Source organism: Lipophrys pholis, assembly GCF_963383615.2.
Source record: "Lipophrys pholis genome assembly, chromosome: 5".
Classification (NCBI taxonomy): Eukaryota; Metazoa; Chordata; class Actinopteri; order Blenniiformes; family Blenniidae; genus Lipophrys; species Lipophrys pholis.
Window position 1 is genome coordinate 33,498,273 of NC_137628.1, and position 72,089 is coordinate 33,570,361.

At 44.7% G+C, this 72,089-nt stretch overlaps 1 protein-coding gene across 3 annotated transcripts; it reads left to right on the top strand.

The window, feature by feature from the left end:
* Window positions 1-21,623: 21,623 nt before the first annotated feature.
* On the top strand, window positions 21,624-58,241 carry LOC308109581 (E3 ubiquitin-protein ligase TRIM7-like). 3 transcript variants are annotated; one of them, XM_080463248.1, is made up of 11 exons: window positions 21,624-21,818; window positions 30,585-31,149; window positions 41,956-42,118; window positions 43,550-43,645; window positions 44,148-44,237; window positions 44,315-44,458; window positions 49,435-49,582; window positions 51,588-51,632; window positions 51,725-51,751; window positions 51,833-52,008; window positions 57,608-58,241. In XM_080463248.1, the coding sequence occupies exons 2-11, from the start codon at window positions 30,596-30,598 to the stop codon at window positions 57,974-57,976; spliced, it is 1,812 nt and encodes a 603-aa protein (XP_080319374.1). In that variant the 5' UTR covers window positions 21,624-21,818; window positions 30,585-30,595; the 3' UTR covers window positions 57,977-58,241. The 3 variants fall into 3 exon arrangements, 2 of the variants coding, with proteins under 2 accessions (XP_080319374.1, XP_080319375.1); XR_013935335.1 differs by having other exon boundaries at window positions 21,642-21,818; window positions 51,833-52,140; window positions 57,584-58,241; XM_080463249.1 differs by lacking the exon at window positions 57,608-58,241 and adding an exon at window positions 54,457-56,153 and having other exon boundaries at window positions 21,642-21,818.
* Window positions 58,242-72,089: the final 13,848 nt, after the last annotated feature.

The window sequence follows — 72,089 nt, forward strand, 5'->3', positions numbered from 1 at the left end:
ACTTTATCTTTATCTGGCATTCAGTAGTTCTGCTTAGTCTTGCATCCAGAAACATATTCCCAGGGCCATTTGTAATAACTGAATCTTTTTTATTTCCTGGACACAGATTTTCCTGGGCAACACAGGGGTGCAGGTCAGCAAAAGCAGTTTCCAAAGACTAAACCGAACAAGAATGTCCCTGTTCACACAGGATTTAGCCATGCTCATCTTTGGTCGGGATGTGTTGGCATCCTCATCTCTGACATGGTGGACCATCGAAGGAGCAGCTCCATCCAGAAAAGCTGAGTGCCCTTATTGGTAAGTATTGGTTCAATCTATTTCCCTTGATAACGTTTTGTTCTTATGCCGCCACCCATTACTCGGCCATAGCCAGAAGCAACATGTTTGAAGTTGTCCTTGTGTATCCACGCCCCTTCTCGCTAACGTGATAACTCTGGAAAAGCATGATTTGTAATACCATTTTATTTTTTCTCTTCCATTTTTATACAGATACAGTCATTGCTGAATTTCAAGGGACAACTGGGTCTGATGTGAGAGCAGTGATTCGGAGAAAATGTAACAATGAGAATTTTGTGTTCAAAAAGAAACAGTAAGCAGTTACAACAGTGTTGTAACTGCTTACTGTTTGAATTTTGAGTGTTTGAATTTTTTTTTTTTTTTTTTGTGGATATAGTTTCTTTAAACTTGTTTGAACTCCAAATGTTCACATAGAAAAGAGTTTCATCTTCATTATTTGGTTTACGCCAGATATCTTGGTTCAGAGTGTTCCTAAAAGGAGTTGCCTGTTGAATAAAAATGTCACAATGGAGACAGACTGTTTAACTTTAAAAAAACTTTATGTTAACATATTTTAAATGCCATGGCAACACATTTTTATTATATTAGAAATACATTTCAAGTATATTTTAAATTTGCTCACGGTAATCTTAAAAGTGGTGTAAAGTATACTTTCAGTTCAATTAAAGAACATTTTAAATAAGTACAGCATTAGTACAGAAAGTTATACTTAAGTATATTTAAGTTGATCTTAATGGTGTCTCAAAATAGTACACTTAAGTACACTAAGATCTATTTTAGTACGTCTTAAGTAGCACTAATGATATATCATTAGTATACTAATTTTTTATACATTTTTAAAATGCTCGAAAACAACACACTTGAGTACACTAATAATATATACTTGTGAAGTATACTAAGTGTATTTAAATTTAGTGTGCTAAAGTATACTTTTTTTTCGCCTGGGAGATCACGCTGACTAGAACATTTGTTCTGGCGTTTTCAGAGACTGTGGATCCAGACTGAGACGAGGCTGGCTGTGGTTCTCTACTGTGGTTAAACATGTTTTATTATTATTAAATGTTTTAGTGTTCATGTAAACTTATGTTTGCTGCTGAGGGGAAAGATCATGTTTAAAGCTATTTAACTTGACTTTGATGTTTAAAATGAGAGGTGAAGGTTCTACTGGCCATACTGTTTTGTCCTAATTGTGCAAATGTCTTCAACTGGTTCTACTGGAGGTTTTACTGGAGGTTCTACTGGAGGTTCTACTGGTTCTACTGGAGGATGCTGTGGATTCAAACTAACACGATGTACAATCGTAATCAAGGGACAACTGAGGAAACTGAAGCCTGATCCAGTGGCGAACTGACATTCCCGATGTGGATGGGAGTGAGTGTTATTTTTGAATGCTTGAATTATTGCATGCATATATATTCACCCATGTATAAATAACTTGTCTAAGTGGTAGTGTGTAATTCATTTTGTTTTTAAGTCTGCATCAGAGAGTTTGTGACAGCATCCAGGACTGACGTGACGGCCAAACAGGCCAAGAAGAAATGGGACAATTTGAAGGCCAAATACAAGGTCGTCATACATGAAACGTAACACAGACAACAGAGCAGATGCAGTGGCCCTGAACAGAAGTGAGCATTAGCAGTGTGAGTATGTTTACACACTGAAGTGCATTTTGTAACTTGTCTTTGTTTATGTGTAAACGCACCTGTAGCTTCTTCAGGTATTAATTAATGTATGTACTATTATTTTTTAATACTATTTTGAGGAGCTTAGGGACCCCCCAATGGGAAAAGGGGTCGAGGCTGGTAGTGTGACTGCTGCCACCTGGCAGTGGTATGGTGATATGGATGCTGCACTCCTGAGGCAACACTCCATCAGTCCACCCCTGGTTGTTACTGCTAACCTTACTGCCACTACAGGTGGCGTAGTCAGCACTGCAGCCTCTACCTCTTCTGTCCCAGACGAAGCCCCAGCCAGCCAGAGATTACAGAGGCAAGGGAGGGACAGCAATGCTGTCCTCTAATTCCTGAAGGAGCAGGCGGAGAGAGAGGACTGGGAGAGGCAGGCCATGGCCAGGGTTCAGGAGAGAGGGAGGAGGATAGGGACAGACAGGCCATGGCCAGGGTTCAGGAGAGAGAGAGGAGGACAGGGACAGACAGGCCATGGCCAGGGTTCAGGAGAGAGAAGAGGACAGGGAGAGACAGGCCATGGCCAGGGTTCAGGAGAGAGAAGAGGACAGGGAGAGGCAGGCCATGGCCAGGGCTCAGGAGAGAGAGAGGAGGACAGGGAGAGACAGGCCAGGGCCAGGGTTCAGGAGAGAGAAGAGGACAGGGAGAGACAGGCCAGGGCCAGGGTTCAGGAGAGAGAAGAGGACAGGGAGAGACAGGCCATGGCCAGGGTTCAGGAGAGAGAAGAGGACAGGGAGAGACAGGCCAGGGCCAGGGTTCAGGAGAGAGAGAGGAGGACAGGGAGAGACAGGCCAGGGCCAGGGTTCAGGAGAGAGAGAGGAGGACAGGGACAGACAGGCCATGGCCAGGGTTCAGGAGATGTCTCCGCCCCCTGCAGTTGTGAGAGTGGGCCGGCCCAACCATTCTTAAACAACTTTGTAGAACACAACTGATTTCGAACTGAATATTTGAACTTTTCTTTTTTCTTTCATATAGACCTTTTTCATGACAACAGGAAGTAGCGTCTCCTGGAGCAGGTCACTTCCTGTTTGTGCCGATCTCATTAAAAATGGACCTTATCTTTTCACCGACGCTCCTGAACTTGCCAGCTTTTTCATTGGCTGATGCGTAGGCCATCGTAGCGGGGAATACACAAACAAATAAACTTGAAGAAGGGTATAAGTTCTTCCATGAAGAATACCTCCACCGCTATCAAGGTAAGAAAAGACGTAGTTCAGCGAGCTAACCATGGCGCTAGCTACAACATATGATGAAGATAAACATGGTGATTAAGAAGCCTCATCTAGTCTGCTATAGTATTAGAGGTATTTGTTAGAGGCATGATCTAGACTTTTAATATGGGAAAGTATGGTGTATTAATACTGTTTATATGTGCATTAAGTTTGACCTTGTAGACTTGCCGTAGTTAGCTCTTGTGTGCCTACTGCGCATGTCTTTGGCGGAGGCAGCTCGTTAACCCCCTTGTATCACGTTGTCTATGTTGCTCCCAGATATCTGAATAATAAGTAGTGAAACGCGTGCCTCGCCTCGTGTTTGAAGAACACCACATAATTGGCGACGAGGATATTCGGTTTAATGGCGTACTTTTCCCAAAGACCGGACGAGTTCAAGCCGGAGCTTGAAACGTGGTCTGCCTACATTGAGCGCATGGAGTTGCTGTTTGACGCCCATGATGTCGACGATGGTAAAAAAGTTCCCATTTTGTTGAGCTCAGTTGGTGCTGCAACGTATAGCCTCCTACGCAACCTGGTTCAGCCTGACAAGCCTAAGGATAAAACTCTTAATCAGATTGTGACCATCCTGAGAGACTACTACGAACCGAAACCTTTGGTTATTGCCGAGCGTTTCAGATACCGTAAATGTGTCCAGAGAAGCGGCCAGACAGCGACGGAATATGCTGCTGAGCTGCGCCAACTCGCCATGAAGTGTGATTTCGGGGACAGGCTGGATGAAGCTCTGCGTGACGGATTTGTCAGCGGTGTCAGTTCTGAGGCCTGCCAACGCAAATTGCTCTCAGAGGATAGACTGACTTTTGCAAGAGCTGTGGAGCTGGCTGTTAACATGGAGACAGCCCACCGGGAGCAACAGCAGTTACGGAAAGGTGATGAAGTCACCGGTGTTCACAAGGTTAAGGGGGACCAGCGCACACCTTCAAAACAAGTAGGGTGCTATAGATGTAATGGGAAGGATCATATCGCCAGTGATTGCTACTTCAAGAATGCAAAGTGTCATAAGTGTAGCAAAATCGGACATATTCAGAAGGCATGCAGGACTGGGGGGCGGACACGTGAGAGGCAGGTGAACAAGGGGAAGCGAAACTGAGCGAAAGGAAGGAAAAATGACTGGCTACGTACAAGCTGATGAAAAGGAAGATGAAATTCTGATGTTTTCTGTGTTCAGTGCAAGTGGTGCAGGCCAACGGCCATACAGAGCAACCTTTGAAGTAAATGGAAAAAAATTGCCGATGGAAATTGACACAGGAGCAGGAGTCAGCATTATCTCAGAAGATGTGTATGAACAGTCATTCTCACATGTGTCACTAGAGGGCAGCAGTGTTACACTGAAGGGCTACTCAGGAGAGACCATTCAAGTGACTTATGGAAGTCAAACTGCTGATCTTCCGCTGATAGTAGTGGCCGGAGGAGGTCCTTCACTGTGTGGGCGTGAATGGTTGGATCAAGTCAGACTCAACTGGAATATGATTAAGAAAGTCACAGAAAGCACAACAAAGTCCAAGTCAATCCAAGATGTATTGGATAAATATGCAGATGTTTTCAGAGATGAGTTGGGAACATTAAAGGACATTAAAGCAGCCATTTCTGTGAGGCCTGACGCAGTCCCAAAGTTCCACAAAGCCCGTGTTCTGCCCTTTGCAATGAAAGAAAAGGTAGAAAAAGAACTGGAGCGCCTGGAAAAGGATGGAGTCATCAGCCCTGTGAAGCACAGCGAGTGGGCTGCTCCAGTAGTCCCTGTAACCAAGCGGGAAGGTGGACTCCGCTTGTGCGGCGACTATAAAGTAACTGTCAATCTGGCTACAAACACTGAAACATACCCACTACCACGCATAGAAGAGGTCCTAGCAGCACTATGTGGGGGGAAGATATTCTCCAAAATAGACCTGGCAGCCGCTTACCAACAAGTACTTCTGGATGAGGAGTCAAAAAAGTATACAACGGTGAACACGCATAAAGGACTGTTTGTGTACAATCGGCTTTGCTTTGGCATTAATTCTGCTGTCAGTATTTTCCAAAGGATCATGGAGAACGTGATGAAGGATCTCAACGTTGTGGTCTACTTGGATGACCTGCTGGTGATGGGCAGGGACGAGGCTGAGCATCTGATGAACCTCGACAAAGTTCTGCGACGACTGCAAGAAAATGGCCTGAGAGTAAAAATGTCAAAGTGTGACTTTGGGAAAACACAAGTCGAGTACCTAGGTCACTTGTTGGATGGGAAGGGAGTTTACCCTTCGAAAGACAAGGTCAGAGCCGCGCAAGATGCTCCAACACCCACAAATGTCAAAGAGCTCAGAGCTTTCCTGGGGCTAGTGAACTACTATGGTCGCTTTTTGCCGCAACAAAGTACTGTTTTGGCCCCACTCTACAGACTGCTGACAAACCAAACATCATGGAGGTGGAGTAAAGTGGAACAGAGCGCTTTTGATAGATGCAAAGAAATGTTGACCAGTGACAGAGTGTTAGTTCATTATGATCCGAGCCTGCCGCTTTCTCTTGCATGTGATGCTTCAGTGTACGGAATTGGAGCCGTTATTCAGCACACGACGCATGACGGACAAGAGCATCCAATAGCCTATGCTTCTCATACACTCTCAACGGCGGAGAAGAACTACTCACAGATAGAAAAGGAGGCGTTGAGCCTGGTGTACGGAGTGAAGAAATTCCATCAATATCTGTGGGGACGGAAGTTCAACTTGATCACCGACCACAAACCTCTGCTCACGCTGTTTGGAGAGTATAAAGGACTTCCGACAATGGCAGCGGCGCGTATACAGAGGTGGGCTATTATACTGTCTGCTTATGATTATCACATAATCTACCACCAGTCAGAAGAACACGGCAATGCAGATGGTCTGTCTCGTGTCCCACTGCCGGAGACTACGGATGCAGGAACAGCGTCAATGACAGCATGCCTACATGCAATAATCTGTCGACACCTGGAGGATGTTCCACTGAGTGCAAATCAGATTTCCAAGGCAACACGTAAGGATGCGGAACTACAGTATCAAGGCTGCACAGATACATCATGGAAGGGTGGCCAAAAGAGGTAACCGAAGAACTGAAGGTGTACTACAACAAGAGGGAGGAGCTATCCGTTGAGCAAGGATGTGTTCTATGGGGTAAAAGAGTAGTGGTACCAACAAAGTTACGAACAGCAGTGCTTAATGAGATCCACAGTGGACACCCTGGCATTGTAAAGATGAAGACCATTGCGAGGCAATATGTCTGGTGGCCACATGTAGACATGGACGTTGAAAAAACCTGTAAGCAGTGTGACAGGTGCCAGTTGGAGCAGCGTATGCGTCCCTTTACACCCATGGGAGTTTCCTGGAGAGGTTTGGAAAAGGCTCCACATTGACTTTGCTGGTCCGTTCATGGGTCACATGTTTATGATAGTTGTCGAAGCATATTCTAAGTGGTTGGAGGTTTTCAAGATGACACAAATAACATCCTTCGCAACCATTTCAAGGCTTCGGAGGCTTTTTGCGTCATTTGGTTTACCTGAGCAAATTGTCACAGACAATGCCACAACCTTTATGTCAGAAGAGTTTCAGCTGTTCACTAAAAGGAACGGCATCCTTCACACAACTGGTGCACCGAGGCATCCAGCTACCAATGGCCTCGCTGAGAGGTTTGTTGCCACATTCAAAGCCGGCATGAAGAAGCTGGACGGAGAAGATTTGAGTGTTGAGGACAAAGTCTCACATTTCCTACTGCGATATCGCACAACTCCCAACAGTGCGACTGGAGAGTCACCCGCAGATTTGCACCTGAAGAGACATGTGCATTCACGGTTGGACTTTCTAAAGCCGAATATCGAAATGAGAGTGAGGAGGCGGCAGTATCAGCAGAAGGAGGAACACGACAGTCGAGCTGCAGAGAGACAGTTTGATGTGGATGATCCTGTGTATCTACGCAATACTGTAGGGGATAAACCCAAATGGATCCCTGGAGTAGTTGCTCAACAGACGGGTCCAGTGTCATACCGGGTGCAAGGAGAGACAACTGACCAAATGTACAGGCGTCACGGAGACCAGATGCGTCCTCGGTACTCTCAGGGAGATCCAGACCCAGGTTCTCAAGGAGCGACTCAGTTGGCTGAGCAGGAGAATGACCTTGCTGGGCCAGTCTCCACAGCACCGGCCTCACCACCTCTTGTTTTGGAACAACCCGAGCCGCTTGATCCTGAGACAGTGACTTTGAGGCGTTCGGAGCGCACGACTAAGCGGCCCTCACGTTACAGGGTTTAAGTACATTAGGATTCTGGGACTTGTTCAGTTGTTACTGAGGGTTGAGTTTTTTGTAAAGTTTAGCATGCCTTATTAATGTGGTATTTTATGTTGGTGTAATGCACTATGCGGTGGTTACCTTTCATTTATAGGGGGAGGTAATGTGGTGTATCAATACTGTTTATATGTGCATTAAGTTTGACCTTGTAGACTTGCCGTAGTTAGCTCTTGTGTGCCTACTGCGCATGTCTTTGGCGGAGGCAGCTCGTTAACCCCCTTGTATCACGTTGTCTATGTTGCTCCCAGATATCTGAATAATAAGTAGTGAAACGCGTGCCTCGCCTCGTTATTGAAGAACACCACAGAAAGTGATGATGATGATGATGAAGATGTTCACCTTGACCCTGCTTTGCTTCTGCAGGCTTCTAGTATCAGATACTGTGGAGGGACAGGTAGTGGTCAGAGCTCCATGCTTCAGGTCCATGAGGAACCATGAGGAACCTCACAGACTGCAGGTTGAAACAGTCAGAGAGTCGCTGGGCTCATGTTCAGTAGTTTGACTTCCTGTTCTTCAGCTGTCATAGATGAGAGCTGAAGAACTTTCATGTACGATGGACACTCCTGTATGACGGAGCGGTACTATTCCTCTTCTGCTGCTCTGGATTCTGGTACTTGATTAAAGCTCATTATGTTTTAACAAGTATTAATTTCTATATATGTGCTACAAACACCTGTAGTTGTGCAGCTGGTAAAGCCTTTAACCACCATGTAGTTACTCCTGGATCAGACTGCTCACTCCTCCCAGCTCCAGCTGCCAACGCTTCCTCCTGCACTGACCTGCACAGGTGATCTACAGAGGGAACAGACCAAGAACACAGGTGATCTACACAGAGGGAACAGACCAAGAACACAGGTGATCTACACAGAGGGAACAGACCAAGAACACAGGTGATCTACAGAGGGAATAGACCAAGAACACAGGTGATCTACAGAGGGAACAGACCAAGAGCACAGGTGATCTACAGAGGGAACAGACCAAGAACACAGGTGATCTACACAGAGGGAACAGACCAAGAACACAGGTGATCTACACAGAGGGAACAGACCAAGAACACAGGTGATCTACAGAGGGAATAGACCAAGAACACAGGTGATCTACACAAAGGGAACAGACCAAGAACACAGGTGATCTACAGAGGGAACAGACCAAGAACACAGGTGATCTACAGAGGGAACAGACCAAGAACACAGGTGATCTACACAGAGGGAACAGACCAAGAACACAGGTGATCTACACAGAGGGAACAGACCAAGAACACAGGTGATCTACAGAGGGAATAGACCAAGAACACAGGTGATCTACAGAGGGAACAGACCAAGAACACAGGTGATCTACACAGAGGGAACAGACCAAGAACACAGGTGATCTACAGAGGGAACACACCAAGAACACAGGTGATCTACACAGAGGGAACAGACCAAGAACACAGGTGATCTACAGAGGGAACACACCAAGAACACAGGTGATCTACACAGAGGGAACAGACCAAGAACACAGGTGATCTACAGAGGGAACAGACCAAGAACACAGGTGATCTACACAGAGGGAACAGACCAAGAACACAGGTGATCTACACAGAGGGAACAGACCAAGAACACAGGTAAAGAAGAAGTGGAACCATTGTTTTCCTTTGTAAGATCATTTAGTATGTGACAATCTCCTTGTAGTTTTAGCAATTTATGTAAAAATCTTAACAAATCTATCCCTCCATGTCCGACCAAATTTCTCACCTGTCCCTTTATTTATTTGTTTATTTCTTGTAAGGCGCTCCACCCTGAACCTGCCAGTGAGGAGGTGGTGGTGGAAACAGATGTGTGCAGTCCAGCTGTGCAGAGCTTACACAGATATCATTTATTGGTTATTAATGTTTTTATGCTTGTAATGTTTCCTTTGTCATAACTTACTGTGATGATGTCACTCATGTGTTTGTAGAACCACTTCCTGATCCCGACATCCTGATCCTGACATCCTGACATCCTGACATCCTGACATCCTTGGCATCAGGAGAAAAACTACGTCCACTGGAGTCCCAACCACTCAGAGCTCTCCTTTTAGATTTCCTCTCAACTTTGGAGTTATCCATCCATCCATCCATCCATCCATCCATCCATCCATCCATCCATCCATCCATCCATCCATCCATCCATCCATCCATCCATCCCCTCCCTCTTATGCGTTTCCGGGTGGTGGAGGTGTCAGTCTGAACACCCTCACCCAGATCACATTGACCCATTAAGAACCTTCCTGCAGGTGGAGAGCCCACAGAAAGGTGGTGCCCGGCATGGGACATGAACCCTCTACCCTGAGATTGAGAGTCTCATGCTCTACCTGCTGAGCTGGACGGGGGACATGAACCCTCTACCTTGAGACTGAGAGTCTCCTGCTCTACCAACTGAGCTGGACGGGGGACATGAACCCTCTACCTTGAGATTGAGAGTCTCCTGCTCTACCTACTGAGCTGGCCGGGGGACATGGACCCTCTACCCTGAGATTGAGAGTCTCATGCTCTACCAGCTGAGCTGGCCGGGGGACATGAACCCTCTACCTTGAGATTGAGAGTCTCATGCTCTACCTACTGAGCTGGACGGGGGACATGAACCCTCTACCTTGAGATTGAGAGTCTCCTGCTCTACCAACTGAGCTGGCCGGAGGACATGAACCCTCTACCCTGAGATTGAGAGTCTCATGCTCTACCAGCTGAGCTGGCCGGGGTCACTTTGGAGTTAATCCAAAACAAGTGATGTGTCCCAGGTTGTTGACCTCAAGATTCAGGATGGCCACACAAGTCTGAGGCGTTCACACACATACTCCTGGCAGGGACATAGTGAGCTGGTAATCACCGGGTTGGAATGGTGCCACTTTGTCACTGACACATTTAGAACAGTAACAGTAGAGTGAGAGGCCTGATGAATCGTTCGTTGACCAGATGGAATCTTAACTGGACATATTTTACTTCAACATCATCAATGTGTTTATTTCAATGCAGTAATGATCATATTAAAATGTATAAATGACCTTTTGTCACTTTGTGTTTTGAACATTAAATCTCAAGTTGAGTGAATCACTGTAAATAGTGTAAATGGTGTAAATAGTGTAAATAGTGTGTAACACGTCAATAAGCTGCTCCTTCCTGCCCACAGCCACCCTGAAGGAGAACATTAAAGCTCATCAATCAGAGGCATTCTGGGGCTTCATCTCCTCTTGTCTGAGCTCTGGTCCAGATATGAGGCGGGATGCAGGTGGAGCAATGGACTCCCAGAAGATCCAGAACCCTCTCAGAGGGGAATCTGCTGTAGAACCGGATCTGCTCATCAGAAACACCATAGCGACTAAAAAGCCTGGGAGACAAATCCACTTTCTCCAGCCGGGCTTCCAACTCCTTGATATATTCAAGAAAACCAAAAAATAGAATTAGATCATACAATAAAATACATTGGTATATAAATAAGGTCTAACTGTAAAATAATTAACTCACACAGACAATGTTATAAACGGTCATGTATTAGTATTAATTTTTATCTAATATTTTCATTATTTTATTTTTTCAAATATTAAATTAACTTAAAAGAGTCTTGTTGATTTTCATTTTCACTGGTGAGCACCATTGTTTTAATTATTGAGCTCCTGGGACATTATTTCCTTGTGGATCAACACATTGTGTGAGTCGAGGTGCAAGAATGTCTGTATCCGTTATTGATTTGCTCTCTAGATCAGGGGTGGGCTCTCCTGGTCCTCGAGGGCCGCAGTCCTGCATGTTTTCCACGTCTCCCTGCTCAAACACACCTGAGTTGTCATGATGAAGCGCTGCAGAAAGCTTCATAACGAGCCAATAACTGCTGTCAGCTGTCTCGATGTGAGGACACATAGAAACCGTGCAGGACTGCGGCCCTCGAGGACCAGGAATGCCCACCCCTGCTCTAGATGGTATAGCTCTACACACTGGTGCTGCAACACGTCCTGCAATTGCAGATATAGTTATATTTGATTTTATATGACAAATTTATACAATTTACCATCTTCGATATTTACCTGTGGGTGGATGAGCCACATGATGGTGGTCTGCAGTAGCAGCTTCAGCCTGGAGAGCTGTGAGAGGACAGGCTGCCGTTTCTGAGCCCTCTGGAAGGAAGACTCCCTCTTAGGTGGCGCAATAGAGTCATTCCATGGAAAGCGAGATGGAACTGTTCCACTTTTAAGGCGACTGAAAGTGGATCTGCTGACAGAACCCTCCTGGTGAAGTGCCGGCTGCATACCAAAGTGCTCCCTGTCTTTATGCAGAGTTTCAGACCCTCATTCCTTCTAACAGCTTGGATCTGCTGCCTCCTTTAGCCCGGGTCTGTGGGAAAGGCGTGGTAAGAGAGGTATGGTTGTTTTCTTGCCCCACAAGAGCAACCAGGAACACAACAAAAACATCCGCGTGGAGACTGAGACATTATCGTCACTGTCCAACGCTGAAGCGAGAGCCACCGGAAGTAGATGAGCACCACATCCGGTTTAAAACGCGGAAGTGTGAAAAAGGTCTATTGTCTTGTTTAAACTTCTTTGGTTTGCAAGCAACTTTCTTTGCAATTGAAAAGCTATACTTTTCTTTCTCCCCAGTCCACTTTACAACAACAGTCTCCTGTTTCCTTCACAAAATCTCACAAATTCATATCCAAGTTATTTGTTATGGACTCATGGGCCAAGATCACCAAACCCGTCTTTCTTGTATGTAACATGGTGCTGCGATAGAGGGCTGGGACCCCCGACAAAGTGAAGGAATTCTCACATAATGCTGAAGACACACCAATTACCAGAGACACACAATGAACCCCTAACTCAGGAAAGACTTCCTTTTACTCCTGCAGGACGTTACACACTGTTGGGATTTATGGTTGGTTATTAACATTAAATTACTTTAAGTAATAGATTACTGGAAGTCATTTATGAAAAATTTTAATTATTAATGAAAGTAAACTGTCATTTATTCATTAACAACTAAAGTGATTGATTAATTACTTAAAGTTAATATATTAACAATATTATTTATGAATGAAAACTTATTAATTTGAATAAATTCATTATTTATTCATTAATAATAAAAGGGGCACCACCAGATAAACTGGAAATAGCTAATACCAAAATATCAGTCTTGCGTGGAAAAAGGTTTATTTAAGTTAGTTAATATTTCTGTGTAAAAATATAACAATCTTAAATAAAACTGAAGGTGTGAGATCCAACAGACTGTTACAAACCAGTGAATTGTCAACAAAAAATACACAATAATCACCCAGAATCGTTCAAATAAGCTAACAGGCGTTTATTAACAAAAATGTATTAATTCATAAATAATTCTGGAATCATCTCATAAATCAACACATTTAAGTGGCAAACATCATCTAACACAGAGATCTAATATATTAAACAAGGAAAAAATAAAAATAACACTATGTATAAAGAGTGTGTGTGTGTGTGTGTGTGTGTGTGTGTGTGTGTGTGTGTGTGTGTGTGTGTGTGTGTGTGTGTGTGTGTGTGTGTGTGTGGTCTGGAGCGATGAGGATGAATGGGTGTAGCGACCGCGAACGTCCACCAGATGTTGGGTTTAGTGTGGTGACCGGGACAACCACTAGGGGCGTGCGGCAGCGTGCAGAGGGAGAGCGCAATGATTTGACGCGTCCACTAGGTGGAGTCAAGAGCGATTGCGATGACCCACGCGACCACTAGAGGCGTTTGACTTGCTCTTTCTGGGGGCGCGGTGGTTGCCTAGCGACCAGATAAACAAGACGCCCATCGCGCGAGATAGTCTCACCTACTCCCGTAACCACCTGGCGGCTTTGTCAGTCCGGTTCTGAGCGCCGGAGTTCTAACTGGATGTCGGAACATACAGCCAGAACTCTGGTGATCGTGCGGAGGTGGTTGAGCGGCACCAGATAGCAGTTTAGTTGCTCAATGTGGCTATGTGGGTATCTCCATCAGATAACACGAGCGGCGGCGGACACACGGGGCACGCTCGCGAATTCGGATTAGTGAAGGAGGGAGAGAGAGAAGAACAGAGAGTTCTGGCGAGGTTCGGTTCCAAAACACGGTTCCTCCTCACAGAGATTGGAGTAGCTTCTGGAAGCTCACTTGATTCTCTGGTTTCTGAGGTGGGGAACCCGAGATCGCAGTACGATGTGTACTCAGACACATGCAGCTTTATCAGGAACACAGGAAAAACACATTGCATGTATTAGCTTCAGGTTAATCTAAACAACGCTGCCCAGACAGAAGCTCTCACTCGCTTTGTTCGTTGTTCAGCACCGTTCGTGAGGCTGTGCGGTTCTGTGGGGCCGCGGTAACTTGTCCGTTATTACTGGTCTGTGTTCAGCATCCCGAACCAGACTGCAGAGGTGCAGAGAGGAGCAGAGAGGTGCAGAGAGGAGCAGAGAGGTGCAGAGGGGAGCAGAGAGGAGCAGAGAGGTGCAGAGAGGTGCAGAGGGGAGCAGAGAGGTGCAGAGAGGAGCAGAGAGGTGCAGAGAGGAGCAGAGAGGTGCAGAGAGGTGCAGAGGGGAGCAGAGAGGTGCAGAGAGGAGCAGAGAGGTGCAGAGAGGAGCAGAGAGGTGCAGAGAGGAGCAGAGAGGTGCAGAGAGGTACAGAGGGGAGCAGAGAGGAGCAGAGAGGTGCAGAGAGGTGCAGAGGGGAGCAGAGAGGTGCAGAGAGGAGCAGAGAGGAGCAGAGAGGTGCAGAGAGGAGCAGAGAGGTGCAGAGAGGAGCCGGGCTCGCTGCGGTGCAGATCCCATTGAAAAAAAAGAAAAACAAGAATATGGTTTTTTCCACTTGTCAACTTGAGTAATAGTAAAAAGTACTGATCCAAATATATACTCAAGTAAAAGTAAAAAGTACAGGCTCTGAAATGTACTCAAAAGTACTTTTAAAACTAAAAACAATTTCTATTGCACGATTCACTGGCTGCCAAGCTATTAAACACAGGATAATTTAAATGGAATCTACTTTAGCAATGTTATTATTTGAACAAATACTACATGCCTAGCAGGGACGTGCAGTCAGGGGAGGCAGTGCCTCACCTGCCATCATGGAAAGAAAAAAAATGTAAAAAGAAAAAAAATTAATTAAATTGTTATATGTATCCAGCGATTATACTATAAAGTTATTTTCCATTTAACTTCACCAGTTTTAGATTATTTTTATTGAAAAAATCGCTGAATTTTCACATTTACCGTTCAAATACTGAGAAGAGACTTGCGGTGAGGCAGCAGCCAGCTGAGCCTCACCATGGATTGCTATCTCTCTGTATGTCGCTGTTAAAATGTTCAAACACTTTTGCTATATGAATTATATTATAAATTTGCATAGTTTAGTGAACTGAGGTATATAATGTACAGTGTATTTTGTCAACAACTGTATGTGTGTAACGTGTTTCTTGTGCTGAGTAATCATAAAACGGCTGCGAAGACGCACTGGGTGAGGCACGCAGTTCTCCTGCCTCATGGTAGAGGGCGCTAGTGATCCCAGGGATCCTTCTTGCGACTCCTCGGCTGCAGAATAAGTGACAACAAGCTACAGTTAGCAAGTCAAGTGCAGCGGCAGCAATCGTTTATTTTTTCCTCTCGCCTGGACTTACTTTTAACACGGAGGATTACATATCTAAAATAAAACAGTTTTCTAAACTTCTATAAACAAGTTATCAATGCTTTTGTTCAGAAGGAGCGGCGCATGGACTTCATTTATATGTAAAGGTAAGACCATAATAACGTTGTTTTTTTTTAAATGTGCTTTTTTGTGTGCTCCAGTTTGTATGTGTAAAGAACGCTGGTATGAGCTTTTAAACATAACCTGTTAACTGCTGCCAATCAAATGGTGAATAAGATCCTCTTTAGGGTTCATATGTTTGTAAATCTGACTGTGATGAAGTCGGTGCCTCACCAGCCATGAACCTCACCGCACGTCACTGCTGCCTAGTATCCTAATGTACTTCACTATATAGTCTGTAAACAACCCAGACTTCATTTTTCTATGCGCTAAAGTCAACTTCCTGTTTTGTGCGTTGATGCTTTTATTTTGAAAGCCCAACTTCCTGTTCTATAGACATAAACACTAGACGCAGCGCAGCCTGTCTCCGCCCGCCGCTCCGTTACGTCAGAGCGGCCGCCATCTTGTGAGGGGCAAAGTCTGACCCGTCAGCCTGAACAAGTCTGTGTGACAGCGACGTGTTTTCTGAAGAAAACCAGGCAAATATACATTTACAGGACTGTGAAGAATCATTGCTTTCATTTTTAATTTATTAAATTACTGCTGGAACAGGCGGGGAACAGAACACTGACTGGTTCTGAGACATTCATTTCTTTTGAAATGTAATATTCTACACACTGTAACTAAAATAGCCTCCGTCAGATGAACCCAATAGACCTTGATATTGTTGTTGTTGTTTGAGGGCGAGCTTCAGCCAGGGAATAGAGAGAACCACGGCTCCAGCTCATCTATGTCCCAAGTTAATGTTATATGAGTTAAACACAACAACATCAACAATAAATAGGTTTGTCCTCCCTGTGGAAGGTAATCCCACGCTGTCCATTGTCCTGATTGTCTGGATGGATGGATGGATGGATGGATGGATGGATGGATGGATGGATGGATGGATGGATGGATGGATGGATGGATGGATAGATAGACAGACAGACAGACAGACAGACAGACAGACAGACAGACAGACAGATAAACATTTTCATAAGAATTCTACCTTTGTCGCTATGTCCAATATTATAATATTGTGTATGTATTTGGTAATATAATGAAAACAGTCCCTGATCTCTACAGTATATCTGAACATTCCTTCTCATTCATGTCGCCACAATATTTATCTTCCGTCTTGGAAACACTCAGTTTATTGTTTCACCTGCTGGAGACATGAGGGACAGACTGAATGTCTCTGTCACCCATCGCAGGTCTTTACAGCATTAAGTGGGCAAAGAAATTACATTTCATAAAATCAGAAACTCAAAACTCAAAACTCTCCTGAAGTTAAACCAGACAGATCACTGCTGCTTCAGGACATTCAGAGACATAAAACCAGTCATAGCGTCCTGTTCACCTCACACAGCCTTGTTAGCTTTTCACAGAGCTACGAGGCTAACTGTGAAAGCTAATGTTAGCTACATACTGTGACGGGAAAAACTTGCAGCCAGTTAAAATGCGAAACGCCATCATAGCCAATCATAATGTGAAACGTCAGCACCATGCGCAGGTTTAAGCCCCGCCCCGGACAGCTCTGGTAGCTACAACGGCAACGAATTTAAAGTGTATTGCCCCCGGGCAGCCCCCTTGATAGAGGCACAAGGTTTGTTTGCTTTGTAAAGAAATTATATTTGACTGTTTTTTGCTTCTGAAAGTTGTAAATGTATGATTTTATTGCAAAGGTGAGATGAATTGTTCAAACTGTTATGTTTAAGCTCGGTTAACGGATGTAAGAGTATGGCTGTAAGTTCATATGCTCTTTTTTTATGTGTATCCCAGCTCTTACAGTGAGGTTGATGGTTTACTGCCATTAAACCTGAAAATCCATCAGTAAAGTGTCATCCCATTCCGGGGGGGTGCCACATCTTCCTTTAGGCGTTTGTATTGGACACTTAAAGTTAACACACCACACTTCTGAACATTGAATTTCGGACCAGGAGTAGCTTCTAAACTATGGTGTCACAAATCATGCTCATAGGCCAAACTTTTTAATAGCACATCAGGCAACACTTGTTGTGTTATTGTGAGCGACACACCCAGGTACTACAGAGGAAATTAACTTCGCTTCTCTAGTCATCATGTACCTGCCAATTAAATTGATAAAAAAATGAAAAGAGAAAACACATTTGCACACTGTGCATTCAATGGAGCCTCATTAACTCATTAAATTAGCTTAGTAAGACACAATTCCTGTGCTCCTCTGAACAGTAACTCACCATGTTTACACCTACACAACACATACTACACCCCTCCATCTCTCTACACTGCACCACTCCATTCCTCTGTGTTTGTCTAATGTAAAGGCATGATAAACAAAACAATTGAACAAAAACCTTTTGTTGAGCTTCAAGAGAAGCAGGTTTTCCAGGTTCTCAGAAAGAAGCTGAGCCCTCTTGGGTTTAAAAATCCTTCCTGCTGAAGCAGGTCCTGCTGTGTTGAGCTTCAGAGATAGACATGTTTTCAGGATGTCCATGGCAGCAGTTGGACTGCCAGGTAGGACTTGAGTTGCTTGGTGTTACCGTCCCGTTGATCTGTCTGCTTGATTGTTGAAAAGAAGTCCTCCTCCTCCTCCCCCTCCTCCCCCTCCTCCTCCTCCTCCGCAGACGACAGAGAGTCTGACTGGGCTGTGCTCCTCTGCTCCTTCAGGTGGGGTGTGATGTAGTCCAGGCCTATGGGGATACAAAACCAAATGAAGAAACAGAATTAGCATACAAGAGAAGGGGATGGACAGAGAAAGGAGGGACTGAGAGTAAGGGAGGGCGAGGAAACGAGGGAGTATGGATGGAGGTGTGGAGGAGGAGGGAGGGAAGGGTTGTGGGGTTCTAAGTGGTATTTAACAGGTGCAACAGTCGGTTACGGACTGAACCTGAGAAACACACACAGACGCAGAAACCATCAGTGTCCAAGCAGTCAAACATTCCATGATGGAATAATAATGTCCACTAGGGACGTCCCGATCACACTATTTTGCCCCGATACCGATCCGATTTTTCAGAATTGAGTATCGGCCGATACCGATACTTTCCCGATCCGATACTCACATTGCTATTGCAAAGATACTCAATAGTGTATTTTTGGAGCAACTAAGATGTCTGAAAATTAATCTTAAAACTAATCTTCAAACCCACTTCTATTCCTTGGCTTTTAACCATGTTTGAGACTCTGTCCCTGGTTTTATTGTTGCCAATCTATTGTTTGTTTATTGTACTGTTTTTACTATTTACTGTACTTTTTTATTTAGTCTTTTATTGGAAAGCACTTTGGCCTCAGCCACAACTGTTTTAAAGTGCTGGATAAATAAAGCTGACTTGACTTGACCTGAAGCTAAAAGCACTATTGGCAGAAGCTTTGTTTACCTAGAAATTATTGTAAAACTCACTTATTGAATCAAGATTCTTCTCTTTCTCTTTAGTTGTTGTAAACTGAGGAACATCCACACGATGAAGAAAAACGATCTTTGTCCTCCCTGTCCTCCCAACAAACCGTCCCACCTCACTATGAACACGGCTCAACACGAGGCTTCAGAACATGTAGTACACATGCCAGGCCTTTAGGGGCGCTGTGACTCACCAAACACAATAAAAACACAGAAGAAGACAGACCACATAGAAATTTAGAAGTAGACCTCTGCACATAAACACATAAACCACTTTATATCACTCTAGTTTTATAGGTCTATGGCCCCGCTCCACCTGCTTCTAGCTTCTGCAGCCCCACCAGAGCTTCTAGTCCCTGATTGTTCTGGTTATTAGGTGACGTTCTTGACCGCATTCTTATTTTTAGATCGGCGGGGTGATCGGCTGGATTTGCCGATCCCCGATCACTCACAAATCACTAAGATCGGCCCCGATCCGATATCTACCGATCGGATCGGGACATCCCTAATGCCCACAACACATAAAACCGTCCTTTAGTGTTGGTAGAAGAACAGCAGGGAGGAACGTATCACCTGAAAGATGCTGACTGAAGAAGTTCTTGTTGATTATCTCCAACATGTTTCCTTACACCTGCCGGCCCTATAGTGAGGTGGGAATGCAAAGTAAACTGCATGGGAACCTTCAGTACTGCATGGGAACCTTCAGTACTGCAGACCGCTGCAATGACCTCGTTCCTTCATGAGCCTACAATCCTCTCAACAGCAGAGGAGAGAGAATTCCACCTTGTAACATTATATTTGTATACTGCTTTACAGCTGAAACAGATTCAAAGGCTTGAACACATCTTAAAATGCAAAGTACTGCTGTTAACAGTACTGTTTACCTTTACTGCATTTTAACAGTAGAACCACTGACCGACAATCATTTCCCCAGACAATGTTTGTATCCCTAAGAACAAGAACATGAACAGCAATAATGTCTGTAAAATGTTTGGTACTCAAATGACAAACACACTTGGATGTGGTGCTCATGTTAATATTTTCAGCACTCATGAGTTCTGAGCACCAGCTTTTCATAGACTAATGGAGAGGAAATGGTAGCGTCACCAGAGTCTGACAGGGCTTTTCCACCACAAAGAACCAGGTTCTAGTTCGGGGCCGGTGCCAGAACCAGTTCTTAAATAAGCACCACCAAAGAACCGGTTCTTGTTCCACCGTTAACGGAGCCAGTAGAGCTACGTCACTGTGTCACTCCAAAACGTGATACGTCACTGATTTCACCAATGTAGCACTGACAGCCTCGTCCAGGAACCAGGAGACGGACTGTACCAGTGGTTTAGTCCGGGTCGCTCCATCTAGTCTGACCAGAACCTCTGATGCACCAAAGAGCCAGAAGACATTACGTCTCTTCTTGTCTCTATTGGTGTTTTTTAATGTCCATCTTGCTTTAGTCCGGAGCCCCAGAGTGGACATAGAGGGACAAATAATAATAATAATAATAATAATAATAATAATAATAATAATAATAATAATAATGACATGTGAATGAGTTTGGGTCTTATTTTCCACCATTCCAACATTCCATAGTGACTTTCTGCTCCTTTCACTTTATTTCTGGACGTGTCTGAATCAAAAGCTTCAACATGGAGGAATGGAGGTGTAGAATGATAGAACGCTGCTCTACAGCCGTTTCCATGGTAACCTAGGTAAACACTCTGATTAAAGTTCTCTTTCACATGAAGCCATTAAAAGACTCATTTTATGTCTATAAACTCCAGCTTTCATTTACAGTAGTTTGTAGTTTGTTTAGTAGTTGCTGATGAACCAAAGTATTCATTATAAAGAAGTTCTGTGGTTATAAAATACTATTGGAGCGTCTCAGAGCGGAGCGGAGCGCCCCCTGCTGCCTCACACTGCCTTGCTCAGCGGCTGCAGCTCCTCAGCCGGCGGTCAGAAGGTGAAACAAGACCTGGACGTGACGTTAGTTAGAATAATGTCACCATGAAAAGTGTGGAAAATAAACCACAATGGAAAACTGCTTCTAAATTATATCTGACGTAGCTGACTGACAGGTGGAGCTCTGCAGCATCTCCAGAGCAGCGGCTCCGCGAACGCTGATGAAATGATCTCGTTCCCACGTGTTATTTTTTATTTTATTCTCTATAACCACTCTGGGGCTCCGTGTTCACTGTAGATTTCAGAATCTCTTCTGCCTTATAGGCAGTGATAACTCCTGCTATAACTTTGCCCCCAGCTGATGACGCGTCAGGCCCCACTCTGGCTCCGCTCTGGCCCCGCTCTGGCTCCGCTCTGGCCCCGCTCTGGCTCTGCTCAGGACCCGCTCAGGCCCCACTCTGGCTCCGCTCTGGCTCCCCTCTGGCTCCTCTCTGGCTCTGCTCAGGACCCGCTCAGGCCCCACTCTGGCTCCGCTCTGGCCCCGCTCTGGCTCCGCTCCGGCCCCGCTCTGGCTCTGCTCAGGACCCGCTCAGGCCCCACTCTGGCTCCGCTCTGGCTCCCCTCTGGCTCCTCTCTGGCTCTGCTCTGGCCCAGCAACAAAATGGGGCCAGTGTAGCAGTAGTTTAGCCCTTGTTGGCCGGGGCTTTGGTGGTGGAAAGACAAAGAACTGGTGCTAAAGCGGAGGCGGGAACAGTTCCGAGTTTTTCCTCCTTCCCAGACGGTCCGGTGTCTGATGCTGTGAGACGACCTCGGATAAGTTCTGGTCAGAGATAGTTCCTCGGGGGCAGAAGGTGTGAGAAGATAAGGGTGAGGTGGGAAGAGCGTCTGTGACGTCAATATCCTAGGAGAGAATGTAAACAACCTCAGGTTGTCATGGGAATCCAATGAAGGTTAGACATGTTTTGGGTAGCGGCGTCTTGTTTTGAGAACAGCCCAAGGTGAAAGTCTCTGGTCTCCAGCGAGTATATTCCAAATCTGTGGCCAAATTATAATAAATCCAAATTTAGCGTTCTTACCGGGGAAGGTGTGTTGTCGTGCAACACAGAAAGGGTAACTCCTGTTGGACTGGTTAGGCTGGATGTGTTTGTTGGGTGCGAGGGAGAGCAGAGGAGAGGGGAAGAATGTAAGAAGTGATAGGCAGGCAGATAAAATATCTGGAGTAGAAAGAAGAGTGAGGGAAGCAGAGCGAGCGTCGCCTCTGAGAAGGTCCGTGGATCTAAAAGCTTCACTGCATCGTTTCCTGCTGCTTCCTGTCCTCAGTCACAGGTGAGTCTGCTTTTTTAGAATCACAATGAAAAGAAAGAAAACTATGAATGACTTTGTGTAAAACACATTCTCATGAAAGAATTTACTGAGTGGAATCATGAATGAACAGGTGGAACCCTAACAGGTCATTTCAATTGAAGCCTCTTCCATATAATTAACATTATTTTTATATGTTTGTTTGTGTTTAGATGCATTTTGTCAACCTCTCTCTCTCTCTCTCTCTCTCTCTCTCTCTCTCTCTCTCTCTCTCTCTCTAATCCAACATCACAACGTATTTTATAATGTCGGTCTGTTATTTGCTGAAAGCCTATCAATGAGAACAATTAGTGTTTATGTGTTAACAGAGTAAATAGTTTTAATCTTTCTGATTTTGTGTAAAATCCTCCCGTTCACTCTGCAGACTGAAAAACCTCCTCTGAGGAACGTTCAGCACATATTTCAGCCCGAGCAGCGTCACACGCTGACAGTGTGAATGTGCTGCTGCCCCGTGAGGCTCCACCCAGGCACCAGGAAAACATTCCGCTGTGCTTCACTCGGGGGAGGTTTGGGAACGCTTCTGAAGCTCCCGGGTTGAAAAAGGAGGATTTAGATTGATCGGACTCTTCTTTGTCTGCCATTATAGTACGTTTTGGTTTTCTGATGATGAAAAATAACCGTCAGCAACCAACAGAATGTGAGGAAACATCCATTACTTCGGTGCTTCATGCGGCCAATGAAAACCGACATGCCATGCAGCCTCTTCTTGTAATACCGGTTTGTTCCACAAGGTGGTGCACTGAAACATTCTCCTTTAATTTAAGTTTTGATGACAGAAGTTATAGAACCAGGGTTGGGAAGGTTACTTGAAAACTGTAATCCATTACAATTACAAGTTACCTGTGGAAAAAAAGGAATCAGTAACTTACTCTAAGTACTAAAATAAAAAAGTAATGTACCAGAGTACTTTTAGTTACTTTTGGATCACTTCTTCAGCAACCATAAAAAATAAAGACAAGACAGAATGGACTGTGTGATCTGCTCAGTGTAAAGATACATCTTCTACCAGCGTACACAAACTGTACTTAACAGAAGAGGTTTTGAACCATCAACTCTCAGTAACACATCAGGTGTCGAACACTGATTTGTTTTTAAAAGAATCAAAACCACAATACAAATATAACTTTCAGTTATTCAAGTGTGAGTCCTCAAAACTATTTCTATTCAGGATCATGTGCTCATGTTTTTCAAAACAAACAGAAGAGATGTGAAGGTAAAGAGGAAGTGAAGGTAAAGAGGAAGTGAAGGTAAAGAGGAAATGAAGGTAAAGAGGAAGTGAAGGTAAAGAGGAAGTGAAGGTAAAGAGGAAGTGAAGGTAAAGAGGAAGTGAAGGTAAAGAGGAAAAGAAGGTAAAGAGGAAGTGAAGGTAAAGAGGAAGTGAAGGTAAAGAGGAAGTGAAGGTAAAGAGGAAATGAAGGTAAAGAGGAAATGAAGGTAAAGAGGAAATGAAGGTAAAGAGGAAAAGAAGGTAATGAGGAAATGAAGGTAAAGAGGAAGTGAAGGTAAAGAGGAAATGAAGGTAAAGAGGAAATGAAGGTAAAGAGGAAGTGAAGGTAAAGAGGAAGTGAAGGTAAAGAGGAAGTGAAGGTAAAGAGGAAGTGAAGGTAAAGAGGAAATGAAGGTAAAGAGGAAGTGAAGGTAAAGAGGAAATGAAGGTAAAGAGGAAGTGAAGGTAAAGAGGAAGTGAAGGTAAAGAGGAAATGAAGGTAAAGAGGAAGTGAAGGTAAAGAGGAAATGAAGGTAAAGAGGAAGTGAAGGTAAAGAGGAAGTGAAGGTAAAGAGGAAAAGAAGGTAAAGAGGAAACGTCCATAAAGCACCAGCAGGAGGTCACAATGATCTTCCCTCCAGCGGCAGGCTGCCACACCACAACACGTTAACACAGATATCGAATCCTGTCATCATGCAGTGTTTCAAATTCATCATATGATTTAGAATCAGGTGGTATTCTGCCCTGTAATCTCTCTCTCTCTCTCTCTCTCTCTCTCTCTCTCTCTCTCTCTCTCTCTCTCTCTCTCTCTCTCTCTCTCTCTCTCTCTCTCTCTCTCTCCTGCTACTGAATCAATGAACAGACTTTAAAAAAAAAGTTCTGGTGCGTTTCGCCCCAATAAATCTCTAAAACATGAGTTCCTCTAAAGGTCTAGAGAACGGCTGACTACCATCCACACTAGTAATGGTACTGGCAGGTTACTGACAGGTTAGTGAGTCCAGGTGTGTGTCAGTAAAAGTGAGCGGGTCGTTGATGTTTCTTCAGGTGAGACGTTGACAGCCTCACCACTGGGAGGCAGAATTCTCTCAGTCCAGAGAGGTGAAGCGCCGCCTCTCACTTCAAACACAATGATGTCAGAGTTTCTCTCCCCGGGAGCAGCCATGACCAGAGCAGCTGAGGCCGTATCCATGGCAACGCCTCGCTTCAGGCGTGGGCTTGTTGTTGCAGTCTGCCTGAAAGCGTTGGGAAGTGTCGCGATGCCAGTGTACGGCTCAGTGTCAGCTGCATTTCTAGTTTATTCAATCTGATTTTCTATTGTAATCCCACTCAGTAATCCCAGTTAATCCCGCTCAGTAATCCCAGTTTGTATCTAATATACCTGTAACGGTGACGAGATTACACATTTTTTTAAGTACTGTAATGGATTACAGTTACAATTGTTTTGTATCCTAATTACGTAACGCCATTACATGTAATCCGTTCCTCCCCATCCGATCTTCGTTCTCCGATGTGATATTGGGAGACGGATCATCTCATGTTTCTCTTTTGGAAACTGAAAATCGAAAAACGGAAATCAGGTCATTTCCTGTTTCCTGTTCCGTGTTTGTTTAACAAAAGTCTGGAACTAGAACTCGAACGTCTTTATTTCAAGTTTGATTTGTGGGAAAACGTGGAAGTGGAGTCTCTTCTTCGTTTGATGGGAGAGTAAACGACGGTGTGTTGTTGTGCGTTGCTGCCCCCTTCAGGCTGCCTGTGAGCTTTCAACTTCCCACCAGTTGATTCCGATGTTTATCCGGCTGCTGCAGTTTAAATAAAAATAAAAAATAAAAACTATGCAAGGTGCAAATATATTGAGTGGAGAGGGGCGAGGATTTATTAAGCATACCTCCAACTCCTCTTCACACACGTCAGCTTTTCTACTGCAATGAAGGTTTTTTACTTTTATTTGTGTTTGAAATGAAACAAAAAATGACAAAATAAAATCTTACTGTTGTTTTGATATTTGAAATAACATGGAATACATTTATTATTATTTCATATCCCCGGTGTTGTTAAATATGTTTTTGATTCATGTAATCCATGAACAAACCTTGTCTTGATTTGAGCTGCAAAACAGAAAAAGATTTAAATAAAAAAATAACTTTATTGAAAGAGCAAATTCTCTCCTGAAGAATGAATATTTATCTTTGTGGTTCCCTGCTGAGCCGGATGAGGAGCTCCAGAACCTCCAGAACCTCCAGAACCTCCAGAGAGGACATAGAGTCGCCACTCGCTGGCAGGAAGGACTCAACCTGGCAACAAGGTCTGAGACACAGAACCTGGCAACCCCATCCTGCAGCCTGAGGAACTCTTCCTCCTGCTAATGTGTCAGGCAGAACTTTACTTTATACTTCACTCTGATATTTATCTACAAAGTTTTCAGGAGTATTTCCTGGTAAAAACCTCAGGAGACAGAATACTCAGGAAGTTTAAGACATTTTATGACATTATTCCTGTAAGAAGAGACAAAGTCACAGTAGAACCTTGGAAAGAAACAACAAAGTCATGATTACATGACAATTACATTTTATTGGAGCTCAATTTAATATAATTCCAATTTTAGTGGCTGTAAGAAATACATTCCGACCTCCCCAAAGCCTTTCAGTGCCATGGTTCTGATGATAAAGATAAAAACTCATTTGCATATCACAAATAACCTCTGAGTGCATGTAAACAACAACAAAACATTTTAATGAATGATAAAGTAAAACATGAAAACTTTCATTTAAAGAGGTAAAAATTTAATCATCAGAATTGTAATTTCTCTGGCATGTCCTCCTTTAGAAGACAATCCTGTCCTTTCACTGGCATGTCCTCCTTTAGAAGACAATCCTGTCCTTTCACTGGCATGTCCTCCTTTAGAAGACACAATCCTGTCCTCATCTCAACCATCAATTAAAGCAACACATAAATCAGTAAGATGATGACAGTGACACATAACTGCATACAGAGCTGCATCAGGTACTTAATAGTAATACTATCAAGAAGAACAACACTAATAATACATTTTCTATTATATTATGAACCATTTTCCGTTTTTCAATTTTCAGTTTCCAAAAGAAAAACGGGAGATGATCCGTCTCCCCTTTCTTGTCTCCCAATATCACATCGGAAAACGAAAATCGGATGGTTTCCAGTTTCCCATTTTCCGACATCAAAAGTAAAATGGAAGGGCTGGAAGGTACACGGACCCCGGAGGTCAAAGGTCACAGTCCTCAGAGTGAACAGCAGGGACTGATTTCAGTCCTCATGGTCCACGAAGACCAAGACGGTTCATTGTGCTTCACACAGTGAAAATGGTTTAGTGATAAACAGTCTGCGTATTTTCAGAAACCGTTGGTTTGAATCAGATGTGATGCATCATCACTATAAACATGAAAGAAGACGCCAAACATCAGCAGAGCTCGGCGTTACCTGATGCCTGCAGTAATAGATTACTGTACGGCAGCGGCGGCTGGTGGTAAAGTTCCTAGGTTGGCTCTTCATCATTATTCCAGTTCAGCCAATGTTAACTTCATTTAAATACAGAGCGACTAGAAACCACATCACAACTATCCTGTCTTTTTCAGATTGAGAGACGCCCCCTAGTGGTGAGATATTATAGTTCTCTTCATCAGCCAGTGAGCAGAGACACTTATTAAGACTCTTTTATTAACATACTAGTAAACAAATACAAGCAGAAGATAAATTAATCTCTTTTAGAAAATGAATGTTTTGTTGCTGGTTTACTGGAAATGTTAGTCTGGGTTTAGTGAAACTAAAGTTTTATCAGGTTTATTTTCAAACAACACATCAATTCATCTTTCAAAGCATTTTGGAATTCTTTGACAGGAACCTCAAAAAAAGAAGTGAAAAATAAACTGTATTGAGTTATTAATAAAATGTATTAATGCAAATGGGAGCAGCGCCTGCAATTTCATTATATCAACTATATGATGACAATGAAAGCATTCTATTCTATTCTATTCTATTCTATTCTATTCTATTCTGATCATATCTAAACATTTATAAACAATAACAAACCTGGACACAATTGATAATTCCAAACACATTTCTGTTTGTGTGAATTTAAAATTACTATGATGGAGAGAGTTGAACCTGCAGCTTTTCAGTCAAACTTCTTCTTTCAAATGGTGAATTAGAAGAGAAGTGACAGAGTTAATAATCAGTGAATTAGAAGAGAAGTGACAGAGTTAATAATCAGTGAATTAGAAGAGAAGTGACAGAGTTAATAATCAGTGAATTAGAAGAGAAGTGACAGAGTTAATAATCAGTGAATTAGAAGAGAAGTGACAGAGTTAATAATCAGTGAATTAGAAGAGAAGTGACAGAGTTAATAATCAGAGGCTCACTGCTTGTTCTCTTCATCACATCATCTGGTAGAAACAAGCGGGAAGAAACCAGAAGTGACTTTCAGCCAATCACTGAGCAGTATTAAAAGTCTCAGACATGAAATGAATTCAATAAATTTCCAGTTTTTTCACCACAGCAGACGTCACTAACCTTCACCGCCGTCGGGAAAGTGTGATCTGATTGTCACAACAACGTGCTCGCTTTCCTTAACTCCTTTAGGAAGCCTCCTAACACCTTTCCTTAACTCCTTTAGGAAGCCTCCTAACACCTTTCCTAACTCCTTTAGGAAGTCTCCTAACACCTTTCCTTACCTCCTTTAGGAAGCCTCCTAACTCCTTTAGGAAGCCTCCTACCACCTTTCCTAACTCCTTTAGGAAGCCTCCTAACACCTTTCACTACCTCCTTTAGGAAGCCTCCTACCACCTTTCCTAACTCCTTTAGGAAGCCTCCTAACACCTTTCACTAACTCCTTTAGGAAGCCTCCTAACACCTTTCCTGAACTCCTTTAGGAAGCCTCCTAACACCTTTCCTTACCTCCTTTAGGAAGCCTCCTAACACCTTTCCTGAACTCCTTTAGGAAGCCTCCTAACACCTTTCCTTACCTCCTTTAGGAAGCCTCCTAACACCTTTCCTAACTCCTTTAGGAAGTCTCCTAACACCTTTCCTTACCTCCTTTAGGAAGCCTCCTAACACCTTTACTAACTCCTTTAGGAAGCCTCCTAACACCTTTCCTGAACTCCTTTAGGAAGCCTCCTAACACCTTTACTAACTCCTTTAGGAAGCCTCCTAACACCTTTCCTTACCTCCTTTAGGAAGCCTCCTAACACCTTTACTAACTCCTTTAGGAAGCCTCCTAACACCTTTCACTAACTCCTTTAGGAAGTCTCCTAACACCTTTCCTTACCTCCTTTAGGAAGCCTCCTAACACCTTTCACTAACTCCTTTAGGAAGTCTCCTAACACCTTTCCTTACCTCCTTTAGGAAGCCTCCTAACACCTTTCACTAACTCCTTTAGGAAGCCTCCTAACACCTTACACTAACTCCTTTAGGAAGCCTCCTAACACCTTTCACTAACTCCTTTAGGAAGCCTCCTAACACCTTACACTAACTCCTTTAGGAAGCCTCCTAACACCTTTCACTAACTCCTTTAGGAAGCCTCCTAACACCTTTCCTTAACCCCTTTAGGAAGCCTCCTAACACCTTTCCTTAACTCCTTTAGGAAGTCTCCTAACACCTTTCACTAACTACTTTAGGAAGCCTCCTAACACCTTTCCTTACCTCCTTTAGGAAGCCTCCTAACACCTTTCACTAACTCCTTTAGGAAGCCTCCTAACACCTTTCCTTATCTCCTTTAGGAAGCCTCCTAACACCTTTCCTTAACTCCTTTAGGAAGTCTCCTAACACCTTTCACTAACTACTTTAGGAAGCCTCCTAACACCTTTCCTTACCTCCTTTAGGAAGCCTCCTAACACCTTTCACTAACTCCTTTAGGAAGCCTCCTAACACCTTTCCTTACCTCCTTTAGGAAGCCTCCTAACACCTTTCCTAGCTTCTTTAGGAAGTTTTGTATTTTAAAAAACATATTAGATCTTATGTGTTCTCTGCAGGCCTCCTGTAGCTCAGTCCAACACTTTACTACGTCACAGTCACACTGAATTAAACTGCTGAGGGAACAAACAGGATCATCTAGATTTATATCTTCAATGAAAACATGAATGATGTGTAGAATCAAACATGTGTCAACATGTTGGAGATGAAAAGGAGATGATAGGTTTATAGAGTTAAAACCACCTGTGTGGATTCTGCAGATAGAATTCTTCTTCATCTTGGAAAGAAAAGTCCTCTAAATTCCTCCTCTCTGCTTCAGCATTTGAACGCATCAGGATGAGTCAGAGAATTATGATAACAGATTCAGCTTCGCACTGGTTGTTTTTTTGTTTTTGCTGCTCAACTTTCATGTTGGTCCCTAAAGAGCAGACGTGATGCAGGACGGAGACCGGGACTCTAGAGCTCTGTGGGAACCAGCATGGAGGTTCAGCTGCAGCTCTGTAGGAACCAACATGGAGGTTCAGCTGCAGCTCTGTGGGAACCAACATGGAGGTTCAGCTGCAGCTCTGTAGGAACCAACATGGAGGTTCAGCTACAGCTCTGTAGGAACCAACATGGAGATTCAGCTACAGCTCTGTAGGAACCAACATGGAGGTTCAGCTACAGCTCTGTAGGAACCAACATGGAGGTTCAGCTACAGCTCTGTAGGAACCAACATGGAGATTCAGCTGCAGCTCTGTAGGAACCAACATGGAGGTTCAGCTGCAGCTCTGTAGGAACCAACATGGAGGTTCAGCTGCAGCTCTGTGGGAACCAACATGGAGGTTCAGCTGCAGCTCTGTAGGAACCAACATGGAGGTTCAGCTGCAGCTCTGTGGCTGCAGCACATAAAAGTAAAAGAACTAAACAACTGGTGCAAAGCAGAGGATGTAAACAACAACAGAGGATTCTTAAGGTCCTGGTCTGTCGCCCCGCTGAGATCACTGTTGTAACGTCACATATCTGAGGAGCTCTAAACTCCGCCCACATTTTAACCCTCCCCCCTGCGGGGGAAACACCACCCAAATTTTGGTCGGGGTCTGCTTTGCTGTACCGCTCCGAACCGCTCCGTTCCTTCCCTGCACTTCTTGTGAGGTGGAAACAGGGCTATAGTGTCCTTGAGCAAGACACTGAACCCCAAACCGCTCCCAATAGATGGACTGAGGGCCCTGCATGGCGGCCGCCTTCGTTGGTGTGTGAATGGGTGGATGTGAGGAACAGTTGAAGACCGTGACTATAAGTGAAATCCATTTCATTAATATGAGTAGTCTTCTGGTCTCTTGGTCTCTGCTCCTGGTCTCTGCTCTTAGTCTCTAACTCCTGGTATCTTGGTCTCTGCTCCTGGTCTGTGCTCCTGGTCTCTGCTCTTACTCTCTAACTCCTGGTCTCTGCTCCTGGTCTCCTGGTCTGTGACTCAAGACAGAGCAGGCTGTGGAGGTTCTGGACTCACGGTGCTTCAGCTTGTTGTTTGAGGATGAGCACACAGTCAAGGAATAGGGCAGCAGTGTTTTTAACCTAATAGGACAATCCTTTCCCTGGTACAGTTTGTCACTGAATGGCGTCGATGCTGCCTGCTGCCTGTCTGTCTGAACAACAATTCACCTGTTCCATCTGCCTGGATGTCTTCACCGACCCGGTGTCCACGCCATGTGGCCACAGCTTCTGCAAGGTCTGCATCTCCTCCTACTGGGATAGAGCGGGAAAGTCCTCCAAGCACTACCAGTGCCCACTCTGCAAGGAGACCTTCCGGAAGCGCCCGGAGCTGCACATCAACCGCACCCTGAAGGAGATCACCGAACAGTTCAAGCAGGTGGCCGACACCGGCGTGCCAATCAATGGAAGCGATGGAGCCACCGAGCTGCCCAACCAGCACCACCCCCACCATCCGCCGCTGGTGCCCCCCCCTCTGCTCCCCAGGCCGGGGGAGTTTTCCGAGAGCCTCATTGCTGAGATCAGGTTGCGTTTTCAACAACTGGGAGCATCTGGGTCGGTTCCAGTCTCGCAGCCTGGAGTTCCTCAGGGTCCCGTTCGAACCAGCGCTATCCAGACCTTCCCGGCTCAGAACCCAGAGAACCACGACCCACCGCCACCCTACCCGGCTCCGAGCAGGTACGTCCATCAGACGACCCGGCAGCTGTTTGTTTCAGCCACAGAATCAACACCACTCAGGATCTAATATCAAAGTTAAAAGTAAATACAACAATCAAGTTGTTTCTGCTGCTGGTTACTGGAACTCCTTGTTCCACATGATCAGTGATGCTTCACACCTGCTGGAGACATAATAACACAATAATACCTAATGAATGTCTACAGCTTGATTCCTGCCAAAATGACACTGCTTTCCATAGTTTTGAATGCAGAGATAATTCCAGTATAGAGCAGGTCTGAAACAAAAGGTTGAACTTGTCGATCTGAGCAGCTGAATAAAAGTAATGGATGAAGAAATGGATCAATCAAACTTGTTTAACACACACACACACACACACACACACACACACACACACACACACACACACACACACACACACACACACACACACACACACACACACACACACACACACAGTGCGGTCAAGTACCATAAAAGAAAAGGAACCAACAATATCAGTATTGAATCATTGCAGCAAAAACACAACTGCAGAGATGTTACACTATTTGTGCAATTTTCTTTAGTAAAAAGATATATTGTTATATTAAAGTAGTAACTAGTAATCAGTAATCAAATTACTTTTTCGAGGTAACTGTGGCAAAACCGGGTACCAGTATGGTATCGGTATGGTACCGGTATGGTATTGGTATGGTATCGATATGAAAATGGTATCATATCGGTATGGTACCAGTATGGTATTGGTATGGTATCGATATGAAAATGGTATGATATCGGTATGGTACCGGTATGGTATCAGTATGGTACCAGTATGGTATCGGTATGGTACCAGTATGATATCAGTATGGTACCGGTATGGTATCAGTATGGTACCAGTATGATATCAGTATGGTATCAGTATGGTACCAGTATGGTATCAGTATGGTATCGATATGAAAATGGTATGATATCGGTATGGTACCGGTATGGTATCAGTATGGTACCAGTATGGTATCGGTATGGTACCAGTATGGTATCGGTATGGTATCAGTATGATATTGGTATGGTACCGGTATGGTATCAGTATGGTACCGGTATGGTATCGGTATGGTACCAGTATGGCACCAGTATGGTATCGGTATGGTATCAGTATGATATTGGTATGGTACCGGTATGGTATCAGTATGGTACCAGTATGGTATCAGTATGGTATCGATATGAAAATGGTATATCGGTATGGTACCGGTATGGTATCAGTATGGTACCAGTATGGTATCGGTATGGTACCAGTATGGTACCAGTATGGTATCGGTATGGTATCCGTATGCTATTGGTATGGTACCGGTATGGTATCAGTATGGTACCGGTATGGTATCGGTATGGTACCAGTATGGTATCAGTATGGTATCGATATGAAAATGGTATATCGGTATAGTACCGGTATGGTATCAGTATGGTACCAGTATGGTATCGGTATGGTATCAGTATGATATTGGTATGGTACCGGTATGGTACCAGTATGGTATCAGTATGGTATCGGTATGGTACCAGTATGGTATCAGTATGGTATCGATATGAAAATGGTATGATATCGGTATGGTAACGGTATGGTATCGGTATGGTATCAGTATGGTATCGGTATGGTAATAGTATGGTATCGGTATGGTATCAATATGGTACCAGTATGGTACCGGTATGGTATCAGTATGGTATCAGTATGGTATCGATATGAAAATGGTATATCGGTATGGTACCGGTATGGTATCAGTATGGTACCAGTATGGTATCGGTATGGTACCAGTATGGTACCAGTATGGTATCGGTATGGTATCAGTATGATATTGGTATGGTACCGGTATGGTATCAGTATGGTATCAGTATGGTATCGGTATGGTACCAGTATGGTATCAGTATGGTATCGATATGAAAATGGTATGATATCGGTATGGTAACGGTATGGTATCAATATGGTACCAGTATGGTACCGGTATGGTATCAGTATGGTATCGGCATCATATTAGCGATACCCACTATCGTTTTACATGCTATTGTATCAGAAAGGAGATCAGCAGTATCTCACATCAGTACTATAAAGTTGCTGGAAATGGTTCAATTTCACACAGCAAACACAAGATATCCTGACGGACTATTTGAGGTTTAACATCGGATGTTCCAACTTACCGATGTGCAAATATGGACAGAGTGAAACATGGGATGTCGTGCTGCCTAGGAGCCCCAGAGACATGATCATCTGCAACAGCAATTTTTCTAATAATGCAATATAATTTCTAGATTGTCACTTAAAATGCACATCGGGATAAGGTCTTGCTGTATGACAAAGGATATATTTTATAAAACGCAAATGAAAAAAATAGTTTTTTTGTGCAGTGCGGATTCATGGAGGTGAGAGCAGCTGTTTTCTCACTGCTAAATAAAAAAATAAAGAAATAAAAAAGGAATTGAGGACCAAGGCCAAAAAAGACAGAAATGCATTTCCAAAAGAAAAAAGTAAAGATTTTTCATTTAGAAAAAAAATGTAATTGGTAATGGCTGAAATGCGAAAATATGATAAATAATATTTGACAAAAATATAGGAATCTGACAAAAGAAAATTAAAAAGTATGAGCGTCAATAAGTACTTATTTTATTAAATGGTTTAATTCGGACAATGATTATGAAAAATATCTGCAGTTACCGTTTGCAGCTTTGTATTATTTGTTTTTAGGGTAAAGAAAAACACATTTCATCTAAATGTGTTTGTTTGTAGTACTGAAACACTGAAGTGGCCGTTCAATGAGACAAACAGTGCCAACTGTGGCCTCCATTGGCCTCCATCAGTCTCCATTGGCCTCCATCAGCCTCCATTGGCCTCGATTGGCCTCCATCGGCCTCTATCAGTCTCCATTGGCCTCCATCAGTCTCCATTGGCCTCGATTGGCCTCCATCGGCCTCTATCAGTCTCCATTGGCCTCCATCAGTCTCCATTGGCCTCCATCAGTCTCCATCGGTCTCCATCGGTCTCCATTGGCCTCCATCAGTCTCCATCAGTCTCCATTGGCCTCCATCAGTCTCCATCGGTCTCCATCGGTCTCCATTGGCCTCCATCGGTCTCCATCAGTCTCCATCGGTCTCCATCGGTCTCCATCGGTCTCCATCGGTCTCCATCGGTCTCCATTGGCCTCCAATGACCTCCATTGGCCGGTAGAACAGACTGAAAGGCAGTATATCATTGTCAAGTTCTTTAGTGTTTAGCAGATTTTGCCCGAACTTGAAAAGGCTGGAGGGGACATCAGAGGACGCAGGACAACTCAATTCTTTTTCTTGATCAACTCTATTCATTTCTTCACAGAATTGCCGTAGAATAGGTTGAAAACCTGAACAAAATACACAAATGCAATGTTAATTTACACAAAAAAAAAACATATGGAAATTTCAACCTAAACTGAGTTTTTTTATTTCTTATCTAAATAAATCATTAAATTAATTAGAATCTCAGACTAAACAGTCAATAACTGTATTTAGATTAAATCAAATTATAATTTATCTTTCAAATTACTTTACATAAGTGTTCAGTTCATTGCTGATTTGAATGAAATGCTTTAATAATTGCTGCTTTTCAGCATTAAAGTCTTTAACTTAACTTTCTTAACCACTGGCCCTATTTTGATTTTAATTATTGCCAATTGAAATTAAACCAAATCTGAATATTTTTACTTCATATGAAATCATACTTTCCTAAACAATGAAAGTGATTAAACATGCTACTTTTAACTGAAATAAATCAATGCATGCATGTAAAGTTACATCTGCTTAGTTTAAAATGATAGATTTGATTTAATCTCATAAATAAATCAAACATACTGACCGATAGCGTCTCAGTTGTCTCAGCTGCCTGCATGCTCTCCGGCTGCCTGCATGCTCTCCGGCTGCCTGCATGCTCTCCGGCTGCCTGCATGCTCTCCGGCTGCCTGCATGCTCTCCGGCTGCCTGCATGCTCTCCGGCTGCCTGCATGCTCTCCGGCTGCCTGCATGCTCTCCGGCTGCCTGCATGCTCTCCGGCTGCCACCCTCATTAAGCAGTATGCAGCTCACCTGTGCTCCTACTTCCTACTCTGCTCTGCAACAGCATGCTGAATTAGGAGTGTAAGCAATTCAATTAAATACATTAATTTGACTAAACTAAAAAGTACATAATCAAACAGTAAAGAGTCAATCTCTTATTGATTTGTCTCATCAATTATTTTTGCTGCTAAACCCGGTTTAAGTATCAGCAGCTCCGTTTCACTGGACAGTGTGAGGCAGCCAGACGTCATTTGGACGGTCAATCTTTGAAAAAAGACATAACAGCTTGTTGAAAGACGTAGAACGTCCTGCTAGGAACCCTGTAAGAAGAGAGCAATAGTCGAGCACAGAGCGGTTTTAACTGTTAACGTACCTTAATGAGGGACAGCCTCTGCAGCACAGAGCTGCTGTGAACTTTAGATTGATGCCATCTAACGGGGCTTTTCCACCCGGAAAGAACCAGGTTCTAGTTCTGGTCTAGGACCAGATTTAGCATCAGTTCTTTGTCTTTCCACCACCAAAGCTTCGGCCTACCAGGGGCTAAACTGGTGCTGAGCCGGTCCCATGTTGCTGGGCCAGAGAGGAGCCAGAGTGGAGCCAGATAGGGCTTTTCCACCACAAAGAACCAGGTTCTAGTTCGGGCCGGTGCCAGGACCAGTTCTTAAATGAGCACCACCAAAGAACCGGTTCTTGTTCCACCACTAACGGAGCCAGTAGAGCTACGTCACTGTGTCACTCCAAAACGTGATACGTCACTGATTTCACCAATGTAGCACTGACAGCCTCGTCCAGGAACCAGGAGACGGACTGTACCAGTGGTTTAGTCCGGGTCGGTCCATCTAGTCTGACCTGAACCTCTGATGCACCAAAGAGCCAGAAGACATTACGTCTCTTCTTGTCTCTATTGGGGTTTTTTCGCGTCCGTCTTGCTTTAGTCCGGAGCCCCAGAGTGGACATAGAGGGACAATAATAATAATAATAATAATAATAATAATAATAATAATAATAATAATAATAATAATAACATGTGAATGAGTTTGGGTCTTATTTTTCACCATTCCAACATTCCATAGTGACTTTCTGCTCCTTTCACTTTATTTCTGGACGTGTCTGAATCAAAAGCTTCAACATGGAGGAATGGAGGTGTAGAATGATAGAACGCTGCTCTACAACTGTTTCCATGGTAACCTCTGTAAACACTCTGATTAAAGTTCTCTTTCACATGAAGCCATTAAAAGACTCATTTTATGTCTATAAACTCCAGCTTTCATTTACAGTAGTTTGTAGTTTGTTTAGTAGTTGCTGATGAACCAAAGTATTCATTATAAAGAAGTTCTGTGGTTATAAAATACTATTGGAGCGTCTCAGAGCGGAGCGGAGCGCCCCCTGCTGCCTCACACTGCCTTGCTCAGCGGCTGCAGCTCCTCAGCCGGCGGTCAGAAGGTGAAACAAGACCTGGACGTGACGTTAGTTAGAATAATGTCACCATGAAAAGTGTGGAAAATAAACCACAATGGAAAACTGCTTCTAAATTATATCTGACGTAGCTGACTGACAGGTGGAGCTCTGCAGCATCTCCAGAGCAGCCAGCTCCGCGAACACGGATTAAATAATCCCGTTCCCTCGTATTATTAACTTCAGGGAACGACTTATTTCATTCCCACGCATTATTTTTACTTTTTTCTCTATAACCACTCTGGGGCTCCGTGTTCGCTGGAGTTTTCAGAAAGCAGGTTCAACCTGGCCTCCACCTTCTAGGTAGTGATACCTCCAGAGATACCTCCAGAGATAACTCCGCCCCCAGATGATGACGTGTCGGGTCCCAGTCAGGCTCCTCTCTGGTCCAGCAACGAAGTGGAGCCAGTGTAGCACCAGTTTAGCCCCTGATAGGCCGGCTTTGGTGGTGGAAAGACAAAGAATTGGTGCTAAAGCTGGTCCTGGACCAGAACTAGAACCTGGTTCTTTCTGGTGGAAAAGCCCCCAGAGAGGAGCCAGAGAGGGGCCAGAGCGGGGCCAGAGAGGAGCCAGATCGGGGCCAGACATGTCATCAGCTGGGGGCGGAGTTATCCCTGGAGGTATCACTGCCTCCAAGGCGGAAGCGAGGTTGAACCGGCTTTCAGAAAACTACAACGAACATGGAGCCCCAGAGTGGTTATAGAGGTAAAAAAATTTAATAACGTGTGGGAAAGATATAAGTTGTTCCCTGAAGTTAATACTACGAGGGAACAAGATAATTTAATCTAGGATCGCAGAGCTGCTGCTCTCGAGAGTCCTGTCATGCTCTTCCGCTGTCAGTCAGCTACGTCAGGTATAATTCAGAAGCAGGTTTCCATTGTCATTTTTTTTCACGCTTTTTGTCGTGACATCATTGTAATTAATTTCACTTCCAGGTCTTGTTTGGCGTTATGACCACAGCCTGAGGTCTGCATGAGGCAGCATTGCGCTCGTATAGGTTGTCATTATAAACAGTTTCAGAGCAGCGTTCTATCATTCTACACCTCCATTCCTCCATGTTGAAGCTTTTGATTCAGACACGTCCAGAAATAAAGTGAAAGGAGCAGAAATTCCCTATGGAATGCTGGAATAGTGAAAAATAAGACCCCAGATCATTCACACGTTATTATTATTATCATTATTATAATTTTTTCCTCTATGTCCACTCCGGGGCTAAAACAAGACGGACATGTCATGATTCCGGGGGGGGGCAGACCCAAGATGCAGAACACACGAGACAACGTTGGACAGATTTGAAAGTGAAAAAACTCAAAAGTTTATTGGGGGATCCTTCAGCTCCCAGACTACCACCGCTGAGAAGCTTCTCCACGGTGCAGGATGGGAGAGGATGGCGAGGACTGGGAGTCCGCAGGGAAACAGGAACTGTTGCGAGCTCAGGGATCATCACCAGGGGGAAAAACTGTGAAGAGAGAGCTGGCACAAACCACTACCCTCACAGGAGTACGGACTGGCGACGACCACTGGCAGCTCCAGGCTTTTAAGGGCGGAGCCGCTGATGAGCCACAGGTGAAACGAGTTCTCCTCTCACACTCATGCGAGGGGGAGGAAGGAACACTGCACACAAAACAGAAAGACCACACCCACCAAAACAGACAGAACACAAAACTGCCAGGACCGGACCCACCGAACCCTGACAGGATGTGAAAAAACCCCAATAGAGACAAGAAGAGATGTAATGTCTTCTGGCTCTTTGGTGCATCAGAGGTTCAGGTCAGACTAGATGGACCGACCCGGACTAAACCACTGGTACAGTCCGTCTACTTGTACCTGTATGAGCGCCGTCAGCACTACATTGGTGAAATCAAAAATTCGCCATTGGTCACATGACCCCCACAAGGGGGCATCCCTGCAGCTCACCACCAGGGGGATCCACCAACTCCGCCTCACCCATGGTCTGGAACCCTGAGACCAGCCCAAGGAGACTGGCTGAGACGCAGCCTGAGCACAGCAGGGGTCGGACCATGACGCACAACTATAAAAGTCCAACACACGAAAATTCGACCGTCTCCAAGACGGACTGGTGTTGATCCAGACGCAGAACTTGGTATGGGGACACAAAGGGCCGCGTGTTGACTCACACGGACTGGGCCGGAACACTTCCAACTGGCAGGACGAGCTGGAGAAGCCGTGGAAACCTACTTTTGTTTCTGTCAAACCCACACAGCTGCAAGCCAACTTTGTTCCCCTCCAGCCGGGCAGCTTCCCCGTGCCTGCTAACCTGAAGCTCGCTTCTGCACCTACGCAAGGAGTGCCAGGTTACTCACAGCGCGTTTGCGGACCCCCGCCGTGTTCCACGCCGTAAAATGCAACTCATGTCTTCCTGTCCCCGGGACACTAAAGACCTGCCCCCGGCCGCAAATCATAGGATTCCCCCGGCCATGGAGACACCCCCCCCCACACCTTCTGACCAGTAAGAGGCTGTGTCTGGGCAGAAGAGGTACAATGATGTTCTGTTGAGATCGCTCTGTGTTTTATTTGGTGCTTGTGAGACTCTGGGATGCTGACCCCCTCCTCCGTTTACAAGCAGTTTGTGCCGCGCCTAGATAGCCATCTATGCAAATCAGCGTACATGCGCACGAGCATCCAGGAGTTATCCCGCGGCTAACAGAAGCTGAGACGGTCTGAGCCGCTGACCCAGCTCCTGTTGATAACTAGAATAGAATAGAATAGAATAGAATGCCTTTTATTGTCACTTGTACAGGTACAGTGAGATTAAAAACAACTCCAGTGACAGTGCAGCAGTTAAAAAGAGCAGAATATAGTGCGAGAAGTGGGGGGGTGTAGGGGGTAAGGTGCATGGTCCAGACCTGTGAACAGTACACAGTGTATTTACAGGAAATAAATAAAAAACTACAAAAATTATATTGCACATTATGAGGTAGTCTGTAAAGTAAAGTAAAGTCAGTGCATGTGAGAGTTCCCAGTGGTTATGGCTCTGGGGAAAAAACTGTTTTTGAATCTATGTGTTTTTTTTATCTCATGACCATGTAGCGCCTTCCCGAGGGCAGCAGGTCAAACAGGTCCGAGCCAGGGTGGGGGCTGTCCTTGATAATGTTCGTAGCTCTGCTGAGGCAGCGGGAGGTGTAAATATCCATCTGGGAGGGGAGAGAGCAGCCGATGATCCTCTGTGCTGCCTTTAGCACTCTCTGGAGCCTCTCCCTGTCTGCAGCGGTGCAAATGCCGTACCATACTGTAATACAGTAAGTCAGCAGGCTCTCGATAGTTGAGCGGTAGAAGGTCACGTAGCTCTGCTGTTGCTCCAGGTGGTGCAGAGCATGGTGGAGAGCTGCAGTGATGGCGTCTTCAGTGGATCTGTTCGCCCGGTATGCAAACTGGTAGGGGTCGAGATCTTTGGGGAGATGGTCCTTAATGTGCTGTAGAACTAGCCTCTGGAAGCACTTCATGATTCCCGGGGTGAGGGCCACCGGACGGTAGTCATTCAGGGTGGTGACGGGAGACTTCTTCGGCACCGGGATTCTTGTGGCTGATTTGAGGCAGGACGGGATGACTGCCTGGGCCAGGGAGAGGTTGAAGATCCTGGTGAAGGTGGTGGTGAGCTGGTTGGCGCATGCTCTGAGCACCTTGCCAGGAACTCCGTCTGGGCCCGCAGCTTTCCTGGGATTCACTGTCAGGAGCACCCGCCTGACCTCGTGCTCCTGTACAGTCAGTGGAGGGGTGGGGGAGCCTGGTGGGGGTGGAGGCAGGGCTGGAGTCAGGGCTGGAGGCAGGGCTGGAACAGATGAGTGCTGCTGTGGTATCTCGAGGCGAGCAAAGAATCTATTTAGCTCTTCTGCTAGCAGCACACTCGGGTCTGCTGTTGTTACATCACAGCCTCTGAAGTTGGTGAGGTGATGTATGCCCCGCCACACCTCTCCTGGGTTGTTGCTGGACAGGTGGGACTCTATTCTCATCCTGTGGTCCGCTTTAGCTTTTTTGATTCCTTTCTTCAGGTCAGCTGGAGCAGCCCTGTACAGAGCTCTGTCACCTGACCTGAAGGCAGCGTCGCGGGCCCTGAGGAGTGAGTGGACCTGGCTGGTCATCCAGGGTTTGTGGTTTGGGAAAACCCAGATGGTTTTGTCGACCGTCACATTCCCGATGCAGAACTTGATGTAGTCCAGTACCGTTCCTGTGTAAGTCTCCAGTTCCTGGTGTTCAAATAAGTCCCAGTCTGTTTGGCTGAAGCAGTCCTGTAGGTCTGAATGTGCATTCTCAGGCCAGGTTGTAACTGTCTTTATGGAGGGTCTGTCTCTGCGTCTGAGGGGGGTGTAGGCTAGAGAGAGCAGGAGGGAAAGATGGTCTGACTGTCCGGGGTGGGGGAGGGGTGTGGCTCTGTATGCGTGCTTGATGTTGGTGTAAACATGATCCAGAGTGTTCTCTCTATGATTGTCCCGTTGTTACACCAGTTATCATGCACATACATACAGAGACCCCCTCCTCGGCTCTTACCGGAGTCCACAGTCCTGTCCCAGCGGAGCAAAGTGCGGCCTGCTAGCTGCATGCTAGCATCGGGGATCCCCGGGTGAAGCCACGTTTCAGTGATCACCAGAACACAGCAGTCCTGAACATAGCGATTTCCAGTGAGTTGTAGTTCCAGGTCGTCCATTTTATGTACCAGGGATCTGGCATTGCAGAGAGACAGGCTAGAGGTGGCTTGTGTGGATGTTTCTTTAGCCGTAGCATAACACCGGACCTGCAGCCCCGTTTCTGCTTCCTCTCCCTTCGCCGTCTGCGCCGCCTCCCAGACCCGATAACAATCCACGGAGAGCCCGGTGGTCTCGCTATATCCTCTGGGATGTTGTGCTTGTGGTGAAAGTCGCTGGAGACCGATATCTGGCGATGGAAGCCGGTATCCAAAAGTGTCTGGCGGGTGTACCAAATGTTTCGCCGAGCCGGTAGTGCACGCATACGTAAGAAAGAAGTAAAAAAACGCACACACTCTTTGTACATGTTATATTTTTACACAGAAATATTAACTAACTAATTATTTTTGATAATTTATTAACTTTTAAGTAATTACTCAATTACTTTAGGAGTTGTTAATGAGTAAATGACCGTTTACTTCCATTGATAATTTAGATTTTTCATAAATTACTTCCAGTGATTTATAACTTTCAGTAATCTATTACTTACAATAATCTAATGCTAATAACCAACCATAAATCCCAATAATGTGAATCACAGTCAACACTCAGGGATGTACTGGATTCTGCCTGTTATAAAACTCACCACTGTGTGATTATTCCATTGTTGTAGGAGCCCTGACAGTGATCCAAACCTCCCTCTTTGTCCCGTCCACCTGAGCGGACTGGAGTTCTTTTGTCACACCGACAACACCTGTGTGTGCAGTGTGTGTCTGGAGACAGAGCACCGAGGTCACTGCATCACCCCCGCCAAGAGAGAGTGGCTCATCAAGAAGGTGTGTGTGTGTGTGTGTGTGTGTGTGTGTGTGTGTGTGTGTGTGTGTGTGTGTGTGTGTGTGTGTGTGTGTGTGTGTGTGTGTGTGTGTGTGTGTGTGTGTGTGCGTGTGTGTGTGTGTGTGTGCTTGAGAAAACGTCTTGTCCACCAATTGAAGTGATGCGGAGCCAACTGAAGAAATTTCTCTCACCATGAAAAATGTTTTCACAGCTAATAAACCACATTAACCACAAAACGAGTTGTTTTTACGTTACAGCTGCACTGCAGGCTTACATCCAAACCTAACTGCTGCGCTTGTGCAGCATAGCACTGCAGGGGCACCAGCGACTGAGCAGGGGTCACGGGGTCACGGGGGAATTGCAGCATTTTGCAAGAGAGATCGCACCACAACAACTGTGGATAAAAACAACAACAAAACACAAAGAAGTTTGTTTTTATGGCGGACGTTCATTTCTCAGTGAATTCACGAACCTCAGTGACTTCAATCCTGGCTTTGCGCAGTAATGACGTAATAGTAGTGGTGTTTTATTTTGAAGGACCAGAAGCTCTGGGGTGGTTCAGTGCGGCTGGCATTACACAGGCATAACGCAGCCATAACACAACCATTATGAAGCCATAACACAGCGTAACACAGGAGTAACGCAGCAGTAATTCAGCAGTAACTCAGCAGTTACTCAGCCATTACGCAGCAGTAACGCAGCAGTAACTCAGCAGTAACTCAGCAGTAACTCAGCAGTAACATAGCAGTAATGCAGCCGTAACGCAGCAGTTACTCAGCCATTACGCAGCAGTAACTCAGCAGTAACTCAGCAGTAATGCAGCTACGTTACTGCTGTGTTATGGCTGAGTCATGCAACAATAATGCAGCAGTAACTGAGCAGTAAAGTAACAGTAATGCAACAGTTGCGCAGCAGTAATGTAGCAGTAATGCAGCCGTAACTCAGCTGTAATGCAGACGGTGGACTTTGGGGGTCACACACCGTCTCCACCACTCGGGAAGCATGGTGGTGGCAGCGCCATGCTGTAGGGATGCAGCAGCTACACATGGCAGCATCGAAATATAACTTGTTTACTGTATATCAATTTTTGTTTCATTATGCTGTCATTTTAATTGAAATATATTTCATTAGTTTTTTTTTTACTTTAAACTGGATGGTGAGCTGTTGCCGCTGTCTGTGGTTGTTTGTCCTGTGTTGAGTCTGCAGTCTCAGACAGCAGCAGGTCCATACAACCTTTCTTTTGTTATACTGAAGCACTTTATTGCGTAATCAGAAAAATGTCCTTTTCTAAATTTTGGTCGTAGTTTGTGAAGCAGACTCTGGGTGCTCGAGGCTGGGAGGGAACCAGTACAATGGAAGCATTACATAATAATTACATAATAGCGTTACAAAGCGTTACGTTGTGCTGAGTGTGTTTTGTGTTTGTTCTCTAGTCTCGGTTAGGCATCACAGAGATGGAGCTGAAAGAGCTGATCGGTGAACGAGAGAGGAAAGTGGAGGAGATCCAAACCTCCATTCAGGAGTTCAAGGTCAGTTACTTGGTTTCAGTCCTGGTTTTACACAGCTGACAATTATTCAGTTGTATTTACAGAGCTGCAGTTCCACTATTTGATGGCATTCAATTACAAATAAACAACACTTGTACATGTTCAACCAATATTGATATTAATAAGACACTACGTCAGTAAACAGAGACGGCAGCTCTGCAACAATTGAAACTTCAGCAGAAGTTATTATTATTACATTATTAGTAATCTATTACTAACAGGTAGTAGCATAACAGCAACATGTTACTTTATTACTTGATGCAAAATTCAAAGAACTGCCTGGAAGCAAATCTTTTGAAAGTTCATAGAAAGCTTTTGGCATAACTCTTCCCTTACTTGTATGATGCTTTGAAATATCTGGCAAGTTTTCAGTTATGTAGTCTGTTAAAACTGAATTGTGAGTCTTCTTTCTTATTTTTCTTAAGGGACTCAGCAGTGTGACATTCATCACAATTCAAAGACTCACCTTTGGTCCCGTTTTCAGAATGCCACTGAGAGAGAGACGGACGAAGTCGTTTGTGCTTTTACTAAACTCATCTCCAGTGTGGAGTGCTGCCAAGATCAAGTCCTGGAGGTAAACATCCCAATACAAGAGTCTTTAAAGTGTGTGAGGTGGCGGCTTCATGGGGAGGGTGATTTGGTTTCTGGCAGGTGATCGAGGTGAATCTCCGAGCAGCAGAGTCCAGAGCTCAGAGTCTGCTGAAGGAACTGGAGGTGGAGATAACGGAGCTGAAGAAGAGGAGAGCAACCATGAACCAGGCTGCTCTTTCTGAGGACTACGTGTTCTTTCTCAAGGTAACGCTGCAGGGAGTCCATCGATAGGATGATGACGAACACACACGTGAAACTAGTTCAAAGAACTGAACCATGAAAACAATAAAACTCAGCGAACAACTTCAGACAGTTGATGCATTATGTTGGGATTTATGGTTGGTTATTAGCATTAAATTACTTACAGTAATTTAATGCTAATAACAGAAAGTAATAAATAATAATAAATCACTGGAAGTAATTTATGAAAAATTAAAATTCTTAATGAAGCAAACTCATTTACTCATTAACAACTCCTGAAGTAATTGAGTAATTACTTAAAGTTAATAAATTATCAAAAATAATTTCTTAATGAAAAATTATTAATTTGAAGAAATTCATTATTTATCTAATAATAATAAATCGGGGCACCACCAGATAATCTGGAAATAGCTAATACCAAAATATCAGTCTCGTTTGTAAAAAGTTTATTTAAGTTAGTTAATATTTCTGTGTAAAAATATAACAATCTTAAATAAAAGGGAAGGCGTGAGATCTGAGCACAGACTGTTACAAACCAGTGAATTGTCAACAATAAATACACAATAATCACCAAGAAGCGTACAATTCAGCTAACAGAAGTTTATTAACAAAATGTATTAATTCATAAATAATTCTGAAATCATCTCATAAATCAACACATTCAAGTAGCAAACGACATCTAACACAGAGATCTAATCTACTAAACAGCAACACTATGTACAAAGAGAGAGTGTGTGTGTGTGTGTGTGTGTGTGTGTGTGTGTGGGGGGGGGTCTGGAGCAATGAGGGTGAATGGGTGTCGCGACCTTGAACGTCCACCAGGTGGAGGCAGACGTTTGCGGGTCGATGTGAGTCGGTGTAATGACCTCGAACGTCCACCAAAGGGAGGCTGGCGTCGGGTTCAGTGTGGTGACCATGACGACCACTAGGCGGATGCGGCGGCACGCAGAGGGAGAGCGCAATGACTCGATGCGTCCACCAGGTGGACGTGAAGAGGAAATGCGATGACCCATGCGACCACTAGACATGCGACTGATCACGTGGCTCAGAGACAAATGAATAAGTAATCCCACAGCTCGTCCAGCAAGTTCAAAGGTTCTGGGCCCGTTCCCGTTAACACGCGGCTCTTTGTGTCCTCGTCTGAATCAACGTAAATCCGTCTTGGAGATGGTGTATTTTCATGGGTCGGACTTTTATACCTGCGCGTCATGTTGAGGCACCCTGTGGTGCCAGGCTGCTTCTTACCCAATCTCCTTGGGCTGGTCTCAGGTTTCCAGACCGTGAGTGTGACAGAGTTGATGGAGCCCCCTGGTGGTGAGGTGCAGGGATGCAGTCCTCCAGGGAAGGGTTGCCATTGACCTCCTGGTGGGGGTCACGTGACCAATGACAAATTTTTCCAGTGGTAACCACATGTTTCTTTGTTCTCAAAGAGACTTGGTCATCCCCCCCCCCCCCCCCCCGACCCTTTTGTCCAGAGGGGGAGAGCATGGAGGCCAGGCCCAACAATTTCATAGCATTTATTTGACGATTTCTAAGCAAAGTACCAGAGAAAGAAACTAAAGCATCTGCCATCTCTGTTGTCCTGATGGGAGAAAAACTGGAACCCAACATTAGATCCCAGAACCGTCAGAACAAGCAGAACTCTCCGAGAGCTTTCTGGCTGTCCCACTCTGACTCAACTGTACCAAACCGAGTCTATTCATTCAAGGCTATTTCAATTCAAGTTTATTTGCATAGTGCCAAACACAACACTCTTTTCATGGCACTTTTACAGAGAACAACCAGCAATCCCACATGAGCACGTAGAGGAGATGGAGGAAAGAAAAAAAACTCCTTTTTAACAGGAAGAAACCTGCAGAACCAGGCTCAGAGGAGTAGAACATTCTAGAACTAGACTCAGAAGTGGAGATTTTCTGCAGAAGCAGTTCTGGTTGAGTACAGAGCAAGATGGCAGGTTGAGTACTGCACTCCCGTGAGTTGGAATTTTTAAGACCCCACAGACGATTATTCAAGTGTGAGGAATTTGAAGGAAGACGAAGGGACGTTGGATAAACCAGGGAAGGACTTAAATTGTGCACAAATTGGAGAAAACACGCCGACGGAGGAAAATCATCATGGCAACGACGCAGCAGCACACACGGGGTTTGAATTTAAAAGTAAGCAGATTTGTGACGTTCAGTCTGAGTTAAAACAAGAGAAGAGATTCTGGACTTCAAACGAGAAGTTTACCAACAGCTTGAAACTAAGATGACAATTAGTGACGGTGGCAACACAGATCAACGACATGAAAATGTGTTAAAGCCAAGAGACGTACTTTCATGAACTCCCCCGATCTCCACACCATCTACCTTGAATTGTGCACATGTTTTCCGAAATAACATGAATTTAGTTTTACTTAAGTTTCATGATAATGACGATGGGCTGAAGTAGAGAAGCTCGCCGGGTGCAGAATGCTACTCTTCAGGCCGACGGCTGCCTTGTCTCGTTGCTGCTGCTCGGGTTGGACTTGGTCCCGCCTCCGGTCTCACATACTCAGTCGGCTCGCTCTCGATCAGTTGTGCTTGTGGAATTGTATTCCACAAGCACAACTGATATTAACAATAAAAATAAACAATTGTTTATTATAATTAAAGCACTTTACCAGAACCCAACGGTGAGGATAGAAATCAATGGATCTCCAGCAATCACACTGGAACAGGGGACGAGAGGGGGCGGTTGCATCAGTCCAACACTATTTGCTTCCTATAATGAACCACTGGCCCAGGCCATTCGCCAACATGGTGGAATTCAGCGAATCACACTTGGAAGTAAGGACTGGTAGTTAACTAGTTAGTAAAGTCAAGATGAGCATGCAGACCCTGTGTGTGTGTGTGTGGCAGAGCTAACGTTGGTTTACAGGTTGATAACTACTGAGATCATCATCAATAGAACTCAATCACTGTGATAGAATCAACTCATCTTCATCAAGGTAAACATCTATACAGAGCATCAGGATGAACTAATCTCAGGGATTCACCCAGGTGGTTGGTACCACTTCCTTCACGTCTCTGAAGAAGGAGTTTGGTTGTTGTCCAGGCTGGAGAGAAGCTGCTGGTTCTGGAGCGGGTAGCTCCTCCTGCTACCTGTGGTTGGCTGAGTTCAGCAGGAGAAGAAGACCAAGTTGATGATTCGGGAGAAGAAGACCAAGCTGATGGTTCAGGAGAGTCTTCCTTTGAAGCCTCCTGGTTGTTCCCTTGTCCAGACCAGAGGATCTGGTCGCTCAGGTCTGTGGTGTTTTTCCTGTTTGTTGAGGAAAAAGCACAAAGAGGTTCTGTGAGGTGTCGTTTCCTGGTCTCATCCTGGAGGAACCGGTTGGTCTTCCCTGGTTGATGGGAGATCAGATGCTGGGTGCTGGTCTCTGGATCTGGGGAAGTTCGGACCCTCGTGGTCGGTCAGGAGAGGAGTTGAGGAGTTGAGGCCTTCGGTTGCAGGCCTTTGGTGTTAGCAGGATGAGCTAACAGCTGAGCTGCTGGGATGCAGCTCCTTTCTCCCCGGTGGTCACAGAGCAAGACGTCTGAGAGTCTCTCCAGACGCTTTGATAAGGTGATAAGGTGTCAAATCCTGGGGCCACTACCAATCGGCGACTGGCTGAGTGCACGGGGCCGTCAGTGTCTGCAGGATGAATGGGGGAGGATTTGAATGGGACTACATAGCCCATGAGCCAAGGGAGTCGATCGGGCTCACTCATATGGAGTAAGGCTCATTGTGATGTTTAGTAAGATATATGTCCTCCCTGCAGTGTGATGCTCAGACCACATGTCATGAACTCGTATCATAACAAATGAAGATCGAACCAAATCTCCTGTGGTCTGGTGAGATCCCAACACTTACATACAGTTGCAGTAGTAGCATAATGCTAATGCTACTAGCAAACATGACCCCAGTAGCAGGTCCATCCATCCATCCATCTCCTCCCTCTGATCCGTTTCCGGGTGGTGGGGGTGTCAGTCTGAGCACCGTCACCCAGATCACATTGCACCATTAAGAACCTTCCTGCAGGTGGAGAGCCCACAGGAAGGTGGAGAGCCCACAGGAAGGTGGAGAGCTCACAGGAAGGTGGTGCCCGGCGTGGGACATGAACCCTCTACCTGGAGACTGAGAGTCTCCTGCTCTACCTACTGAGCTGGCCCGGTGACATGAACCCTCTACCTTGAGACTGAGAGTCTCCTGCTCTACCAGCTGAGCTGGCCGGGGGATACATCGCAGGTCTTGATGCTCAATTCCGATTTTCTGCTTGGATCCGATATTTTTGCGTGATCATTTCAAATGTAACCTGCCGTGTGAACGTGATCGGACTGGATGTTATCGGGGTCATTATTCTTCATTCTTTTGCTTGTTTTTGCAGATGTATTTTGGATAATCAATTTATGATTATATATGTAAAGTACCTCTCAGGCTGGTTTGGTTCTACAGCGGTTTCTTGTTGGAAGGCGTTTGGATCGGTGTGGTGATTGTAAGTGTTATGTCATTATGTCATCAACATGTTATCACATCAACAAGATGTCTGTCCCCCCTGAGCCTTACTCAGCAGGGTACTGTAGAAAATTCTCAGAAGATGGCGAATGTGCGGAGACTTTTATTTAGCCAGCGAGAGTGGATATTGTCCCCCCAAAAAAACTTTAAGAAAACTAGAGCTACACTCGGTAGATCGCATACTTTTGCTAACGCCACATTTGTTTGCGGAACCAAGTTATCATGTTAGCCGTTAGCTCATGTCGATGCTAACTAGCCTGTCAGGTAGCCAGCTAGCGGAGCGTGAATATTACAAAAACTTAATCCAAAATAAAACAAAGAAACCAAAAATATGGACTTTAAGCTGTTTTGTTCATCAAGATATTTTGATTTAGTTAAAGTGATTCAGGATTAAACAAGTGTTGTCAAAGTGAGGATAAACTTTTCCTGGAGTGATTTAAATGATGTTTTTTGGTGTTTTCCTGCAGACGTTCCCCTCACTGTCCAACCCTCCTCCCACTAAGACCTGGTCCAGCGTCTCCATCTCCTCTCAGCTCACCTCAGGAGAGATTCTCCGGAGCGTCAATCAGACCATCGAGAAGCTTCAGGTGGAGATGCACAAGCTGCCAGAAGTCTGTACGTTTCATTCAGAAGAACACTGCATCATGTCCAACTCAATCAACTCACCATTCTCTAAAAAATTCACTTGTATTATTTTCTTTACATAAAGGTATAAAACAACAACAATGCTGTTTTTGATAAGGTCCAAAAGTGGAAGGAAGCGAGATGACATTGTGTGTTACATATTATTCACATCCAGCACTGTTATGACCCCTTGACTAATGACCAATGAAAAATAAGTAGATAAAGATAAATATGAATGAATAATAACTGAAGTGACACAGGTGATTCAGTTTGCATAAAGTTTTGCTCTTCCCTTCTCAGGTATCCACAAAGCTGAGATATTCCGATTTACTGTTTGGAAAACTGAGAAGAAAGTTGAGAAGAAAATCTCACTAAATAAAATGATAAATGTAAAAATAGTTTTTCTTAATTTCTGGAGCCAAGATGAAATCCCATTGGCTTGGAATTGAACACACCAGAGTGATGAAAGTTCACTTTCGAGAGCTGAAATATCAACAACATTCAAACTGGCATAAAATAACAGGATCGGTTGTTTTCCCATCTGTACATGTAAAAGAAGAAGAAACATTCTTATCTATGTGTTTCTGAAATGTCTAGCTAACACTTGAAAACAGCTTCTTTAAAAGGTATTTTTAACTGGACCCGGTACCTTGTATAGTATGCATGCTCTTTGTTATTGTGTACTCAGTCTTGTACGGTGGCCTGGAAGTGCAAAACACTGCAAACTTCAGAAAACACTTCCCAATTCAAAAAACGTTTCAGAATTCAGCACAACAGAAACGTGTGGCACCTGCTGACCCTGACAGCAGGGTCGTCACTGATTGGATTGCTGCCAGTGACTCTTTATTATGTCCACAACAAGCCATACAATTATTTAGTGTAGTTGAACAGGAACCACGAGATGTCCTGTGTGTCATTGAAGCCTTGAATAATGAAGCATGTTTAAAATGAACTATCAGTTTCAATGAAGCCTCAACCAGCCGTCAGTAGCTGGAGGCCACAATGAGGACTAAATATCTTGTCTCTTAACTATGGAAGACAGTTTCTTATCAACGGGCCGTGCTTCAGCAAGCAGGAATGACTTCCTGTTGCAGAGACGGACTGGGCTTCTGCCCAATCAGTGTCAGGGTTGACCCAAACACAGACTCAGCCAGTTCCATAAAAACCAGGTTTATTAGAACAAAGTCCAGGGAACACAAGGGGGCCGCGATGAGAGGAGCGACAGGATGACAAGAGGCGAGACATGCTGACGAGACAATCCAACAAGAACATCCATCCATTTTCTCCCTCTTATCCATTTCCGGGTGGCAGTTTGAGCACTGGCACCCAGATCACGTTGCACCATTTAAGAACCTTTCCTGCGGGTGGTGAGGCCACAGGAAGGTGGCGCCCGGGCGTGGGACATGAACCCTCTACCTTGAGATTGCGACTCTCATGCTCGGCCAACAGAGCTGACCAGAGGCTCTCTGACAAGAACAGCGGGAAAGGAATTTAAATACACAAGGAAGGGGTGGACACTTGTGGCACATTGGTTAATTGGAAACACGAGGTGAGACACACAGAGAGACCTGGCAGCACGTCCAATCAGTGATGAACCTGCTGTCAACAGCTACCACACGTTTCCGTGGTGTTGTGGTGAATTGGGAAGTGTTTTCTGACGTTTGTATAGTGTTTTGCAGTTCCAGGCCACCGTAGTCCTGAGTTATTAAGAAAAATTACACAGCTTCATATCTCCAAGCTTAATTTCCAACGTGTGTGATGTGCAGGGAGTTTTAGATTTTAGATTAAATCCTTTAAATGGACATTCCAAACCAATAGCAGTAATTTAAAAGACAGTTGAATAAAAGCCGTTCCTCGGTTCAACAACCACATGGACCAGGAGAACGATCCAAACATGTCATTTGTTACTGTGGCAAAACAGAAAATGTCTAAAATGACAAATTCTGAATGATTCCAAGATGAATTCAAAAGTTTTGTTGTATTTTCTCCTGACCAGGCCAGAGATCCTCCGTCGATGCGTCTGTCCCCCGACCTAACATGAGTAAGAGTTCTGTCCACAAACACACACAAACTTGTTGTGAAAGCTTTGTGTTCTTGTTGAGCTGATGGGAAGGTGTGTTTGTGTCCATGCAGAGGTGAGGAGGGTCCAGGAATACGCAGGTGAGTGACTTGCCTGAACCTCCAGGTGCTCCTGACCTCCAGGTTATTCTTGTTAACCATGGCTGCCTCTCTCTGTGCCAGCCGACATCACTCTGGATCCCGGCACCGCCCACCCTCGTCTTGCCATCTCGGAGGACGGAAAGCAGGTGCGATGTGGGGAGCGGCACCAACTGGTGCCAGAAAACCCTGAGCGCTTCGACCGGGTGGTGTGCGTGCTCGCCCACCAGGGCTTCAGCTCGGGGCGCCACTACTGGGAGGTAGGTGGATTCTCCTGAGCAGAGACATTTGAGACCGATCTGACCACGTTCAGCCGATTTACACTGCACGTCCTGTTTCATGACCACGCCCTGAAACTTTTGCGAGACATTTTAATAACTTCTGCTCTTGAAGCCCCTTTCTATCAAAAGAGGCCAAGTTGAAGTCGATTGGAGTTTCCTCCTGGGATGAGTTCGCTCTGGAAAATTAGTACATTTGGGCAAGAATTCACCAAAATCCGCCATTTTCCTCCAAATATCCGACTTCCGGTTGAGTTTTCGGTATGGCCGTAAGAGAGTTGATTGTTCATCTTGGCCTGGTACATTTGTGTGATGATTTTCGTAGCTCTCAGTGAAACAAGATGCTGGGGCTACCTATTTCCAATTTTGCAGGTGGCACCGTTGAGCCATTTTGCAAGTCACATGTGTAACTCCCTCAAATTATCAGGTTTTTTTTCCAGACCTGACGAATGTGCAGTTTCACAAAAAGTTATGTATGCTAAGGCCTTCAAAAACGCGTCTGCTCAGGCTGACAAATAATCCGTCGACGGTGGACAAAGAGACAATCTGGATAAAGTACGAGTCCACCACAACACAGAGAAACACAGCAACAATCACACCTTCACATGCACACCTGATTCCCTGTTACTAGCTTTTAAAAACATATAAAGAAATACCATCAACATGTTTTTGCAGACACATTGAGCTCAACCGCTCAGTAGAGGTTGCTCATGTGTTTTCACCAATGACATTCCCCCAAGCTGAACACAAAGCATTGTGGGAACTCAAGTCAAACAAAACAGGGAGCAGAGGCGAGGCAATAGACGAGGCTGAATTCAGTCCAGACTGCCGAGTTCCGAAATGCCGACTACTTGCTGCATTGTCAACTGCAATAGCTGCCGCCATGAAATCAGCAAGGAAATGGGCTTCTGTCACATTCCAGCGTGGAAGAAAAATGGTTCCAGTCACGTCTCGCAGCCTCACGAGCCTCGAATGACATGATAGCAGCAATAGACAGTTGATCTGCCCACTGTGTAACAGTATACCAGTAAGAAGGCTTTTAACAGTAGCACACAGCAGACTTACATACAGGAGCAGTAGTAGCATTAGCATTATGCTACTAGCAAACATGCACCCAGTAGCAGCAGGAGCAAACCTTTGAACAGACAATAGTTTTCAGATCCACTGTGAACATCTCCAGTTCTTGCTGCAGTGATCTGAAGCTGCTGAACATGTTGCGGAGAAACTCACACTTAAATCCAAGAATTATAAATACATCAGTGCTGGAAGTTTAGCGACAGGTAAAACGTATGCTGAGACTCTGATGCTCATACAGATCCAGTCCATTAACTCCTCTTGATTTTTCATGCTATCTTTCCTTTGCCTTCCTGTTGAGCTTTTCACAGTAACCGACTCTGTTGTCTTTAGCTTGGTCCATTCAATGATTTTTCTAATGTACAGTCGGCGCTGACTCTGCTGCTGTGCTGTTTTTGGACAGAACCATAGAGTGGCTCTGGTGCTGACTTATGGAAGCATTTGAAGATTAATTTCAGAAAACAGAGGTCGATGAAACTTTCGAAACTCAGTAAATTATACTTTTTGATGGCTTTACAGTAGGGATGTCCTGATCACACTGTTTGGCCCCCGATACCGATCCGATTTTTCAGAAATGAGTATCGGCCGATACCGAGACTTTCCTGATCCGATACTTATATTGCTATTGCAAAGATACTCAGTAGTGTATTTTTGGAGCAATTAAGATGTCTGAAGCTAAAAGTACTATTGGCAGAAGCTGTTTACCTAGAAATTATTGTAAAACTCACTTATTGAATCAGAATTCTTCTCAGAACGACTTAAGAACTTATTTAAACTTTATTCAGTCAGAACAACAAAAACCCAGTTACACTCTGCAGTCTTGTTTCTCTTATTTATGTTAACTTAAACTACTTCACCTGCATTTTGTAGCAAATAAAAAATAAATAAAAATGAAACCCAGTGAATCAGTTTGACTAACATATAAACTATAAAAAACTACTACATAAACAGTATTCAGTAAAACCAATCAGAAGAACCCAATTCCCAATTGCCTTTAGGGGGCGCTGTGACTCACAAACACAACAAAAGCACAGAAGAAGACAGACCACATAGAAATTTAGAAGTAGACTTCTGCACATAAACACATAAACCAACTTATATATAACTCTAGTTTTATAGGTCTATGGCCCCGCTCCACCTGCTTCTAGCTTCTGCAGCTCCACCAGAGCTTGTAGTCCCTGATTGTTCTGGTTATTAGGTGACGTAGCGGAGCGGTGGGGGGAGGAGGGGGGCCATTACGTCATCTTTTGTCCACGGATGATGGTGTTTGCTGAGCGTACTCCACCGCATGTTTACTTTTTAGATGTCTTATCAGATTAGTTGTGTTAAACGAAGCTCTGGTGCTCCACCTCTCAGGACTGTGGTGAAGCTCTGGTGCTCCACCTCTCAGGACTGTGGTGAAGCTCTGGTGCTCCACCTCTCGGGACTGTGATGAAGCTCTGGTGCTCCACCTCTCAGGACTGTGGTGAAGCTCTGGTGCTCCACCTCTCAAGACTGTGGTGAAGCTCTGGTGCTCCACCTCTCAGGACTGGTTTGGTTATCCACCTTAAACTCCCTCCAGACTGCTGGTTGATCCTCTCAGTGGCTTCAGGCTGCTCACCTCAGTTTACGGCAGGTCGCACATGGGGCTGCTTTACGGCAGCTGACGGGAAAAAGTTTTTTTTTTTTTTTTTTAGATCGGCGGGGTGCCGGCTGGATTTGCCGATTCCCGATCACTCACAAATCACCAATATCGACCCTAGGGACATCCCTACTTTACAGTGATGCCACCTAATTGGTTTTTTATCCAGGACTTTAAGAGTTTGATTGTATAAAGACCCAAATGTGTTCTGGAAGGAGCCGCTTGAGCCCGTACTGTCAGACAATACCATATGTGAGAGAATATCACGGAGTACAGTATGGCTGCTTGGTGTGGTATGTAATGTCTGATTACTTTAAAACTATTCAGATTGGTTTTTACTGTTTCTGATATCTTCTTCATGTGGTGGTTAAATGTGAGTTGAGGGTCTAATACCACTCCAAGATATTTAGATTCTGTCACTAAGCTAATGTCTTGGTTTCCTGGAGGTTCAGAAGTAGATGGTTCTGGATGAGCCCCTCTAGGATGTCCACCATATATGAAGCCAGGAGGTGTGCAGCCTGTGCTGGAGTCTTGTCCTCTGTATATAGAACAGCATCATCTGCATAAAGCTGACATGTTGCTGCTGGGCACTGGAACGGCAGATCATTACTAAAGAGGCTGAACAGTAAAGGACCAAGAATGGACCCTTGTGGTACTATGCCCATATGATTGTTTACAAAGATGATATGTTCTGATCAACTTTTACACTCTGTTCTCTGTCCTGGAGATATGATGGGAACCATTTTATAGTATCAGGAGAACAATTAGAAGATACCATTTTAGATCAACGTAAGTGTTGGTTGACCTTTTTAAGGTAAAGACATGCAGCTCCCACCACATCACCCTGATCCAAGGACTGGTTCAGATTTTCCACTAGACAGTAATTTGCTCTCTCAGCTGAGTCGCCTGGTCTAAAGCCAAACTGGTGAGGATGGAGAAGTTGACTGTCTTGTAGGAACTCCATCAGCTGAGTTGCGACAACTTTTCCAAGGACCTTAGATAAGACCGGTGAAATGGAGATTGGGCGGTAGTTAGCTCTATCGTCATGACAACCTGATTTAAATACTGGTATGACCACTGCTTTTATCCAGCCAGTTGGAAATGAACCAGACTTAATGGAAAGATTAATGAGATGAGTCAGTGGTTTTATTAATACTTTGCTGTGTGTTTTGGGAAAAGAAGTACTCATGTTGTAAATATCCTTTGTTTTTGAGTTTGTTAATGTTTTAATAATGCCAGCAATTTGTTCTTCATCTCTCAGGTTAAGGTTAAACCTACCTGCTGAGAGGGTGGATTTGGTATTGTTTAGTATATTTGGTAACACAAATGTTTTTCTTACTTCTTCCACCAACGTCACAAAATAATGATTAAATTCATAGATAGATAGAGATAGACCCTAAATGGTGCATTCTAATGTATTCTACTAAATACTACATTGTGACGTGTAGATTTTGCTTCTTAAAAGTAAAATATTTCCTTTTCTTCCTGATGTTTTTGCTGATGATTCCTATGTCCTTTCTCTCTTTGTTAAAAAGTTGTCTTTTCTCTTTTAAGGTAATAGTTTATTTTCATTGGTGATGGTTTTCACTTGTACCCGTACCTGTACCAGTACCAGTACCAGTACCTGTACTTGTACCAGTACCAGTACCAGTACCAGTCTCCCCTCACTCCAAACTTCACTCCATGTCCTTGTTTGTTCCCCCTGTAGTTCCACGTTGCTTCTATCTGCAGCCTAAACTGAGCAGCTGTAAACTCTGAACTGTGAAATAGTTTCTTTTCTCCTCTTCTTAGTTTTTAATAGAATATTAGATCTTATGTGTTCTCTGCAGGCCTCCTGTAGCTCAGTCCAACACTTTACTACGTCACAGTCACACTGAATTAAACTGCTGAGGGAACAAACAGGATCATCTAGATTTATATCTTCAATGAAAACATGAATGATGTGTAGAATCAAACATGTGTCAACATGTTGGAGATGAAAAGGAGATGATAGGTTTATAGAGTTAAAACCACCTGTGTGGATTCTGCAGATAGAATTCTTCTTCATCTTGGAAAGAAAAGTCCTCTAAATTCCTCCTCTCTGCTTCAGCATTTGAACGTATCAGGTTGAGTCAGAGAATTATGAACCAATCAGAGGCCTCCTTTCAAAAGGTATAAACCACATGGTATCAACTGACAGCGTGTGATCAATCTAGATTCTAGTGCCATGAAGAAAAACACCGGCTGGGAAAAAAAAAAAAGGGAACACCGGCCCTATAGCGGCCCAGATATGAGACCGGCCCACCGGGAATTGTCCCGGTCCTCCCGATTAGCCACTCCAGGCCGGGTTCCTACTACTCATTCATATCTTAAATTTTCACTGACATACCTGAGCAGAGCATGAGGAGGTAGGAGTGGGGGAGAGCGAAAAATAAAATAGGTGACATCTACCCATTCACACTTACATTCACTCAGGACAACAATCTAAATAAACCCCATTCCTAAGGGAACACTAAACGCTTGTATCTTCTTGGATACAACCCCTCTTTCCCTCAATATAAAGTTTAAACAAAGTGCAGGGGTAAAACCCCGGGGGGGAGGCGATCAAACCTGAGTAAGCCAAATTGCCATGTAAGCAGCAGAAGTTGCAGCTTGAGAGTTGGTTTGCGACTCCGCCTGCAGCTTGTAGGTGAGTTCATAGGCACCCTCTGCAGAGCTGAGTGATTACCCCCCAACCCCAGAAAGAATAAATAGACAAAAGAAGGAACGATCACAGACTATGACAACTGACCAGTAAAACTGTACAATTGCACCTTTGAAATTTCAATAAATAAAACTTGGAACAAAAGAAAGAAGTAATCTTGTCTTGCTGGTGGTTAAAAGCGTGTTCTCCGCTGTCCTCTTCAGGTGGAGGTGGGAGAAAAGACTGACTGGGACCTGGGTGTCGCGAGCCGGTCTGTCAACCGTAAGGGTAAGATCCCGGTGAGCCCGGCTCATGGCTACTGGTTCCTGAGCCTGCGGGACCAATACGACTACGCCTTCAGGACCGAGCCCGCCACCAGCCTGGCCGTCACCGCCAAGCCCTCCCGGGTGGGGATCTTCGTGGACTGCGACAAAGGCCTGGTGTCCTTCTACAATGTGGAGGCCCGGGTTCTCATCTACACCTTCCTTGACAGTTTTCCTGACACCATCCATCCATTTTTTAGCCCCTGCACCAATAAATCGGGGCGAAATGACGGCCCGCTGATCATCTGCCCCGTTACAGAGACAGAATGAAACAGAAAGCAGGCTTCAACATATAACTTACCTCAGATCACAGGACGGGACAGAAACACTGCGTCACTGACAAACGAGTCGCTTTCATCAGTCTTTGGTTGGAATTTCAGTCATAAGTTGAAATTAGCAACTTTTCATAAGAGAACGAGCCCAATGGTCAACTGCTCCAACTTTTTGGGTATTTGATGCATCAAATATAGTGAATATTATACCGTGGTGAAAGTATATTTGTATCGTATCTGTTTATAAATAAGTATATACCTTTTGTGGTCCATGCCCCGTGTGGTTTCTGTGTTGGAGCCCTGGGGCCTCATCTATAAAACATTCCTAGGATTCCCACTAAAAATGTTTGTGCGCCCAAAAGCAGGAAATGGCGTGCACCAAAAAAAATCTGATCTATTAAACGGTGCGTACACACACCTGCACACACTTTCCTTTTCTAGATCCAGTCCACCTGGAAGGTGACAGTTCAGGCCCCGCCCTCTTTATACCATAAATGGTCAATGCAAAGTGCCTCGTCAATATTTTTACATCTCATTCAGCCTGTTGATCTCCAGTATTTGATGCTAAATCCTGATGAGATGATGAGGAAAGGGAATTTTACTGAGAGAGAAACAGTCATGAGGCGGTGGAGGTCAGGAGACGATCTTATCTGGTGTCACAGTAGTGGAATCAATAATGAAAGAAAAAACAAGAGATCAGTGACTGTGGAAGTCAGAGGAGAGTGACATCATGGAGGAGGGTGACATCATGGGGAGAGTGACATCATGGGGAGAGTGACATCATGGAGGAGAGTGACATCATGGAGGAGGGTGACATCATGGGGTGAGTGACATCATGGGGAGAGTGACATCATGGAGGAGAGTGACATCATGAAGGAGGGTGACATCATGGAGGACGGTGACATCATGGAGGAGGGTGACATCATGGGGAGAGTGACATCATGGGGAGAGTGACATCATGGAGGAGGGTGACATCATGGGGTGAGTGACATCATGGGGAGAGTGACATCATGGAGGAGAGTGACATCATGGAGGAGGGTGACATCATGGAGGAGGGGACAACATGGGGAGAGTGACATCATGGAAGAGAGTGACATCATGGGGAGAGTGACATCATAGGGAGAGTGACATCATAGGGGAGAGTGACATCATGGAGGAGAGCGACATCATGGAGGAGGGTGACATCATGGGGAGAGTGACATCATGTAGGAGAGTAACATCATGGAAGAGAGTGACATCATAGGGGAGAGCGACATCATGGAGGAGAGTGACATCATGGGGAGAGTGACATCATGGGGAGAGTGACATCATAGGGAGAGTGACATCCTAGGGGAGAGTGACATCATGGAGGAGAGCGACATCATGGAGGAGGGTGACATCATGGGGAGAGTGACATCATGTAGGAGAGTAACATCATGGAAGAGAGTGACATCATAGGGGAGAGCGACATCATGGAGGAGAGTGACATCATGGGGAGAGTGACATCATAGGGAGAGTGACATCATAGGGGAGAGTGACATCATGGAGGAGAGCGACATCATGGAGGAGGGTGACATCATGGGGAGAGTGACATCATGGAGGAGAGTGACATCATGGAGGAGGGTGACATCATGGGGTGAGTGACATCATGGGGAGAGTGACATCATGGAGGAGAGTGACATCATGAAGGAGGGTGACATCATGGAGGACGGTGACATCATGGAGGAGAGTGACATCATGGAGGAGGGTGACATCATGGAGGAGGGTGACATCATGGGGAGAGTGACATCATGGGGAGAGTGACATCATGGAGGAGGGTGACATCATGGGGTGAGTGACATCATGGGGAGAGTGACATCATGGAGGAGAGTGACATCATGGAGGAGGGTGACATCATGGAGGAGGGTGACAACATGGGGAGAGTGACATCATGGAAGAGAGTGACATCATGGGGAGAGTGACATCATAGGGAGAGTGACATCATAGGGGAGAGTGACATCATGGAGGAGAGCGACATCATGGAGGAGGGTGACATCATGGGGAGAGTGACATCATGGAGGAGAGTAACATCATGGAAGAGAGTGACATCATAGGGGAGAGCGACATCATGGAGGAGAGTGACATCATGGGGAGAGTGACATCATAGGGAGAGTGACATCATAGGGGAGAGTGACATCATGGAGGAGAGCGACATCATGGAGGAGGGTGACATCATGGGGAGAGTGACATTATGGAGGAGAGTAACATCATGGAAGAGAGTGACATCATAGGGGAGAGCGACATCATGGAGGAGAGTGACATCATGGGGAGAGTGACATCATGGGGAGAGTGACATCATAGGGAGAGTGACATCATAGGGGAGAGTAACATCATGGAAGAGAGTGACATCATAGGGAGAGTGACATCATGGAGGAGGGTGACAACACACACACACACACACACACACACACACACACACACACACACACACACACACACACACACACACACACACACACACACACACACACACACACACACACACACACACACACACACACACACACACACACAGGGAAACTGATTCACATAGGGTGGTGTGACCCCCACAGAGGGTATACCAGAGGCTAATAAAGTAATAAAAGCAATGGGGTACGTACCAGAGAGTAATAAAACCCCAACAGTTAGAGAAGCAGAGGAGCGGGGCTCTTTAGTTCTCCGGCCAGGACAGAGACCAGCGCTGAAGCCTGCAAAGCTTCTACCACAGGGACTGAGCAAAGGCTCAGTGGCCCTGGTGTTTTATCCTCAGTCACGAGAGGTGGAGGAGGGTGGCGGAGGAGGTGACGAGGAGGTCGTCTGTCTCCAGCAGCAGAGCGTCCAGAGAGCAAGGCAGTGCAGAGCATCCACACTGCAGCTTTACACACGACTGTCACTGCACTATTTATATGCTGACTCAGCAAATAAAGTGGTTGTTACACACCTTGTCACAATTAATAATCAATCAGATCCTTCCACAGCTCAGTTCTCTCCACCGCTCTGTATCCTTGATAATCAATCCGCTCTGTATCATTTGAAGATGAAAGTAGGACATGTAAAGCGGCGCTGCTAATTAATGTTCCACTAAAGAAACATGTAGAACTCTGCAGCTCGGCTGTTTATGATCAGGTGGATCAATAAGTCAGATATTTGAAGATGATAAATGTATGAGATAAATCTGGTTTCAATTCTCCACTTCACCATCAGCACCACCAGGTTGCTCGTCTCCAAAATGTGTGTGCGCAGGTCCACAATTGACGTACCGGTACCAACATTCTCCCGTAACGTTTCTTTTTTTAGATCACAAAGTTTGCGTGGGAGGTGGGGTAGACGAGGCCCCAGGTCTGAACATGTGTTCAGATTATACTGAATCAGACCTGGAAGATTCACCGACTGATCCAAAGAAAAGGCTTTGGGACCCGGATGGCGTGGAGCACATTGATTTCCACACCCAAGAATTTGCAGTCCAGAATACATTCTTGCTGGAATCAAAGCTCAGACGAGCTGTGACGAGTGTAAAAAGGATTGCTACCCTGGACATTCCCACCGAGCAGAATGTGGTCCCAAACACGTCTGAAAGTCCTCACTTCCATACGTCCAGGAGACGTGTTCAGAGGAGCCACAATGAAAGATGTTTAGTCATCTTTCTTAGACGTTGTATTTACGTCTTGTCTGGACGTCAATGAAAATACGTTTAAATCCAGAATGAGGTCATCAGTCTATCACAGGACACACACACACACACACACACACACACACACACACACACACACACACACACACACACACACACACACACACACACACACACACACACACACACACACACACACACACACACACACACACACACACACACACACACACACACACACACACTTAGGGACAATTTAGCATTAGAAATTACAATCACATTCATGTTTTTCAAATGTGGGAGGAAACCAGAGGAAACCCAGCCACACTAGCAAACTCCACAAGCACCTCCAGCTGGATTTGAACCCACAACCTCCACTCATTGCTGATAAAACATTTACTCATGTACATACTGTAGTTGTATTCACAAAATCAAAGGTTCTCGAAGTGGCCAGTTTCTGCCTGGAGCTTAAAAGGTTCAATACCTTGTGACCAAAACAATAAATGCTCCTAACTCAGACATTGTTCATTAAACTTCACGCTGTCTCCTCTTGCCTGTCATAATCTACTTCCTCATTATTTTAATGACAACTCAATAATTAGATGGACTTAACAGTTGGTGACCTTTCAACTGATTCTTGGTGTCTTAGATGTCCACCTTTTTTATGTCATTTGTCAACCAGTTCTGGTGTCAAATAGAATCCAGATCACGGCTGGGATGGACGGACGTGTCTTGGACGTCTATGGACGTTGCTCGCTCAGTGGGCTCTGACAAAACAAAACAAAACAAAACAAAACAAAACAAAACAAAACAAAACAAAACAAAACAAAACAAAACAAAACAAAATTCAATTCAATTCAATTCAATTCAATTCAATTTTATTTGTAAAGCGCTAAATCACATCAACAAACATCTCAAAGCCTCTTACAATGATAGAGAACAACAGAACCCAACTAAACCTTCCAAAGCAGCAGGTGTAACAAGCAACAGTGGCCAGGAAAAACTCCCTCGCATGGAGAGAAGTTCAAGAACTCCCTCTTCAGGAAGAAACCGTGGGGCGGACCCTAGACTCTGGAAGGACGGCCATCCGCCTTGACCGGTTGGGGGGAGAAGTACATGGGATAGGACAGGGAGAGAGAGGAAAAGAGGGAGAGAGAGAGGAAAAGAAGAGGGAGAGAGAGGAAAAGAAGAGAGAGAGAGAGAGAGAGAGAGAGAGAGAGGCAGACAGGCCAGAGAAGTACAAATACTAAGAAAAGTCTATGATGAGCGTTGGTCTGATGATGAGCCAATCTCAGTCTGGAGTTTAAGGGCCGTGCCGTTGCGGTGGGGTCCCGGTGCTGTGGGGGGGTCCTGGTGCTGTGGGGGGGTCCCGGTACTGTGGTGGGGTCGGGTAGTAGGACCGTGGTAACTCCACTCTGGGAGTCTTGGGTCTGATCCCCTGGATCCTGCTCCCCTCCTGTCAGGATCTGGTGGCTCCAGTAATGTTGTTACACAGAGAGAAAGAAAGAAAGACAAGAAACAGAAGCTCCAAATGTAGAGTTCCTCCCTTTAACGGGAGAGAGGAAATCCCCTCAGCAGTCTAGGCCTATAGCAGCTCAACTTAGTGGTCCTATTTTATTCCTATTTTATTCCTAAGGATAAGCTTTATCAAATAGGAATGTTTTTAGTCTACTCTTAAATAAACTAATGGTGTCGGCCTTTCGGACCGAGGCTGGTAGTTGATTCCAGAGTAAAGGAGCCATATGGCTGAAACTCCTGCCTCCTGTTTTACTTTTATGGACTTTAGGGATTACCAACAGTCCTGCATCCTCAGAGCCAAGGGCTCGTGGAGGGTGATAAACTTCTAGAAGTTTCTCGATATAGGACGGAGCCTGGTGATGAAGAGTTTTAGATGTGATCAGAAGGATGTTGAATTCTATTCTAGATTTGATGTGAAGCCAGTGTAAGGATGCTAAGACTGGGGAGATGTGCTCTCTTCTTCCAGTTCTGGTTAGTAAACCTGCAGCAGTGTTCTGCTCTAGCTGGAAGATCCTAACAGAGGAGTTTGGACATCCTGACATTAGGGAGTTACAATCATCTCATCTTCAAGTCACAAAGGCAGGAAGCATTTGTTCTGCATCTTTGAAGGACAAGAAGTTTCTCATTTTTGCAATATTCCTTAGATGGAAGAAGGCTGTCCTGGAGACATGTTTAACATGGGACATAAAGGACAGATCCTGATCAGAAATAACACCCAGGTTCCTAATATCACTGTTAGAGGTTAAGGTAATATTATCTAAGGTAATCAGACTATCTGAAAAGTAATCCCTGAGCTTTTTAGGACCTAGGATTAGAACCTCAGTCTTGGATGTGTTGAGCATTAAGAAGTTGATAGACATCCAGGACTTAACGTCCCTGAGGCAGGACTCTAGTTTAACAAGTTGGTCGGCCTGATTGGCTTTAATTGATAAATATAGCTGAGTATCATCTGCATAACAATGAAAGTTAATGTTGTGTTTCCTAATAATATTTCCGAGTGGTAACATCTAGAGATTAAACAATATCGGTCCGAGGACGGAGCCTTGTGGTACTCCACACAGGACCCCTTCATGTATTGAAGATTTGTTATTTACATGAACAAATTGAAAGCGGTCAGATAAATATGATTTAAACCAGTTTAAGGCTAAGTTTTTAATGCCGACGGCATCTTCTAATCTCCTTAAAAGTATATTATGATCGACAGTATCAAATGCAGTACTAAGGTCCAGAAGAAGTAAAGCAGATAGAAGAGCTCTATCTGAGGCCGTTAGAAGATCATTAGTAACTTTTAGCAGAGCAGTCTCTGTACTGTGGTTCATTCTGAAGCTGGACTGAAGGTCCTCTAACAGATTATTCTCCTGCAGATAATCATTGAGTTGTTTAGCGACTACTTTCTCCAGAACCTTTGACAGGAAAGGAAGGTTGGAGATGGGCCTGTAGTTTGAGAGAAGGCTTGTGTCTAAGTTTGGCTTCTTAATGAGAGGTTTAATAACTGCTAGTTTAAAGGATTGGGGCACATAGCCTATTGATAGAGACTGGTTAATAATTGCGAGTATAGAATTATTAATTAGTGGCAGTGCCTCTTTCAGAATTCTAGTAGGAATTGGGTCCAACAGGCTAGTAGTTGGTTTAGCAGAAGAAATAAGGGAGTTTAGTTGGACTAGTTGTATTTGCTGAAAGCATTCCAGATGACTGTTAGGTTTAACCAGTTCCTCTGTTATGGGGCTAACGGACGGTAGGGTTTGATGGATGTTATCCCTAAGCGTTGTAATTTTATTTTGAAAGAACTTCATGAAGTCTTCACTACATATATTGTTAGGAATGGTGGGCTCAACGCTATTTTGGTTCTTGGTCAGTTTGGCTACAGTACTGAAAAGAAACCGAGGGTTGTTTTTGTTTTCCTCTATTAAGGATGAGTAGTAATTAGTTCTACTTCTACTCAGAGCTTTCTTATAAGTTTTGAAGCTATCCTTCCAGGCTATATAATCTAGGTCTGTTTTTGTTGAACGCCAAGTTCTTTCTAATCTACGGGAGCGTTGTTTAAGCTGGCGGGTTGATGAGTTAAACCATGGGGAGGACTTTTCCTGTTTTTTCATTTTCATTTTTTGAGGAGCTATGTCGTATAGCGTTGTTTTTAGCATATCTGTCAGACTGTTTGTTAGGTATTCAATGTCTGAGCTAGCAACAGTATACGGGTCAGGAAGATTCACTACTGATTCTATAGCAGAGGGAATTCTTTCCTTGAATTTAGTTACTATGTTATCAGAGAGAGACCTGGTTAACACGGCTTTAGCCGGAGGTTTATAACTATTTAGAACAAAGTCAAAGGTTATTAAGAAGTGATCTGACAGGAAATCATAGTGAGGAGAGATGGTCAGATGCTCTATATTCAAACCATAAGTTAGAATAAGGTCTAAGGTGTGTAGATGTTTATGGGTAGGCCCGTCTACTACCTGAGAGAAACCTAGAGAGTCAAGTGTAGATCTAAAGCTGCACTGAAACTATCATTTTCTAGGTCAACATGAACATTGAAGTCTCCTACCATGATAACCTTATCTTTAGTCAGGGCTACATCTGACAACAATTCAGAGAATTCAGTTAGAAAAGTTGAAGAAGGTCCAGGAGGACGATAAATGATTACAGATTCTACAGAATTTACTATTTTATTTGACGGGTGTCGCATGGTCATGCTCAGACTCTCAAAAGAACTAAAGTTGGGTTTTGGGTTCATGTTAATTAGTAACTGAGAGTTAAAGATGGCTGCCTCCACCCTCCTCCACCACCTATTTGAGTGTTAATATGACTTGGAGGGGAGGCTTCATTTAGACTAACATACTCATCTTTACGTAGCAGGTTTCTGTTCATCCAAAGAGATCAATGTTGTGTTCACTTATCAGATCATTGACTAGAAGAGCTTTGGATGATAAAGATCTCATGTTTAGGAAACCACATTTCATTTGTTTGTCTTGATTTTGTCTAGTTTCACACTTGATACGGATGAAGTTTTTGTAGTCATTAGAAGTAGTTTTCCTAGGTTTAGATAGTTTTATACTTGTGGTGGTCCGAGGGATAGACACAGTCTCTATGGGATGTTTAACTAAGTTAGCTATGGTTGGTGACTGCCCAGAGGGAAACTCAGAGAGGCGTGTAGGACTGCCACTCTGTTGCCTGGTCCCCACTCTGCTACGTCAGGATGGAGGAGCTAAGCTTTTAACTCTGTTTCTAGATAAGAGGTACGCTCCATCCAACGTGGGATGGATGCCGTCCCTCCTGATGAGACCAGGCTTGCCCCAGAAGGACTTCCAATTATTAATGAAGCCTACCGAGTTACTGGGACACCACCCTGACAGCCAGCGGTTAAAAGATGAGGCTAAACATCTGGTCCCTGATGAGGTTTGGGAGGGGGCCAGAGAAAACTACTTCGTCTGAAATGGTCCGCGCGTATGTGCACACTGACTCTCCGTTAGCTTTGAGGACCTCAGACTTCTTCAGGCGAACGTCGTTTCCACCGCAGTGGATTACAATCCGTTTAAATCTCCGTTTATTCTTGGTCATTAGCTTTAGCTGGGACTCAATGTCGCCTGCTCTGGCCCCAGGCAGGCAGCTAACTGTGGCCGCTGGTTGTCCTAGGTTAACGTGTCTCACTATTGAGGAGCCAATAACCAGCGTGTCCTTCTCAGCCAGCGTGCTGCTGAGTGGGGCAAACATATTGGAGACACTGACGGAGGCCTGCGGGGTGTAGCGGGGGGGGGGGCGGTAGACTTCTTGCTGCTACGTTTACCCCTGGCAGTCACCCAACCGCCCTGTTCCCCCGGCTGCTCGGGGGCCACTGAGGGGGGGTTAAAGTTAGCAGCTACCTGCGCTGCTAAGCTAGAACGCTCCGCTCCAGCTAAACCTGGCAGCTGTTTACTAGCTACAGGGCTAGCCCTAAGCTCGACAGAGAGGAGACGTTCCTCAAGCTGACTCAGCCTCGCCTCAAGTGCTCCAATAAAGCTCCAGGTCACAGGTCCCTGAGTCAGTAACTGAGGTGGAGGTGGAGCTGAACATCTGACATTTGGAGCAGGAAAAAATAGGAGGAGAGGAGGGGGAAGCCATGGCTAAACAGGTGCTAATAGGAGCTAAAACAGCTAAAACAAAGCAAAAACAGAGAGAAACTGGAAGGCAATCACCTTTTCGGTTTAGGAATCCGGTTCTTTCCGTGCCAAAACAAAACAAAACAAAACAAAACAAAACAAAACAAAACAAAAAACAGGCGTTAAAGTAAAACACATTTCCTGCAGCAGGGATTCACTAGGATGATGACCGACACAGATTCCACAGTAGTGAGATGGACACACTGCCGTTATATTCCATTGGTCAGAGAAAAGGACAGAACATAATGAGTGTGCCACACCGAGGAAACTCTCCACTTCACAAACCACTCTGATCGGAACGATTCACAATTCCAGCATCAATAACTCTTCAGCGAAACGTTAATCGACACACAATCGAAGCCTCTTTCCCGTCAGTGTGAGGGAGGCAATATGCTACCAGCAGCAGAAACAACACTGATCTCTGACAGTCAGCAGGGACCGTCTGCAAATTACTAACTGCTCCAACAGTGAAGAGAGATACGACAATTACCCCCTTCAGGGTAAATCCAAGAGATCTAAAATGTGGCCTGTATGTACAACAGTCAAAATTCTTCAGCAAAGGTCAAAGGGCGTGGCCCCCCGATTATCTGATGGTTTACAATGAAATAGGAAGTGATGTGTAACTCTGCTCAACATCTTGCAATGGCCCTAAGACTTTACACGCTTGATCAAAGACCTCCCCTGAACAAACCATATGCCAATATTCATCCACGGACATTTTGGTTTAGTTTTTTTACATTTCCATGTCTTATTATTAACTATGTAGGTGTGCAGCTTTAATCCTGCTGAGGGTCTGAGCAGAGCAGAACCTTACTGCACGGCAACAAATTATTATTGTTATTATTTTACTCTCAGATTCAGATACCGCTCAAACTGACGGATTTTTTAAGATGGCCTAAATGTGCTCAAACCTTCGTGAAAATTTACATTCAAGTCAGAAGTGGCAAACTATTTATATGTAGTGTGTTTGGCCAAATGGCTCCAAAGCGCCCCCTACGTTGTTTTCACATTTGCAACTTTCACTCTATATCGTTTCACTTATGTCCAAGAAATTTGGTAGAAATATGAAGCACAAAAAAATGTCACTGACACCCATTGTCAAAATGTAAGGATGATCTCAAACGGCGTGGCCACGGCACTCTAAGGAAACTCTGATGGTTCGCCATGGAACAGGAAGTGACGTGTGACTCTGCTCTACGTGTTGTAATCTGCCTGATACTTGACGTGTCCCTGAATAAATCCATTCACAGCCATTATTATCTCCGCTATTGGTAAGAGGAAGTTTAAGGAATTCTATTTTCACATACCAACTTTGTAATATCATCCTTGAGATTGGTCGGAAATTTGAAGCACATCAGGACACACAACTTTTATGTCCTCTATACACACTCGATACACACTGTCTGATTTCATGAGGCCCTATCATAATTAAGAGCTTGTCCACTGTCGTCCGGAATAAGAGTAATGATGTGTAGAATCGGGAGTTGGTGTGAGAGCGCAGGAGCAGAACCAGAGGCTAAAGGATTAGTTAAAGAAGGTTTATTGAGGACCAGAGGGGGGGGGGGGGGGGGGGGGGGGGGGCAGGGAGACTGGAGGCCGAGGGACTGGAGACTTGGAGAGACACAGAAATGAGAGATCTTCTAGAAGGCTTGAAGACACACTTGAGGGCTTGAAGACACGCAGCGAGCACAGAGCAGCACAATGGAACAGGAATCTTCTCACATCCGCTCTCACCCAGAGGAGAGCTTTAGCAGCTGTGGTGATTACCCTGGTGACCTGCAGGTGCACCCAGCCTCTGTGAGGAGCGCAGGAGAAACAGCTTCCAGCAGGAAATGGCTCCCTGGAACTTATCACAATAAGAGCACAAAAGGGCAATCACCACAGTAAGTCCCATATTTGGGGGGCTCATCCATTTCTAATGCGCTCTGTCGGCTGTTGTTAATTATTAGATATGCTTGGTTTGGTCATTTTTGGGATTAACTTTTCATTGTTAATGTCTTTTTTCCTCCCACAGCAAGAGAAGAGAAAACTGCTGAATAAAAGATTCATTCCCTTTCAAAACCTGAATCTCTTGTGTGGCGTCCTTCCTTTGTGTCATAGGCTCATTCATCAGAGACAGGTCTTGTGTGATTTTATGAGGCTGGAGATGCTTCCTACAAGTCCCTCCTATCTCCTTTCCTATACACTTCTCCTTAACCCGGTGGATGACATCACAGAATTAAGTAAAGGTGTTAGGAGGCTTCCTAAAGGAGTTAGTGTAAGGTGTTAGGAGGCTTCCTAAAGGAGTTAAGGAAAGGTGTTAGGAGGCTTCCTAAAGGAGTTAGTGTAAGGTGTTAGGAGGCTTCCTAAAGGAGTTAGTGAAAGGTGTTAGGAGGCTTCCTAAAGGAGTTAAGGAAAGGTGTTAGGAGGCTTCCTAAAGGAGTTAGTGAAAGGTGTTAGGAGGCTTCCTAAAGGAGTTAGTGAAAGGTGTTGGGAGGCTTCCTAAAGGAGTTAGGAAAGGTGTTAGGAGACTTCCTAAAGGAGTAAGGAAAGGTGTTAGGAGGCTTCCTAAAGGAGTAAGGAAAGGTGTTAGGAAGCTTCCTAAAGGAGTTAGTGAAAGGTGTTAGGAGATTTCCTAAAGGAGTTAGTAAAGGTGTTAGGAGACTTCCTAAAGGAGTTAAGGAAAGGTGTTAGGGGGCTTCCTAAAGGAGTTAGTGAAAGGTGTTAGGAGACTTCCTAAAGGAGTTAGTAAAGGTGTTAGGAGACTTCCTAAAGGAGTTAGGAAAGGTGTTGGGAGACTTCCTAAAGGAGTTAGGAAAGGTGTTAGGAAGCTTCCTAAAGGAGTTAGTGAAAGGTGTTAGGAGACTTCCTAAAGGAGTAAGGAAAGGTGTTAGGAAGCTTCCTAAAGGAGTTAGGAAAGGTGTTAGGAGACTTCCTAAAGGAGTAAGGAAAGGTGTTAGGAAGCTTCCTAAAGGAGTTAGTGAAAGGTGTTAGGAGGCTTCCTAAAGGAGTTAGTGAAAGGTGTTAGGAGGCTTCCTAAAGGAGGTAGTGAAAGGTGTTAGGAGGCTTCCTAAAGGAGTTAGTAAAGGTGTTAGGAGACTTCCTAAAGGAGTTAGTGAAAGGTGTTAGGAGGCTTCCTAAAGGAGTTAGTGAAAGGTGTTAGGAGACTTCCTAAAGGAGTTAGGAAAGGTGTTAGGAGACTTCCTAAAGGAGTAAGGAAAGGTGTTAGGAGGCTTCCTAAAGGAGTAAAGAAAGGTGTTAGGGGGCTTCCTAAAGGAGTTAGGAAAGGTGTTAGGAGACTTCCTAAAGGAGTAAGGAAAGGTGTTAGGAGGCTTCCTAAAGGAGTAAGGAAAGGTGTTAGGAAGCTTCCTAAAGGAGTTAGTGAAAGGTGTTAGGAGACTTCCTAAAGGAGTTAGTAAAGGTGTTAGGAGACTTCCTAAAGGAGTTAAGGAAAGGTGTTAGGGGGCTTCCTAAAGGAGTTAGTGAAAGGTGTTAGGAGACTTCCTAAAGGAGTTAGTAAAGGTGTTAGGAGACTTCCTAAAGGAGTTAGTGAAAGGTGTTAGGGGGCTTCCTAAAGGAGTTAGTGAAAGGTGTTAGGAGACTTCCTAAAGGAGTAAGGAAAGGTGTTAGGAGGCTTCCTAAAGGAGTAAGGAAAGGTGTTAGGAAGCTTCCTAAAGGAGTTAGTGAAAGGTGTTAGGAGACTTCCTAAAGGAGTTAGTAAAGGTGTTAGGAGACTTCCTAAAGGAGTTAGGAAAGGTGTTAGGAGACTTCCTAAAGGAGTAAGGAAAGGTGTTAGGAAGCTTCCTAAAGGAGTTAGTGAAAGGCGATCACGTGGTTTTGACAATCATACCACACTTCCACTAGGTGGCGTAATAACAATCAGACGGCGCTGAAGGTTAGTGACATCAGTCATGGTGAAAAAACTATAAATGTCAGAAAATGTAGTATAAAAGGTGATTTCTACCACTTTCCCCTGTGGCTCTAACCACTGATGTCAAATCTGCTCCTTTTTCATTCATCCAGAGTTTTCTTCGCTCTAAATGTTGCCGCCGCAAGGAATTGTGGGGCAGCATGAGCTGGTCTCAGGAGGAACAAGATGGCGCCTGTGACTGGCGGTGCCATGGCTCGTCTCCTGCTGTATAGATTATTAATGGTTATTGTAACTGACCCTCGGCTCACTTATTAAGAATCTTAAGCACTGGTTTCTTCTTGGATGTTGTCTTGTTTCTTCTATGTTCAGACTATCAATTGTATGTGTTTGAGACGACGATCCCTGCAGTCCGCTGTAGCTTCCACTGGGCGATCTATCAGCCACAGTGTTGTCTTCTGAGACACTGATCGGTTAGCATTAGCAGTGCATTTGGAGAGTGTGATCAATCCCAGAGAGCGATGGGAGCTCGAGCAGTGTGCTCAGAGGCGTCGTGATCTGTGAAAGGGGTGAGTCTACAGCAGGGGCGACTGGTCATTAGGGGCAGCGGGGGCTGAGCGCCACCTGGTGTCAGCAGAAAGGACTGCATGCAAAGAATGCTATTAATTCTTTAAGATTATCTACAATATTATATATAGGAGGCTATAGGAGGTTCTAAAGGAAGCGTCAGTGGTTCCAAGGCCAAAGGAGGTTCTTAAGGAAGCATCAGTGTTTCCTACGCTAAAGGAGGTTCTAAAGGGAGCGTCAGTGGTTCCTAGGCTAAAGGAGGTTCTTAAGGAAGCATCAGTGTTTCCTACGCTAAAGGAGGTTCTAAAGCAGGGATGTCAAACTCAAATACAGAGTGGGCCAAAATTTAAAACTGAACAAAGCCGCGGGCCAAGGTTGAACAAATTAACCTTTTAATAGGGACCCAAACAAGTTTTGC

Excerpts from the sequence above, each read along its gene's own strand:
- LOC308109581 (XM_080463248.1), top strand. The coding sequence starts at position 30,596 with ATGGCGTCGATGCTGCCTGCTGCCTGTCTGTCTGAACAACAATTCACC. Across the intron at positions 43,646-44,147 it reads CCTCCATTCAGGAGTTCAAG|AATGCCACTGAGAGAGAGAC; the intron begins GTCAGTTACTTG and ends TCCCGTTTTCAG. Across the intron at positions 51,633-51,724 it reads TGTCCCCCGACCTAACATGA|AGGTGAGGAGGGTCCAGGAA; the intron begins GTAAGAGTTCTG and ends GTGTCCATGCAG.